Consider the following 70030-nt stretch of genomic DNA (forward strand, 5'->3'; position numbering starts at 1 on the left):
TTAATAAATACATTTTTAACTTATTAACTCTTTAAAAACCAATAAACTAATAAGAAAATACATCATAAATGTTCCATGTGGTTTTCTAAAATCTGAAGTTTAGTCCCCGTGATTGAAAAACATCACAAATGGTCCCTATGATTTCAAAACTTTTGACGATTGGTCCTTATTACTAACTCTGTTAAGTTTTGTCTGTTAACTGAAGGGCGTTTTCGTCATTTCACTACACAGAGACCATTTATGATGTTTTCTCTTATTTAAAAAAATATGCAAGTGGGGTCCCACCCTCTCTCTCTCTCAAAAAAGAAAAAAAAATCAAGAACACATAGATACTAACATACTTGAGTTTTTTTGGGTTTCTTTTAAAGATACACAATCATACTTACGAATCTGAAACATTTAAGGGACTATAAAAATAAAAAATCGAATATGAATCGTTTTTGAACCAAAAAAACCTAGAAATCGATTCTGGGGTCGATTTATGTATATGTGTTCATCCCTGATAAGATATTAAATAAACTTGAAGATCGATTAGATCTTTATAACAGGCAGTATGAAGAACATAAACAGTGAACAAGACAAAGTTGAATCACAATATGTCGAATGATTGATTCAAACAATCCTCAGCAAAGCTCGACTAAGAACTTCCGCTGTAGATGATTTAGGGTTACAAGAACAATAATAAACTTCTGAATAATTTTTGATCTATCTTTCTATCGTTTTAGTCGTTCTCTCTCGTTTAAGATGCATGCAAGCACCTATATTTATATTAAACCCTATCAAGCTCACGGTTGGACAGGCCCAAACCGGAGATACAAAACTTGGACTAATAAGCGAGCCCAATAGACGCAATACAAAACAAAACACGACCCAACAATCTGCCCCTTTGCGTCAAATTGGAGCGAGACTACTTCTTCTTCTTACTTGGGCCAACAACGGGTGTCTTCTTTACAGTATCAAACAGACGTGTGATTAGAGCGAGAATGGTCTGTCTGAACCGAATGTACCAATGTATCATGTCGTCGAAGTACTTGACATCATCCGCTGAGTTTTGCTTGCATCTGTGGATAATCCCCAACACATGCTCTAGGCAAGCAGTGGTGTACAGATGTTTATCAGCTAAGGCAAAAAGACATTTCTGTCCTTCTTCCCTAGTGAACATGACTGAATTCCGCTTCGAGTCAATTTTGCCCATCTGCATTTGGTTCAGATCACTGGCAGAGCCAACAGGAGATATTTTTGGTTTCTTCTTGAAGACGCTTGTTATCTCCTAATCCATCAGTGCAACTTCCATGATGTAGCACACCAGCATCCTCTTAAGATGGTCAATGATCGGACCATATTCAGCTTCGTTGGTCAGAAGGATGTTGTGCAAGATTATCCAATCATGGGGATTGAGGTTCGGAAGATCTGCTAAAGAAATGGCATGTTCGGTTTTGGCAGACCCTCGAAGCACCTTGAACCGAAGGTTGATGAACTTCCCTTCAATGTACAGCTTCAAGACCCGAACGTTGATAATCTTATGAGCGCTCCAAGTCTGATATGGAGGTCGAGCAGCTTTCAGATAGAAATTAATCAAGTCCCGATCAACCTGTGAATGAGGATGAGGGAACTCGGCAACGTTGGTGTAACAACGCAAATTTTCAAACAAATTTTTCATTTTTAAAATATAATTATTTCCATTCAAAACGAGGCATAAATAGTTTAAGTATTCTGTCAAATACAAATATTCAAAATCCCAAGATCATAAAAGCATTCTTCAGTGTGTATCGATCACGCCGGCGCCTTCCCACGGTCCTCACTAGTACCTGAAACACATACATAACAACTGTAAGCATAAATGCTTAGTGAGTTCCCCAATATACAACTTACGCACATACGCCTTTCCAGGCCCTGACCTTCCGGTCATCAACACCACGCCTTCCGGCCCATAACATATTGCCTTCCGGCCCACATAACATACATAGCACATATAACAAATATCTTACCACATATAGCATACATATCACATATCGTATCTGACCTTCCAGTCACACAATCAAACCCTTCCGGGTACAGTATAGTGAGAAGACTCACCTCGTGAATGCTGAAAGCTAGCAAATCCTGAAATCACTCGTGCACAATCCGACGAGCTACAACCTCCCTATAACATCACATATCTCATTAACACATATATCTTCTAAGTGTGACTATCCCTAAGAAGTCAGACTTAGGTCAACTCTGGTCAACGGTCAACTCGACCGGACTCGGCGAGTACCATGGCGACTCGGCGAGTCTAGACGTCCTCCAACTCTCTGGGATTCCCTATCTACTCGTCGAGTATCCTCCTTCACCCGACGAGTTACTCCTGGAAGAATCGCGGGGCCACCCCGACTCCACTCGTCGAGTCTGAAGAACAGCTCGACGAGTTCCAGTCAATCTCCAAGCTACTCGCCGAGTCTGTTCATCGGACTCGGCGAGTCCATGCCATGCAGTCGATCAAACTGCTTCCTGAGATAATTTTTGTCCCGAATACACAAGTATGGGACCTTCTGGACCTCTAAAGGTCCTAATACAAGGTTATAGTCATTTGGGTAACAAGGTAATAATCCATCTAATCACCAAATGGGTTCCATAAACCCTAGATCCATGCACACATCAAAATAACAGAAATGATCCGAAATGTTACCTGAATAACGCACCCTCTGCGTCCCCAAACCTCAGAACTCGAATCCCTTGCAGTTCCTTTAGCCAAACTCTTCTCCTCCTTGCACCACAACTTCTTCAAGTCACCAATGGCCTTCAATCTTGCTCTAGATGCCCACAGCCGCTTAGGGTTCTTCTCAATCGACTAAAAGACGAACAATGACGGCATATAATGCGTTATATACGACCCAAACCTGAACGGTTAGGGTTTTCGCTAAACAGCGTCGACTCGCCGAGTCCATATCTGGACTCGTCGAGTCCAGTCGCGATTCCGCGACCAAGTCTGCGATCCTACTCGGCGAGTCTAGACTCCAACTCGCCGAGTCCCCTCCTAAATCACCCCAAAACATAATTTAATAATACCTGAGATTTCGGGCTGTTACAGTTGGAGAAGGCGTGAAAGATGAACGCCTTTCGGGTCAGTGGCATGTCGAACTGAGAATCGACAGTATTGGAACAGTCTAGAGAAATAACAGGTTCCAGCCACAAGATGCTCGGAGTATCGATAGCTTCCTTTATCATCCTCTCGAGAGTCCAGTCAGGAAAAAGAGTTTTCCTACTCTCAAGAAGATCGTGGGCTTCCTTCTGTTTTCGTTCAGCTTCTTCAGCTTCTCTAGCCACACGAGCACTATCATCAGCCACATTGCGTCGACTTCTGCGTTTTAACAAGTCAGCAATGGTTTCTTTGTCTTCTTCCTCTTCTTCCTCAGCAACATGTTTGCCTTTGTCTTTCACACCCGAACCGGAGGCTTGGCCTACTGGAGGTTCGGTTGTGTGAGTTGCTTTTGAGGATGGAGGTGGTTGAGACATGGACTCCTTTTCTCCCCCTTGTTTCGGAATGGACACGAAATCAAGTAGCCCTTCAATTTTGCTTAGCAGGGCAAGGGCAGGAGCAAGCTTCTCTGCAAGGTCTCGCCTCACAATGTAGTTCAAGATGGGATCATATGCTTCAAGGATGTTAGATATGGCAGAGTGGACATCTGAAACACACGACTTAATCACCTCCCTTTCGGACCGAAGAGAATCAACCTCCTGTTGAGAATTAGAGAGTTGAACACTCTTGACCTTCAGAGCGGTGGTCTTTTTGGCTAAAACATCCATCAACGAGTTCTCAGCAGCCAAATCTTCTTGGAGTTTTGAGAGACGCTTGTCAATAGTAGCACGAAATGTTGAGTTGTCGTCTGAGAGTGTTTGACGTAATGAAGAGAAGGACTTCAACTCAGTGGAGACAGACGTGGCCAACTGTTGAACAATCGGTTCCAACGTAGTCTTAGCGGCATTTGCACTCTCCTGTAAAGACTTTAACAGGATAGAGGCATCAGAAAATAGTTTATCGACTTTTTCGGTCGCAGCCTGAAAGGCTTTTGTTGAGGCATCAATGGCGGAGGTTGCAGAAGCGAGAGAATCTTGCTGAGCCTTGGAGAAAGCATCAACAATCTTCTGAACCGTAGCTTCGGAAAGTGATGATTGAGACGTAGAAGAAGATGCAATGAGCAAGTCAACCTTGTCATGGAGCTCCTTGAGATGTTTCTTTGTAACCGGAGCGTCATCATCATCATCGCTCTGTACTTGAAACGGACTATAGTAGACCGAGTCAAACGTCATATTTTCCCCGCCAAGCAAAGGTTCTTCTCCTTCTGAAACATGACCAGGAGAAGGTGGAGGTGGTGAAGCTGGTGGTACAGTAGTATGGGTAGGTTCGGGTTGGGTTGTTTCGGGTATAGGTGTAGGGGTAGGTTCGGATGTGTTTGTGGTTTCGGGTGCTGGGGTAGTTTTGGGTGCATCAGTATGAACCCCCGTATCAGATACGTTGGCTCTAACATCTGCAGTGGATGTTGTGGTTGCTTCGGTGAATATTGGTGGTGGCATTGGGATTGAAGTGTTTGGAATGTGTGTAAAGGGGTTTATGGTGGGAATGGAAGTAGGAATAGTTTTAGGAGGAGAGGGAATTGGAGAAGGAGGGATTTGAATTTCAGGGGTAGGAGATCGGGGTGGAGTTTTGCCTCGTGGAGAGTCTTCAGAACCCGAACTCTCTCCCTCAGACTCGCTTGAGGAAGAAGCGATAACCAGCTTTCTCCTGGGTTGGGTTTTTCGCCTCTTTTGCTGCGGAGACTGAGCAGCCTTTGTGGATTTCCTCTTCTTTGGAGAAGGGCCTTTAGCCCCTTTCGCCACCTGTTTCCCTTTTTCAGTCTTCTTGCCTCTTGGAGCAGGCTTGTCGGCTTCGTGAATCGACTTCAACATCTCCGGTGTGAGATCCCTCAGACCAGAACGCTTAAATTCTTTGTAAGTTATGATAATCCGGCTATCAGCAGGAACATCACCATACATAGACTTCGGAATGGGAACTTGGATGCATCTGAGATAATGATCTTCGTGGTATGGAATGTACCAATCGAAGACATTGGAGCACCGGCGACAATGGGGACGTGGTACTTGTCCATCACCCATTTCGTTACCAAAGTCCAGAACCTGGCGTAGGAAATTTCAGAATGCCTTGAGGTAGAGGAGAGACTCTGGATGAGTTGTTGCCACAGAATGGACCCGTAATCCATGTTAATGCCATTGTAGACACCATACATTATCGATAAGAACAACCGGCTAGCACCATCAGAACCAGAGCTTCTTTCAGAGAGTCCTTTGAATAAAACAGTGAACATCCCGTTCCACTGTGGCGGTAGACAAGACTTCTTGAACTTGGCGACTGAAGTAAGCACCTCTGTATAACCCATGTTGTAAAACATGTTGAACAAGTGCCCCATGGGAATCGTCTCAGGATTAACCCTTGTAGAGTCAGCGTCAAACCCTAACAGGGAGCAAAATCGTTTCTTGGAAATTGAGGCTTTGTGCTGAAAGATGTTGAAGAAGATCCTATCCACAGCCTTGTCATAGTGAGCAGTCGCAAAGATCTATGACAAGAACTCCATTGGAACTGATTCTTCTCTTGTAAGTGCAGGAGCAATCGGCGAAAACCTTAATCGGGAACATGAAGGCGTCGTAAATGTGAGGAGATAAATCGATTATCAGGCTTTGTTGTGGGCGAATAGGCAGAATGTGGGATGTTGCGTGAACGGAAGATGAATCTGCCATTGCTTGAAGAAGGTGAAGAAGATGATGAACAGTGAAGTTTCAGGGATTTCTTGCGCTCTGGGAATTTTAATTGCAGTAAAGAGGTAAATGGTAGAGGATGTTGCCTTTTATACTGTGGGGTAAAGAGAGAGAAAGATCTTCCCAAATCTTCTATCGAAAAACGAAGAGTTTTCCAGAGTGGACTGATGCGCGACAGTTGGGGTAGCCGATGATCACACATGAGAGAGAGTGTCAGATTCCAAAGAACACGCCTCCCATCAAGCGCCGTTTGGATATGAACCGGTTCAGATTCACACGCGCCTTTCTTGCGTCGTTTGGAGATAAAACGCTTCCGATTCCCACGCATTCCCTTTTAGCGCCGTTTGAAATCAAATTGATTAGACTCCCGCCTGAGTCAGCACTCCTTTATCTTATCCCATTAAACTGTACCGGCATCTTTTGAACAATTCCGCCACGTGGATTAAAATCGACCAAATCCTGTAATCGACTGCCAATCCAAGTAAAATGCCTTGTAATTAATGAAACCTGAATTTTGGAAAATCAGAGATTTTCGTGCTAAGGGTGTAAAAGAAAAGAAATAAAGCAATAATTTGTGGAAAAATGTGATGTCAATAAAGACACGAAACAAATGATCTCGGACACGAATCTCTTCCTTCAAAGTCAAGAAAGACCTTAAAGTGTTGGTGTGGTTTCCCGTTGAATGACGATCAAACACTTATTAAGAAGTGTTGAAAGGCTTCTTTTAATTAGGTTTAGTAGGGTGACGTTTGCTTCGATTCAACATTCCTAATCTTGATATAAGATAGAAAGTGAACGAGGTACTTGTGAGACCGGTGTAGTCTGTTGAACAAGTAGGTTGGGAATAATTTAAAGTGGCTGGGAAGGAATATAAAATCTCAACAAAAATTAAAAACTGGATCCCAAGGGAAGAAATGTTATGGTTTTTTAACAATTTCATAGGAATCACACAAAAGAAAAATTGGAGATTTCATGAAGATACATCCGTCAATTCATTAGTGAAAACTAGAGCAAATTAATTGTTCACCGTCAATTCGTATTAGGTATTGAATTTTGGGTTTCACTTAGATCGTAGTGGCACGAAACTAAGATCATAAACACAGAAATTGTGTAACCATAAACCTCAGTGGTAATTTCTGAGAGTCTCAAGGGTTACTTTGATGAAACGAAAGTGATGGAGAAATGCAATTTAGGTGGTGTAAGAAAACAAAGTACCTCTGCTGTGAAAAACAGGACCAAGCAGAAAACTCTGATCTCATGTGAGAGGAGAGTTAGGTAGCTCATGATTATAATAAATAAGAAAGCCTAATTGGGAAGACAAGGTTTGTTTATACCAAGTCAGTAAGACTTATTATTCAGAATCAAGTGAGGCTTTGGACACATACAGCAACATGCTTCTAGGGACACTTAGCTAATTCAATAATTTCCCCATAAACGAACACACACATAAAAGTAAAGCCAAAAAAAACAAAATATTTTTGGAGTTTTTGAAATGAGATATAAGAAAAATATTTTTGGAATTTTTGATAAATATATAAAATAAAATAAAATAAATAAGACCGAGAGAAGAAAGAAAAAAAAAGATAAAAAAAAACTTTGGAACCGAACCCGAGCGTTCGGTTTATTTCGGTTGTGAGAATTTAAGAAACCGAACCTGAGCGTTCGGTCTATTTCGGTTGTGAAAAACTATGGAACCGAACCCGAGCGTTCGGTCTATTTCGGGTAAGAAAAATTGTGGAACCGAACCCGAACGTTCGGTCTATTTCGGTTACCAAAAATAGATTAAAATTTTTTTTTGATAATAGAAGAAATGCAATAGGAGCAATTATACAAATAGCGTACAACCAAGAAAACTACCTTTAATTGATGAGCGAAAAGCAGATGATTCAACCGAACCCGAGCGTTCGGTTCATTTCGGTACATTAGTACAAGACCCGAACCCGAACGTTCGGTCTATTTCGCTTCTTACGTTTGAGTTTTAGAGGTAATATTTGGTACTGATTCCGATTCCATCATACCTAGCCCTTGTAGAATTTTGTTGAACGATGCTTCAGGAAGAGCTTTGGTGAAGATGTCGACCAGTTGATCAGTGGTTCGAACAAAATGAATTTCGACGTTCCCATCTTCCACATGATCTTTGATGAAGTGATGCCTCAGTGCTATATGCTTAGTCTTCGAGTGTTGCACTGGGTTATGACAAATCCTAATTGCACTTTCTGAGTCGCAATATAGTGGGATCTTTTTCATATTGAGTCCATAATCCCGGAGTTGACTCTGGATCCAAATCTCTTGAGAAGTACAGGAGGCAGCCGCAATGTATTCCGCCTCAGCTGTAGATAAAGATACACAGGTTTGTTTCTTTGATTTCCAACTAACTAACTTTCCGTCTAAAAATTGGCAGCCTCCCGTGGTGCTTTTCCTGTCTAGTCCACAACCTCCAAGGTCTGCATCTTAGTAGGCTTGAACATAGAAGCCTGAGTTGGATGGATACCATAGGCCTAAAGAGGTAGTTCGCTTGAGATACCGGAGTATGTTCTTCACTGCAAGCATATGAGGTTCTCGCGGATTCGCCTGAAATCTAGCACAATAACAAACAGAGAACATGATATCAGGTCTGCTAGCAGTAAGATACATCAGTAAACTGATCATCTGGCGATATAGTGTGATATCAACTGTTGGGTTATCCAATGATGGAGTAAGCTTGGTACCGAACGCCATCGGAACTTTAACCTTTGAATCTCCCATCATGCCAAATTTTGCAAGGAGAGTCTTTGTGTAAGCTTCCTGATTAACAAAGATACCTTCGGGTCCCTGTCTAATATTTAAACCAAGGAAAAAGTTAATTGGACCCATTGAGCTCATTTCAAATTTAGTCTCCATCAGCTTTCTGAATTCAGCCGTTAAGCTAGGATTCGTTGAGCCAAAGATGATATCATCGACATAAATTTGAACAATCATAAGGTGGTTACCTTCCTTCTTACGAAAGAAGGTTGGGTCAACCGATCCTTGTTTGAATTTGGACATCTTTAAAAACTTGGTTAGCGTTTCATACCAGGCCCTTGGAGCTTGTTTCAGTCCATATACAGCTTTATCCAAAATGTAACAGTGATTGGGATACCTTTCATTGACGAATCCAGGAGGTTGCTCCACGTATACGGTTTCTTCAAGTTCACCATTTAGAAATGCACACTTGACATCCATTTGGTAGACCTCAAAGTTTTTGTGAGCAGCGTAAGCAAGAAGTATTTTGACGGATTCCAGCCTAGCAACAGGAGCGAAAGTTTCTTCATAGTCGATTCCTTCCTCCTGGCAGTATCCTTTTACTACAAGACGGGCTTTGTTTCGTATCACGTTGCCTTCCTTGTCCATCTTATTTCTGAAAACCCATTTGAGACCAACAACTGAGGCATCTTGGGGAGTTGGAATGAGACGCCAAACTTTATTCCTTTCGAATTCATTTAGTTCATCTTGCATGGCTTGAACCCAATCGGAGTGATCAAGAGCAGTATTAACTGTCTTTGGTTCAACTTTTGAGACGAAGGAGTTAAACATGCAGAATTCGACTTTTGAAAATAAGGAAGTTTGTTTTGCCTTTAGTTGTGATCGGGTCAGGACTTTTTCAGAGACATTACCGACAACCTGCGAAACAGGATGATCCCTGGTCCATTTGACGAGAGGAGGGTAATTTGGATCATAAGATGGATCCAATTCAGCGTTTACCATCTCTTCTAGTTCAGATTGACTACCATCGTCCTCAAGTATATTAGTATTCTCCCCCTCGACAGATAAGCTTTCTGATGTGTCTTGAGTTCCTGGAGCTACAGGGGTTTCGGGTGGCGTCGAGCTTTCGGGTGTTGATGCACCTTCGGGTAGTAAGGCACTTTCGGTTGGTGTGGCACTTTCGGTTGGTGAAGTGCGTTCGGGAGCAGCTTGAGAACTGTTCTCCCCCTCAACATGTGAGCTCGTCTGTGATGACGAAGATATGCCCTCCCCCTCAACTAAAGTATCATGCTGTGGAGGGTCGTCAGAACTTGATCCTCCTTCATTCATTCTCTTTGTAGCATCATCAATGAGTTGCTTCAGATGATCTACTTTGTTGTCTGCTGCACTCGCTTCTGAGAGAGTTGCCTTCTCTGGTTCGTCAAATAACTCGACAAACTTCTCAAAGAGGTTTGCGATTGAGGCTGTGACTTGGCCAGTTTGAGGAAAGATTTCTCCAGCTGTGTCTTCGTTGGCCTTTAGCTTTTTGACATAGCTATCATCAAAAGTCACGTAATAAGTTTCTTCTATTTTCCTCGAGCGCTTGTTTAATACCCTGTAGGCTTTAGAAGTGAGAGAATAGCCCAAAAATATCCCTTCATCGGCTTTGACATCAAACTTGTTGCGGTGTTCTTTAGAATTGAAGATGAAGCACCGTGAACCGAACACATGGAAAAATTTGACATTTGGCTTCCTGTTGTTGATGATCTCATAAGGAGTGAGAGTGAATCGCTTATTGAGATATGACCTGTTCTGCGTAAAACAAGCGGCAGCAATAGCATCAGCCCACACAACGATCGGTTTCGTCTTTCGACAATCCCGTTTTGCTGTGGAGTGTAGGGTGCTGAAAAGTTATGACTTGTTCCTTTTTTGGCTAAGAATTCTATGAATTCTTTATTTTTGAATTCTAGACCATTATCGCTCCTGATGTTGCGAACGACTTTCTTTAGCTGTACTTCAATCTGCTTGATAAACGTCTTCAGTTTGAGCGTCGCTTCAAATTTGTGCTTCAGAAAGAACACCCATGTAAAACGTGAGAAATCATCAACGATGACAAGAATATACTTGCTACCGCCGATGCTTTCGATAGATGATGGACCACACAAATCAATGTGAAGTAACTCTAGTGGTTCAACAACTTTAGTGTTTATAATTGATGGATGACTTTGACGACTCTGCTTTCCCATTTCACACGCAGCACATAAATGTTCTCGACCGAATTTGAGCAATGGAAGACCTCGAACATGACCACCTGTGACAAGTTTCTTGATATCTTTGAAGTTGAGATGAGAGAACCTTCGGTGCCACAACCAACTTTCGTCAGATTGTGCCTTGGATAACAGGCAGATAGCTGGATTGCCTTTGATGGGTTTGAGGTTCAGGGGAAACATTTCACCTTTGCGCTCCGATTTGAGAATAACTCTTTTCGTTTTCTTCTCAATTATCTCCGAACCCTCATCATCGAATGAAACCTTGAGACCGGTACCTCCAACAAGTTGAGATACACTGATGAGGTTGTGTTGTAGTCCTTCTACGTATGCAACCTTCCTTATCGTGAAATCACCATTTGTAATCATTCCATAGCCTTTGATGGTGCCAAAGGAGTTGTTCCCGAACTTGACATTTCCACCGTTTGAAAGAGACCGAAACTCCCTCAGTTCCTCCTTCCTTCCTGTCATGTGACGCGAGCAGCCACTGTCAATATACCATTCTTCGTCAAACTACTCGTCACTGATAACCTGCAAAAATTAAGCAGATTTAGGAACCCAAAGTTTCTTGGGTCCACGTGAGCTTTTCATAGGAACAGGAATAGTAAGAGAGATGTCAACAAGATATGTTCGTTTTATTAAAGTTGTTTCATCTTTCTTTTTAATGGTGAAAACCTTAATTTTATTAGGATTTGTTACTTTCGGTTTGGTTTCTGGTTTAGGCACTGGGACATTGGAATGCTTTTGATCGGTTTTGACTGAGGAAACCTTCGATTTTCCTTTCAAATCTGTTGAAGATTTTGGATTTTGAGCATTAAAAGAATTGGATTTAGAATGAGGTTGAGAGGAATTAGAAGAGTTAAAAGAAGAACGAGAGAAGTTAGACTGAGATGATTTCTTGACTTGAGATTCTAAGTGACCCTTTTGTTTTTGATCATTAGTGGGACCGAACCTAGATCTTTGGTCTCTTTTGCTCTCGGAACCGAACCTTTGCTTTCGGTTGATAGTGTTTTCTGAGCCGAACCTTAGCTTTCGGTTGTCAAATTTTTCAGAACCGAACGCATCCTTTCTGTTGGTTTGACCTTCATAACCGAACCTCTCCTTTCTGTTGTTACGACTTTCTTGTGACCTAACAGTGTTTTTGTCTGACTTTAAATTTCTATCAGGATAAGAGAAATGGGCATTTTGAGATCGCCAGAACTGTTTTCTCTCAGAGAGATTCTTCTTGTATCTCTGATTTCTTTGATGTTTTTGATTTCTCACCTGCTTCGGCTGACGATGGATATTCGCTTTTTGTTTTTGCTTTCGGTCAGCAAGTTCACTTTGAACAGATGAAGTTTCGCTTGAAGTAGTGACTTCTTTTGCAGGAATTCCTTTTTCTTCAGGAACATCTTTTGTACCACTGGTACTTGGCACGTCGAAGCTATCAGGCTTGTTCAAAGGTTCTGGCACATATCTGCCTTTGGTTTTCCATGAAGTCCTTTCTGACAGACTAACTGTTTCGTCAGCATTGTCGATAGGAGCAGACCAGAAGAACTCATCACAACCATCAGCATTGTCTTCGTTTACAATAGTTGTGAGTTCGGCTGTCTGATGCTCTGTTACACCTGTGACTTTATACACCTGATTTGGAGTGGTTCTAACCTTTTGATATACTACTGCCTTTTCTGCAAGGATTGGGGACTTTTTTTGGGACAAACGAGCAAACTCCACTGAATTTTCTGAAATGAGATTCTTGTGGTTTTCGGGTTCGTTCTTGACAAACTCTGAATAGTCAACTGTGTCTTCAACAGAAATTTCACTCATATCATCATCCTCATTGAGCTCAGATGCATTTTCAACATCAATTTTATTTTCTGAGCTTAGGTTGGCATTCAATGATTCAAACTTTTGTATGGTTTCGGTTCTCAGTTTAAGTTTATCATTCTCATCCAAAAGATTTTAAAGCATGTCTTTATGGTCCTTGGACTTTATGAAAGATTCGATTTTGTCTAGACCATACATATATGTCGGATTAACATCCTCAGACGAAACAACACTTTCACAGTTATATGCTTCAACGTCAATTTCATCCTCCTTAAACTCAAGGAAGGGTAAAATCATGCGATAAATTTTCTGCCCTATTTCACAGTCTAAATGAAGCTGAGTGATATTAGTATAAAGACGCTTAGTGATTAAACAAAAGACATTTCTCTGTTTTAAAAGTTTTAAATTGTCTCTTTGCAAATAAATGTTTTCATCCTTGGTTTTGATTAACTCCAACTCCTTTAGCTCGATCCACATCCTCCGTTCCTCACTTTTTGAAGATACCCTGCTTATTTGGTCAGTTATGTTAGAATTGGTGACACGAGTTTGAGTTAAACTGCTGTCTAGATGAGAGATTCTTGAATTAACATTTCTTAATTCTTTTTCATATGAACTTTGTGGGACTTTGAATGCAATGAAAACGGATTGTACCTTCTTGATTAATTCATCAAGTTCGTTGAACTGCACGCTGAGCGGTTTTGCTGTGAAGCATAAGTCTTCTCGCTCCTTTGCGTCTTTATTTCCACCATCTGTATTGTATCCCCTCATTTGAGATACATCAGACACCATCAAGCACTTTCCACCGCTAGCCTCATCTTTCGCCACATAAGCCTTTCCATGAGATGGCTTCCTGACTTCATCGTCTTCAGAATCGGTTGACCAAACCTCCACGCCACCGAACTCATCATCCGCTACCGAACCCTGCACGATTAAAGCATTCATAGAGGGGTTAGCAGTAGATTTCTTTCTCTTGATCTCTTCCAGCCTTTTCAACAACACTGCTTCTTCGTCTTTTTCTTCATCCTTTTCTGCCATTTTCTTGAGAACACAATCTTTAGCATAGTGGTTCTTTCCTCCACAATAATAGCAGCTCACACCCGAATCTCCTTCAGCTTTCGGTTCCTTCTTTGGTTCTTCTGCTTTCGGTTCTTCCCTAACTTTTTCAGAGCTATAACTTCCCTGCCAGTTTCGGTTCTTATTTGTAGGGAACCTTTTCTTGATGAACCTCTTTGGGTTTGAGACCATCATTGCATAGTCTTCAGAGGTAAGGTCATAATCCTCTAGGTTGAGGTCTTCATCTTCCATCACCGCTTTGCTTTTGGACAGAAGGGCCAATGATCCCAAGCTTGAAACCACATTTTTCTCCTGTGACACGATCTTTTCTTGAGATTTCAGGATGCCTACCAGTTTCGCCAAAGAGTAAGATTTGAATTGTTCATGCGCTTTAACAGTGGACACAACCGCTCTCCACTCAGATCTGAGACCGTTTAAAAATGTAACTTTTTGTTCGATCAACTTCCTTTCAATGTCATGCTTAATCATCTTACTAAGGAGATGATTGAAGCGATCGAATGTCTGAGTCACAGTCTCTTCAGGACTCTGCTTGAATTCACCAAATTCGGACAACAGCAAGGTTTGAATGGAATGCTCTAGATCTTCGTCCGTGGAATACAACTCTCGTAGCCTATCCCATATTTCTTTGGCAGTGCTACATGAACTTACTAGCCTGAAAGTGTCAGATTGAAGAGCGAATCTGATAAGTCCCAATGCTTTAATATTACACTGAAATTTATCTTTTTCGTCTTGAGCAATATCTTTAACATCTTTCAAAAGATCATTATACTCCTTCTGAGTTTTAATAATTCTTGATGTTGCTGAATGAGCGAATGGTCCAGATACGATTGCTTCCCAGATGAGATATCCATTGCCCTCAGATCCGATAACAAAATCTTCAAAGTGATGTGCCCAGACCTCGTAATCTTAGGTGTAAAGGATGGGAATCTTTGTCGTTGATCCAATGTTGTTTGAGATGTTGATGGGATTGGATTATGACTCGTCCATGTTAGATCGAATAACCTGTTTAAAAGATCAGACTTGTAATCTATTAAATTAGGGCAACATAAATAAATATTGAGTTACGTCAATTATGGGATGACGGCTCAATAAATATCAGTAAATGCGGAATAACCCTAATCGTAACCTTTTTCACAGAAAAGAAGTGTATGAATTACACAGCCTCCTGCTCTGATACCAATTGATAAGATATTAAATAAACTTGAAGATCGATTAGATCTTTATAACAGGCAGTATGAAGAACATAAACAGTGAACAAAACAAAGTTGAATCACAATATGTCGAATGATTGATTCAAACAATCCTCAGTAGAGCTCGACTAAGAACTTCCGCTGTAGAGGATTTAGGGTTACAAGAACAATAATAAACTTCTGAATAATTTCTGATCTATCTTTCTATCGTTTTAGTCGTTCTCTCTCGTTTAAGATGCATGCAAGCACCTATATTTATATTAAACCCTATCAAGCTCACGGTTGGAAAGACCCGAACCGGAGATACAAAACTTGGACTAATAAGCGAGCCTAATAGACGCAATACAAAACAAAACACGACCCAACAATCCCCATAAATTGATTTGTTTGTATGTGGGTTTTTTTTTTTTTTTTTTTTTTTTTTTTTTTTTTTTTAAATCGAGTTCTAGAAATATATGTGATATGTGCATATCTATACACATAATTTGATAACATATCTTAATACTTTAATTACTTTTATGCCCTTATTTGAACAAAAGATACTTGATTTGTTATGAATTTTGTTGTAGGGACCAAAAGACATGTTTGGAGCAAAAAGGAAGCTGGAAGCTCGATGTTTGAAGTTGAAAATTTGAACCAAAGCTCTAAAACGAAGAAAATATACCCCTACCACGTCATGGTGAATTCACCAAGGCGTGACAACTTGAAGAATCCCGATAAGCTTAGAAGACTTGGAGAATATGGGATAAACATGATGACCACAACGTGGTGGATTTACCACGACGTGGTGCTCTAATTTTGGGAAAAGTATAAATAGATCATTCAAACCACCGAATTGGAACTTTTTGCTCGGGGAAAATTCGATACTTTTGGAGGCAAAACACTGGAATTAAGGCTTGGGAAGCAATGATTTCATTCACAACCTTGGAAGAAGGAGCATTAAGGCAATTGAACTTACATTTCGATTTTTCATTAGGTTTAGCTATGTCTTTTACTATGAATTTCGTTTTTGTGACTTTGTTTGCAGAAATCATGAGCTAAATACTCATGACTTTCGTTTAGCTTAGGATAAGTTGATTAATTGTGGTTGATTTTATGGTTTGAAATTAGAGATCATGTTATTTGTTGATTTAGCTTATTAAAGAACCTCAAGTACTTTTGATAACTATTTTTCTCTACTTATTGCTGAATTTGATTAAGTTAGTATGACTATCTCTCTTAGTTAAATTTGAATCTTATGATCTTGTGATTTGCAAATGTAAAGCCCCGTTTATTTATTAAATAAATAAATAAAATAATGAGCAAATAGAAGCCCTAAAATAAATAATTATATACCAAATGATGGTCTCGTAGAGCTAATTGTCACACTTTAAGAGATTAGGGATTAAAAGTATAATTTTCAGACTCTGCTTATAACTATTTATGAAGACAGGGGCTGATGGGTAACAATTAGGACTCAATATGAAAGGAACTATGGAACTAAGGGATAAAATGTAAATTCTGGGTTATATTGTGAAGATTTATGGAATTGGGGGTTAAAAAGGTAAATCCTGGATTAGTTTTGAAAATATTTCCAAGGCGGAGGGTTGTTAAGTAAATATTGTACTTAAATTGTAAGGGATTATGATTATGAGGGTTTATATGGTAAATATCGGTCCTAATTTGAAAGAAATGAGGAAAGGAAGGACTAATGTTGTTAATATGGATGGAAGTTTGTTATGAGCGGGAGTATAAAACCCATCACATGTTAACCCAAACCCTAGCATGAAGACAACCGCCATCATCGGAAGACCTCCAGCAGCCACCCTCACCTCTTCAACTTCCAGCCGTCGGAGCCCGTTCCCCTACGCCAAAAAGTAAACAAGGCCGTCGGAGGTTGCTGCTGTGGATCGTCGTTGCCATTTGTTGGGATGTTGCGAACGCTACTCTCGTCTCTTCAGTTTCGGGCGCCGCACCACCCTCTTGTTCCATTGTTCGTACGCCGCCGCATCCCGTGTCGCCTTGCTGCTGTCGCTATTGGCTTTCCAACGAGAAGAAGAAGCCGGGAATCGGAGCACCACTGTCGCCGTCACTGGTTCGTTTCGCCGGTCTTTTCATTGCCGCCGTCATCCTCCTACATGTTCGAAGTATATATATGTGTGGTGGGTGTTCTGTCCGTGGGTTTGTGCACGTTTCAATACGTTTGGTGTGTGTTGGTTGGCCGGAAAACCCGAGGAAACCACCATGGCTGCCAACCATGGTGGCTGCCGTCGTTAGTTCCTTTTCTGCCACCCTTAACCACCGTAAAAGGTGGCCGTGGGTGTGTTTATGGGTGTATGTTCGTGTGAAATTGATGTTACCGGTGTCGTTGGGGTGTATGGATATTTGTGTGGCCGGAGAGTCCACCACCACCATCATGAGGTGGTGGCTGCCACCATGCGCCGCCATATGTGTGTGTTTATCTTAGTGTGTGGGCGTGTGTTTATTTGAGTTTTTAGCATTGTAATTTGTATCAAAAATAGAATAATGGAAAGAAACTCGAAACCACCACCATAAGGTGGTGGCTGCCGCCTCCCGCCGCCACCGACCGTCGTGTCGGGTGGCGGTGTGCCTTGTCTCGATTGTGTTCATTCGTTTGGAGGGTTTGAAACCCTAATGGGCCCAATAAGACTTAATGGGCTTAATAAAACCTTAATGGATCCTAATAAAACCCTAATGAGCTTAATGATATTCTAGTGGGCTTAATAGGCCCAATGAAGCCCTAATTGATCTAAAAGCCCAACAAATTAATTAATGGACTAGTATTGGGTTGGAAACCCTAATTAGGTTTTGCTAAACCCTAATGCCATGAAACCCTAATTTGGGGGAATTAATCGGGACACACATAAATTATTTAATAACTTGAGATATTAAATAATAATCATTGGTAAAGATTAATCTAAGCAATATTGGACTTAATGGATTAAGTCCTTAATGGGTTAAGTAGGAAACTTAACCCTAATCATCATTTTATGTGAAACCCTAATTTCACTTGGGTTTATTGTTGGGCCGTTCTATTGGGCCTAAATGATTGAGAAAATAATGGACCATCCAAGAGCAAGCAATTGAACTAGAATAATTTAATGGGCTTAGGGTAAGGCCCATGTAAGGGGTTTAGGCCCAATTTTGGAAAATTGGGCCATAGTTTGGGCCTTAATAATTACATGATATTGGGCCTCAGAATAAGACCATGTATAGGCCTAGGCCCAATTTGGAAAATTGGGCCATGTGTTGGGCTTTGGTTCCTAGTTGACTTTGGGCCTACGGATTGGGCCTTGGGCTTGAATAAGCCAAGCTTGGGGTAATGTAATTATCCAAAGTAAGTGTTTATGGTTATGTAGTGGGACCCAATTATTAATTGGGTGATGTTTTGATATTGACAGATCGGGAATCTGTCATCCAGCAGTTGGGGTTGAGTCTGCGGGACTTCAGCAAGTGAGGGATGGTGTCTTCGGGACTTCAACAGTGTGAGGTGAGTTACCTTGCAGTAGCGGTGGGTCTACGGCCACAATACCGGCCCACCAGTAGGAGTTGTATGATAGATGATTGTCTCTGTGATATTCATCTAAGGTTGCTACTACCTGTGATATGTTTAAGGTTGCTACTACCTTGTCTCGATATGTTTTTGGGCTGTTACAGCAAAATTGTAGGACTAGAGTTTTGAACAAAACCTAGGGTTAAGTAGAAAAGTGGGTAAAAAATATAGGAGCTAATATATGACGACAAATCATGTATTAAATTGAATCAATAAACCAAATTGGTCAATTAATTATAAGTCTAATCAATTCAAACTGAACACTAGTGAACTTGTAAGTTTGTCAGCCTGATCACGGAATAAATAAGCTAGTTTGCTAAAGGATTAAATTGGTGAATACTAATTTGGTCATCTTAGGAATCGGTAACTAGAGAAACTAAACCCATTGCACTTCCATAAATCAACCATAATAGCAACTAAATCCGAAGTTAAACGAAAGTCTCTTACTCACCCTTGGTTAATTCATACTTGTTTACTTGCTTTAGTTTAGTGTTAGCTTAATTAAGTGAATTTTTAGCTAGCTTGATAAATTATGTATCTAGTCTTACAAAACTAGGAAAACAAAACCTTTTCTTAATTAATTAGTAATTAGTTAATAGTAAAATAAAGTAGTTTAAACACCGTTCTTTGAGTTCGACACTCGTTCTTACCATTGCTATACTACTGCACGATTAGGTACATTGCTTATTATTTTTAATAGTCTAGTGAAGGAAATAGCTTTTATAAATTAAAACTTGGATAAAAATATAAACACATTAAATACACATCAATATGCTTGAATCGAATGATTTTAGTCTTGAGTTCTTGAGTTTTAGAAACGAAATAGTAAATCAAATTCTGATTCAACATATGAGGAGGAACACACACACAACATATAATCATAGCCGATTATCAATGAACTGCGTTTCTGTGCTCCCTTGTTGATGCTGAAAAACGATCCAGACCTTCCTCTCCATCAATCCTCTCTTTCCTCCAAACTGACGTTGCTGCCTTAACTGTCTGGTGAAACCATTGTCGCCATAGGTGACACTGCTCTGAACATCAGATCGTCGACCCTCTGCCACATTCCATCCGCATTCGAGTGGGTCGTTTTTTTTGTTCAGATGTTTAAGCAATAGATCCATGACAATGTCTTCTGTTTTGAATATCCTTAACCTTGATATGTGTGTTCTTCTCCTTTATTCTCCTCATCAGATCTGCATCTTCACACACACACACACACACACGAAGAGAGCAAAAGAAAGAGTGGGTTGATTAAATTCTTAATATATATTTTTTCGAGTTGCAATTTGATGATAAGATTAATCGAAGAACAGGGAAGATGGAGATAATGGGTCTCGATGGTGGTGATTTTCATGGATGAACCATTTTGGGGCTAAAGCTATTTCTTTGGGTATGTTTTCTTTTGGATCGAGTTCTATTAAGTAAACAACATGGATACAGCAGGTAATGATTGTTCTTAATGAAGCACATCGCCAAAAAATCCATTGAACAAAATCCAAGCAGACAATCCAACCCTTGAATTAGTTGGGGAAGAAAATGGATTCGGGGTGGTTTTTTGACTTTTTGGAGAGAGACCCTTTACTTATTATTCATTTATTTTTTAAATAAAAATAAACATCATAAATGGTCCTCATGATTTGTAAATGATGAAAATATCCTTCAGTTAACGAACAAAATTAATGAAATTAGCAATAAAGACTAATCTTCAAAAATTTTGAAATCACATAAACTACCTATGATATTTTTAAACCACGGACATTAAACTTCATTTGAAAAAAAACACAAAACCATTTATGAATAAAAAAAAAAGACTCGTGGTCGTGTAAAAAAAAAAGAAAGAAATTAGTAACGAGTATATGAAGCTTCATGGTCGATGGATAAGTTATGAAAGACAGTGCCCTAACTCCGACAGAGGCTACGATTTGCTGAAAAGATCATAAACAACAACAATAACGAACGAGCTCACAACGACGATAACAGTAGGACAACAGGTATGAGGAGAGCATATACAAGCTATTTGGGTTTGCTCCTTATTTCGATATTAGCAGGCACCTGTTTGTGAAAATGCCTCGGAGAGATAACGTGATATTATTTTCTATCTATTTCTACACAGGTGAAATAAGTTTTTAATACCTACTTCGCTGCTAATTATCGTTCTTTTGAGTTGCAAGCAAGGGGCGTTTAGTAGATATGAGTTGGTCCTGTAGTAACTATCTTTGCTTGTCGAGCTCAACCTCTAGCTCTGTCGTCAATTCCAACGAACTTACCAGGTTTACCAGATGCAAGCTGTCTTGTGAGGTGAGATTAATGTATTCTTTACGTTTCTTCTAGTTCTATATATATAAGTGAAGGGTTAACGTCTTTGGAATCCGTAATTAACTTAATACATCATCTTCATCTCCTGAACCTTTTAAAAGCATGTATCTGACCCAAATTTAGTTGTTTATATGGGTTTCATGATTTTCTTCTATACTCCCTCTGTTCGACAGACATTATGCTTTTATCATCAAACAATCAAAAGGACTGCACATTCTCCTACAAGTCCAAGTTATATTATACTCATGAAAGCTTTGTAAATCGTATTTTGTCCAACTTTTGAAGTAAATTATCCATAGAAAAAACCTGTCTAATAACTTTTTTAATTCTTCCATTTCTTGGCAGTATGAAGAACAAAGAAGGAAACATCATGACCTAAAGAAACCAATAAACATTTTTGACTACAACGGCTTGAAATCTCCATCTTATAAACTCGTAAGTTGCTTAAGTTTATGTATTACTCTAAATATATCCCCATTTGGTTATCCTGTTCATCTTTACTGGATTCATTCAGGACAAACTCCAAAAAAGGAAAGACCATGTCTTAAAGAAGCCAAAAAACATTTCTGCTTACTACAGCTTGAAACCTCCATCTTATAAATTGGTAATTCTCTTTGTTATCTTTTCTCTTTCCTCTCTGTTGTCTTTCCTATTTGTTACCCATCGATTTCATGTTCTGCTTTTTGCAGGATGCTCTAGAGCCATATATGAGCAAGAGGACTCTTGAGGTGCATTGGGGAAAGCATCACCATGGTTATGTGGAAATTTTGAACAAGTATTTATCCAAGAATGATGTATTGTATGGATACACAATGGATGAATTGATGAGAGTGACATATAACAGTGGAAATCCATTGCCAGAATTCAATGTTGCTGCTCAGGTTTGAACAACTCATGAGCTCTATTCCTGTTTTGGAAAATGTTTGGAATCATGATTTCTGTGGGATTTTGTAGGTCTGGAATCATGATTTCTTCTGGGAATCCATGCAACCAGGAGGTGGAAACTTACCAATATTGGGTCTAATGGAGCAGATTGAAAAGGATTTTGGTTCCTTTGCAGATTTCAGACAAGAGTTTATAGAAAGTGCCCTGACATTATTTGGGTCTGGATGGGTTTGGCTTGTTTGTATGTTTCTTGCCATTTTAAATTGGTTTCTTGTTTAGTTGAATTAGTTAGCATTGTATTTTTAATAATAAGTTTATAGTTGCATCCAGTTTTGATTTGTATTGTTGTGGGGTCCCAATTTCAGTAAAGAGGAATGAGCAACGACTTGCAATAGCTACAACAACAAATGCTGTAACCCCTCTTGTGTGGGATGATATTGTAAGCATCTTTTTACTGTTTAACTTTTTTTTTTCTTCCTTTTTCTCTTTATACTAATGGATTAATCTCTTGTACTTGCACAGCCTCTACTTAGTTTGGATATGTGGGAGGTAAGAACAACTCTCTCTCTCTCTCTCTCATACACACACACACACATTTTTTTTTCACACATACATGACTGTTGATAAAGTTCCACTTGTCCCAATAACTGCAATATTATATTGTACATGTAATTCAATGAAAGCGTTACCAATTAGTCAGATATCTAAAATATCCCACAAAGATGAGAAAATAGAGGAATTTTGTATGGTATGTTGTAGTATTCATTCTAATTTTTGTTTCTTCTGTTTTGCAGCATGCTTATTATCTGGATTACAAGGTACATACATATTACATACTCATTTTGATCCTGCAGCCATTCGTTTCCTGTTTAACTCGGTCATTTATTTCTTATTTTATTTTATTTTGTGTGTTAACAGAACGACAGAGCCCGGTATGCTAATGTCTTCATGGACCATCTTGTGTCATGGAACGCAGTATTGGGCCGCATGGCTCGTGCCCAGGCCTTTGTAAATTTAGGAGAACCCAAGATTCCTGTTGCCTAACATCCCTCTTCTCTCCCTATCTCCTTTAGGTAGCAAGTTTTGCTAGTATTAATGTAACTTCTATTTTTGCAAAATGCTTGGTGAGTATTTTAGTTTTTGAGGCTAAATGCAGACCTGGATTTTAGGCATGAATGATTGCAAATACGGCATTGTATATGATTGAAATTGCAGTAAAAATCCTTGTTAGAACCCAAAATAGCAAATGATGGTATGGCGTGAATCAAGTTAAACAAACATGGAACGGTCAATCAGAGACAATGTAGGGAAAAGAACAATTTGAGAAAACAAATGTTAATCATCTTGAAGATTAGTATGGTTTGGGGCAAAATACATGTTTCTTTATTTTCTTATTAATCACTTTCTCCTTTCTCCTTCCCAATCACCATCTTCGACAGCCACTCCATCTATTTAACATAGCATATGGACGGTGAAGACTGAATGGACAAACGCTGATGGGTTTTGAAACCATGAGAACTATTGACATTAATTTCTCAAAAGTAATACTAAAACAGTAAAATTGTATAAATATGCAAACTACATTAAATAAATGTTGTAGCTGAACTAATGTCAAATAAGATAAAATTGCTTTCTTGGTTTTTGTGGTTGTATAGGCTTTTTCAATGGAGTCCATTTTTTTTTAACTCTCGTTGGCTACAGATAAAAAAAAATTATAACGATTTTTCGTCCCTTTGGTGGATGTCATTAAAATAGGGGGATGCCAGCCAAAATAACTCCAACTGCCCACCAAATGAAACACGTTCTTGTGGCACCATTTTAATGTTTCAGTATGTGTTGTGGTTGGATTTGTTCGTTCTTAATCGTATATAAAATAATAAATTTGCCCTCACTTTATATACTTATACCTAAAGTAACGACAAAAATGGTCCGTATGAATACGATATACTGATAATTACAAGTTCAGTTCTAAGAACAAGGAGAGTTAAATATTGGCAATGGCATGGATTAATATCTACTTACAACGTGGAAGAAATATTGTCGTCTCACGAGACCAAAAATGTAATTTAGTCTTTTTATTTATTTATTTATTTTAATTTTAATATACCTTTTTGCCAAGAGCGGGCCAGAGTTTAAACGCTGATAACGTGCCCTAGGCATTGCCTGGCGCCATTCCGTCCATCTCTACTCCCGCGCAAAGCAAAACACACCATCGCCATAGAAGCCAAAGAGATCCGTTCTCGAGAGTGTGAAAATGGCCGAAGTGATTTCGCCGATGGACATAGATGAAGCCAATCCGTCTCAAGGACCCAACGGGAACAAGGGCAAAGCTGTAGTCGCTTCCGGCGGCGCCCCACCAGCCCACAGCAAAGCCACTCCATGGGTCGAGAAGTTCAGGCCTCAATCTCTCGCCGACGTCGCCGCTCATCGTGACATAATCGATACCAGTATGCGACTTGTTTATTCTTTTCATTTAAAGGCTTCAATCTTGTCTTAAACTGTTTAAGGAATGAAAAATTTCCACTGGGGTTTTTTTGTCGAACAGTTGATAGGCTTACGAGTGAGAACAAAATGCCTCATTTGTTACTGTATGGACCACCGGGCACCGGCAAGACATCGACGATTCTTGCCGTAGCTAGAAAACTTTTCGGGGCGCAGATGCACAATATGGTTTTGGAGCTCAACGCTTCAGATGAACGTGGAATTGATGTGGTGAGGCAGCAGATACAGGATTTTGCCAGCACTCAGAGCTTCTCCTTTGGGTAATTCTTGCTCTGTGTTCACGTATTCACCAAATTTGCTCTTTCTTTTGGTCGTCAATAGTTTGTTGATTTTGGGGTGTTTCTTGATCTCATGTTCTTTTGTTTTTGCATCTCCTTCGTGTGTTGTTTATCAGTGCAAAAGCCTCGGTGAAGCTGGTTCTTCTGGATGAGGCGGATGCAATGACAAAAGATGCTCAATTTGCTCTTCGAAGAGGTAATATACACTGTTAAAAGCAACTCAATTTACTTTCCTTTCTGATTCCTTACCATTCTACACATCTCTAATGCAGTGATTGAAAGATACACAAAAAACACCAGGTTTGCTCTTATCTGTAATAATGTCAACAAGATCATTCCAGCACTGCAATCAAGATGCACAAGATTTCGATTTGCTCCTCTGGAGTCTGTCCATGTCACAGAGCGACTTAAACATGTTATTACCTCTGAAGGGTAAGTTTGTGGGCTTTCTAATGATTTCACACAATTCACAAGAAGCCCTTTATAATACTGATAATAATAAAGTGTTAAATTAGGCTTGATGTGACTGGAGATGGTTTAGCAGCTCTTGTACGTCTTAGCAATGGTGATATGAGGAAGGCTTTGAACATTTTGCAGGTTTCTTATTTTTGCTTACTTGCCATATGATTCAGCTTACAGAGTTACAGTTTCTATAATGCTTATTGTAATGTAATGTGTTTATGTGTTTGATTAATGCAGTCAACACATATGGCTTCTCAGCAGATAACTGAAGAAGCTGTATACCTCTGCACAGGCAATCCGTTGCCCAAAGACATTGAACAGATATCTTACTGGCTTCTAAATGAATCATTTTCATTTAGCTTACAAAGTATCCATCATATTTTATTTTCATTTTAAGGCTGCAGTTTTCTTTTCTTCTTTCTGATCTTGTTGGTGCTTAACTGTTTTACAGAAATATCTGATATCAAGGCAACAAAAGGGTTGGCTTTAGTGGACATTGTAAGAGAAGTAACCATGTAAGTCTTGTAATATCTGGTTAAGAAGCTACTAGTAGTTTTGTGGGCTTATCTTGAAATCACATTTGTGTTGACAGGTTTGTTTTTAAAATCAAGATGCCTTCAGATGTTAGAGTGCAGCTCATCAATGACTTGGCTGATATTGAGTATGTATATCTGACATCTGTTTCATTTTACTCTCAATAAAGTACTATAATCATTAGTTATGCATATGTAATCAATGGCACAGCTGTGCCCTTTTGATCTAAATTCAAAAAAGTCTTATCTTAAACTAAATGGGTAATGGCTAAACTCGTAACCACTGGGATATGGTCTTCTGTTCTCTCATATTAAAAGCTATAAGTCATTGGTTAAAATCCAGTAAGGTGCTGTTTTTTTTTTTTTTTGATTTAATGGACTTAATGATTTGTGACTTAATGTAGAAAGTATGACTTAATAATGAAAATCAAGGTATTTTTCCATTTGATCTTCCTGAGTGTTCTGTCAGTTTTTCAAATATTTTTTTATTTAAGTATTTCATTATTTGTAAGTTTATATTTATTCACATGTATTGGTGCATACATATTTCATATTTCACATATTTTATTATATTATTTATGTGTTAAGAATGTATGCCATTATTTGTATCAAATGCTTTTTCTGTATTTTATAAGTTTATAATTTATTTCTGATTCCAATGCATTTTGATCATTTATTACATAGTGAATCCATGTGTGACTTTTTGATTTGCTAAATTGCCATAATATTCATTTAGAATTTACATTCAGAAATCAGAACAGTCATTAATTATATTTCAGGTATCATATAAATTTAAAATATGTCATTTAGAATTTTCATTCAGAACCGTAATTTAGAATCTAAATTCAGAACAGTTATCAAATGTAGTCATTTCTCATTCAGCATTAGTTCAAGCCAGAAGGGTAAAATAGTCATTTACTTTACTCAGCCCAGGAAGGAAACAACATTTGTTCATACTACACTTCTTTCAGACATACATCATTTATCCCAACAACACTTAATAAAGAAAAAGAGAAACCAGGTCCTAAAAGTGGTCTTGTGCTTCCAATTTCTTGAAATTATGAAAAAATTGAGTCTTTTTGTCCAAAAACTAGTTGGCAGTATGTTAAAGATGAATCCCATTACAAATTATTAGTTTCTTGAATTCATTTTTGTGGTTGTTATGTGATTTTACAGGTACAGGTTAACTTTCGGGTGCAATGACAAATTGCAACTGGGATCAGTAATTTCTACTTTTACCCGTGCCAGATCTGCACTTGTTGCTGCAGCAAAGTAGCCAAAATGATCAAACAAATGTATCATCATCTTTTAAGAAATTAGTATGATGGTGTCACCATGTAATTGGCATTGAAACTTGTATGATCTTGTTAACTATGTCTTTTTCATTAAACCTGTAGGGATTCAGACCTTTTCACCATCTTTTTGTTTAGAGTTTTTTGTTTACATTGGATGTTAATTAATGTCTGGTGCTTTTTTTTTTGTTGCAAATTTCTCATCGGAGATTCAGACCTTTTCCATTGGTTGTTAATGAGGGTCTGTAGGGATTCAAACTTTTAGGCCATCTTTTTGTTACTGTATTTTTCCAATTGGTATGATGGAATACTTTTAATAATGCACACTAAACATGATGGTTACTTTGTTTACAAACCTTTAATGCCTTGGGAGGGTAATGTACTATGCTCCATCATGACACATTTAGTCACTAAACTATTTTTGTGCACGATTTAAGGTTAAGTTCTCTTAAGTTGTTCAAAAACTACCATTATGAAATAGTATTGTAGGTTATGCGGTTACTTCGTGTATCTGGAAAGAAAACAAATGCACGATAATTACATGGGTATTATGTGAAAAAGGGTTAATGACTTGAGAGGGTAATGTAGTATGCACTTGTAAACAATTAGTCATTAAACTATTTTTGGTACACTATTATTGAACTCTATTTAATTGTTCAAAAACTACCATCATGACAAGGTATTGTCAGTAAAATGTTGATTTTGACATCTATGTTGCTGAACTTGATCTAATACATATTTATGGACTTATATTCCGTGTGCAAGACGGACATCTCTTGCGTCCTAATTTAAATGAACAAAGTTCCAACAATGTCATCTTCTTCTATGCTCTCCAACTCTAATACGAAGAGGCAAATCAAAATTATATGTAATTGTGGCTTTCTATCTCCGGTCAGAACATTTTGGACCGAAGATTAACCCTAAAAGATGATTTAAGGTGTGGTCGACTCTATGGTTATAGTGGTAGTTTTTGAACAAGTGAAGAAAGTTTATTTGTAAGTCATATAGCAAAAATAGTTTAGTTACTAAATATTTATAAGAGGCAGAGTACATCACCTACTTAAGTAATTATATCTATCTATATGATTAATATTTAATCTTTATTTTTCCAAATAAACAAGGTAATAATATGACCTTCAATTTCCAATCATTATATTGAATAGGTGAAGAAAGTTCAATGATAAATTATTTACATAAAATATTTAATGATTGACTGTATATACAACTAACACAAGACATAATACAATTATTCTCTCAAAGTCATTAACTTTTTAGATTGGTGAATGACTTTTAATATTGCACAAAATTAATTGCCTATTCAATTATCTACCTAGAGATAGTCTTCCTTTTTCTTTTGTCCACAAACTTGTAATAATTTTTTAGACCCTTAGTTTTAAGAAAAAAAAAATCAAAGACAAGTTGTTATTGTATGTAAAATTGAAAATAGGCTTTTAGAAATGGAAATTAAATAAATGTTTCTGTAAAGATATTTTATGAGGGTGTTGAAAAATACACAACGTTACTCCTAAAAATTTGGTTTTGTTAACTAGTTGAACGTATGGTGTTCAAGTATTCCACGAACTAAATAGTTAAGTTTTCACTGAAATCAATCATAAAGAATCCGCACTTTTTGAAATCAAAGTCATGGAAGATGACCTTTTTCGTTTGGTTCTTTACATTATTTTGGCAATAAACCAGTCAGGCACTCATATACGCCAAACCCCCATGCCTACATGGTTACATGACTTTTCAAATCTCAAAGAAATACTCCAAAATTGACGTTTATGGCAGATTCCAGATGATAGCTGACAACGCAGTTTTGAGTAGTATGTAGGGGCCCTTCTCTCATCATCAATCACCTCTCTTTGTAATTATCTTTGGTACCTACACACCGCTAGACCCCCACCGGAACATTAATTCCGACCTAATTTTAGGGTTTTATTCATTCACACACGGATTAAGGATTTTCTTTTCAATTGAGATTCCCGCTGCCGGTAGATCACGTATAGAATCGAGGTTCGTTATCCCTCCTACTTGCTGAATTCTTCATCAACAGTTGATTTTTTAATCAGTACTTGATTGGCTTGTCGGGTTCGCATTTCATAATCAGGTGTTAAAACCCTAATAATGTTATAACCACCGTCATCTCGGAAAATTGGGCGTTTTTGCTGTTGAACTTATTCAACGTGAACGTGGTCATTTTTCGTGGCTAGTTTTTGGTTGTAGACGATGGAAGATGAAATAGCCAGAGACTCTACATGGACTAGGGAGCAGGATAGGGCTTTCGAGAATGCTCTGGTTGAATATCCCGATGAGGATTCTGATGATCGGTGGGAAAAAATTGCCGCCGATGTTCCCGGAAAGACTGTGGAAGAGATTAAGCATCACTATGAGTTATTAGTTGATGATTTAGATCGTATTGAATCTGGTATTGTTCCTCTACCTTGCTATAGTTCCTCTTCAGAGGACTCTGCAACCCATGGAGGTGATGATGGAAACAGTAAGAAAGGTGGTAACAGTGAATCCGTTCATGGAGTTAAGTCCTCAAAGTCAGATCAGGAGCGCCGGAAAGGTGTTGCATGGTCAGAAGATGAACACAGGTTCGTTTTTTAATCTAAAACCTCTGTTTTTATGAGAATCTGTTATTGATCTCATTTTATGCTAAAAAAAACAGATTATTTCTTCTTGGGCTGGAGAAATATGGGAAAGGAGATTGGAGAAGTATATCCAGGAACTTTGTGGTGACAAGAACTCCTACTCAAGTTGCAAGCCATGCACAGAAGTATTTCATTCGTTTGAATTCAATGAATAGAGAAAGGAGGCGAACAAGCATTCATGACATAACTAGTGTCAACAATGGTGATGGAGCTGCAATCACTGGTCAAACAAATGGTTCTCCGGCAGGTAAGTCAAGCAACCACTCCCCTCTGGTGACCGGAGATCCTTCTTCCTCCATGGTTAGTGGATTACCGCTAGTTTTGGCAGTAGGCACACCTGTAAATCTTTCACCAGTGTCACACATGACATACCCCATGTTGAACAAATCATCCCGTAGGTGAAGTTGCAAGTTGGAAACCTGTAGAAAGAAGGTTAGAAAGACACTATAGGTTCATTGATTTCTTTAAACAATGGCCATGCTGATTAGACACATATATGAACTGATTATGCCTGTTATGCTCTATGTTAGAATGGCCTAAATGTGTACTTTCTTGCAGGATAACTCCTCCAGGAAAGATGCAAACTATTGTTGCTATGTGATAAATCACAGAGACCAACATGTTCTAAGTTGGTGGTACTATGGTAGGTTGTACGTGGTGGTAAGGAGCTCAGTGTTATGCTCGATTGAAAAATCAATTCATTCATTCACATTTGAAGTTGGACTCCATGAACGGATGCGCCAATGGACTTTAGAGACGTATAAATATGAATATTTTGTGATATGGTGATGTGATATTTTAATGGGGTTGCATTCTTCTTATATACTGATTCGTAAATATGTATTGTATGTTTAAATTGAAGTTAATATGTATAAGATATCGACTCTCAAAAATCAAAGTGGGATCTTTGGAATAAAAGATGGAAATTTGGAAAAGGGGATATAAGTTTTCCCTCATAGGTGGGAAAGGGTAAACCTTAATTAGGTTTTATAAAACAATGGATTCCTTACCATTTAGTTGAGTCGAAGTAGGGTTCCACATACGTGTGTGCACTTGGACTTGGGTCGTGAGTTCTGCAAGTGGTGCTCATAGAGGCATTTTGCACTTGTTGGATATGCTCATGGCATCATGGTAATACACATCAGTTTCTTGTGCATGAGTCAAGTTCAAGTTCTAGACATGCATAAGTATGTGATAATGTAGAATGAATTCATCATTCTTTGAAAATGTCTTTTCTTGCTTAACCGGTGAGTATGAAAAAGAACTAAGAGAAGTAAAAAAGGACAATAAGCTTGTTTCGTTACCTATATTGTGGAAAGTTAATCCAAATTATACTATGTGGCGGTTGCTTCTAAAAAAAGATATCAATGGAAAGAAGCTACCAAGATTGAGATTCACTATTTTGCAAAAGCACACTTACAAGTTAGTGGATCTTACATCGGGAAATAAACACTAGGTTATCGATCGATCCTCAAGAAGAAGGTAGATGGCCATATCAATAAATATTAACCAAGTTTAGTTTTAAATAAACACTAGGTTATCGATCGATCCTCAAGAAGAAGGTAGATGGCTATATCAATAAATATTAACCAAGTTTAGTTTTAAATAAACACTAGGTTATCGATCGATCCTCAAGAAGAAGGTAGATGGCCATATCAATAAATATTAACCAAGTTTAGTTTTTAATGGTTACAACGAGAAAGTTTGAATTAGTTTGACACTTATTCACCTATAACAATAATAACCTCCGTTAGGATGATGCTTGTCCCTACGACCACAAGTAATTTGGAAGTTCATCAAATAGATGTAAAAATGATCTTTTTAAATGGAGTTTTAGAATAAGAATATACATGGAGCAATCAAAATTTTCACTGCTACATGACAAGAGAAGAAAGTATGTAAACTTGTTAAGTCATTGTACGACTTAAAGCAACCAAAGGGATTTTGGCCTACCGATATCAATGTGTGTTGGAAATGTGTCCAAGTGGTTGAGGGTTCAAGTCTCGTTATGAAAAAATGTGTAAATTTAGGAATAACATTATAGTGTGTGTGTGTGTGTGCGTGCGTGTGCTTTCCTTTCTTAAAAAACAAACATAAACAAGCTCCAAAATAATGACATCAAAAGGCTGACCATATCATGATTGAATGTGGTTACATGATCAACGAATGTTATAAGTGTTTGTAAAAGACACACCTAATGTTTTTTCATAGTATCTTCATATATAGATGTCATATTTATCATTGAAAGCAATGAAAAATGATAAAATGAGATTTGACATGAAATATATGAGTCTAGCCAATGTGATTTTGGGGTTAAGATCACACACCCTAATAAGGACTTTTGTTGAGTCAATCTATCTTGAGAAATTCAACGTAGGCGATTCAACATACAAGATTTTCAGTTTATAGGTGCTTCCCATATAGATAACTAAATAATCATCGATAGTATGATGTATTTGATGAGTTGTATGAGACCCAATTTAGCATACATGATTAGCAAACTAAGCATGTATACTAGCAATCTAAGTGTTAAGACATTGGAAAAGTATTACCATGCTTTGGTACTTAAGGTACACCGATGGATATAGATCACTTAATAATATATATTTAATAATTATAAAAGGATATAGTGATGCAAATTGAATATAATGATATTAAAGATCCTAAAACCATCAGTGAGTATATATTTACACTCGGTAGTTCAAATATAGCTTTGAATCTCTCTAAGCAAATATTTATAACAAGGCCCGCAAAGGAAACATTCATAACAAGGCCTACAAAGGAATATAAGTTTATTTTCTTGGATTAATATGAAGAAGATGCAGATTAGGTGTGCCAATTTGTGGATGACATTCTAGAAAAGATTCAAGCCAATGTTAGATATATGTATATTTTATGACAGTTAACTAGAAACTAGAAGAGCACATATTTTTTTATGTATAATTGAGAGCCTAGACATAATATTATCAGACAACGACACTTAAGTGTTATTAAAATTTCAAGATCTAAACTTTATGCACTTAAAATGACCAAAATCTCATAACACCCAAAACTAGCTAGACCTAACAATTTCATGATCAAGATTCAAACTTTATACCTCTAGAAGAAAGATCAAGGTGAACAAAGTTTGGATCTATAAGCTCCAATGCAACCAACACTTATTCAGTGAGTTCCTTCTTCTATAAGGTGCACCAAGAACACTCCAAAGCACTTAAAAACACCTTCTTTTTGCTCACAAGGCTCAATCTAGGGTTAGGGTTACAAGAGAGGGTGTTGGAGAGGTGGGGTTGAGAAATGAATGAGTTTGGCGAAGTTAAGGAGCTTAAAAAGGGCTCAAACCACGAAAATATGGTTTAGGCACTGATACGCCCATCGTACTCAAATTAAGCCCAACGTACTAAGGATGCCCTAGTACGCCCAACGTACACTTTGAGTACGCCCATCGTACGTGGCTCAACCCCAAAACCGCCTTAACTTCAAACGATCATAACTACTTCGTTCCAACTCCGTTTTAGACGATCTTTATATCCACAAAAAGGTATTGAACAACTCTACAATATTATCTAAATATCTTGGACTAAAAACATCTCGAACAAAAATCCATATTTCATGTAAGAACCCAACCTATGACTTTTCCCATTTTACCCGTTGACTCCAAAACACAATTTAAAGGTTTAGATCTCATAACCATCATTACCTCATTCCAAAAGGTTTAAACATCGCCTCCTTGAGGTCCAAAGCCTTTACACAATCGACTTTCGGCCCACGACCCTGAATCACAAAATGATCCCGAACAGGGTGTTACAGACATGCATTATAATTTTGTGCAAGAAGTCTTTGCTAAAATAGATTTCAAGGTGATCAAAATTTATAGCAATAATAATCCAATGATATGATGAAAAAATGTTTTTCCTCTGACTAAATTTGACTTGCTGATATCCATGGTTCGAAGTAGTTCGTTTGCATTCGATGAATGAGATTATATACATATTCATTGTATTTTGGAGATGCCAATATGCTCTGCTAGTTAATTGACACATTTTTCGGAAGTTTTTCAGTCATAAAGTTGGATTTTGTTAATTGGTGCCTCCAAAGATACTTGTTTAGTTTCATTGCTACTTCTATCTAAGCCAAGAAGTCATTTAGTATCTCATAGAGGTTTCAAGAACTTTTTTGTTATGTTGGAGATGACTTGGTTGAGGCCTCACATCTTGCTTCAATACTGCCAGGCTACCTGGTCGTGGCTTTCCTAGTTCGTAACAAAATCACACTTCGAGGTTGACGATAAAACTTTTTTTAATGCTTGAGCAACTTGTCTTCCTTAAACCTTTATACATCATGTTTCTCTAGTTATTTTATTTCACCACATCATCCCGAATACTTGTATTTACTTCACTTTTTTGCATTGTAAGCATTGTTAATCACTAGTCGATTTGACTGTTTTTTTCTTTGATTTGAGTTTTAAATGTTTATCTTAATGTGCTTAACTCTTACGTCTAGTCCTGGAGTTTTAGAAAAGAATAGAAAATTAGGGGGAAAAAAGTAAGGGGAGAAAAAAAAATTATATTTTATGTTCCCAAATTGGAAAGAAATGAAAGAAAAATTAAACATTTGTTCATTTTTTTCTTTCAAATTCTTCCAAATTGGAAGGAAAGTTAGGAGTTATAACCTCATTTATTTAATAAAACCCATAAACACCATTTTTTTTCTTTCTTTTCATTTCCATCAATTTCTCTTCTATTTCCTAGTTAAGTTAAACTCGAGAATGATCTGTTGTGTTTATTGTTTTCTTTATTATTGTTGATTTTCATTCATATATTAGTGAATTTTTTTTTAATTGGAGGTGTTAGGTGATCTTGGATTATTGGATTATCTAGTACTTTGTACATTTAACTAATGTTTCTAAAACCATTTTTTAGTTGAATCGGTCTATTGACCGGTTCCTAGTTCAACTGCCGCTTCAACCCAATTTCCATTAATTTTATGTATTTTTTATTTTCCTACATACCTATATATACAAAACTAAAAATTTGACATCCACAAACATAAATCTTTATCATAATATTGAGACGGAAGCTTTAGAAATTTGTAAAGATACCGATCGATCTAGTGATATGTGAGACAAACATCGTTATAAGTTGCCAAGAAAGAGTTCCTTTGCACTAGTAAGAAACCGATGTATTTCCACGGTCGCCCTCGTTCCGTATAGTAGCTATTTTCTTTTGAATTTCTCATGTTATTTTTTGTGGATTAGCATCTCGAGGCATTTCCTCACTCAATCTCATATCAGTCAGTCTTCTTACACTTCTTAAAACATTTCAACAGACATGTATAGATAAAAAGAAGTATAGTGATAACGGGTCCCCTTGGTCCCCTTGTCTGACACCACATGAAGGAACAAAATATATTATAAAGTCATAGACATAACAGTTGAGAAGTATCGGCCTACAAGTTGAGAAGATCGGCGTCATACTAGTTTTTGGTGTGCGTGGAAGTTGTTTATGGTACTGGTGTGCGTCTTCGGCCTCCGAGTTGTGTATACTCTGGATAACCTGAGCAATTGAGTGAAATCCAACTATGCAAAGTCCAATAGACTAGTTTAATCGATTTTTAACTAGTTTTATTATACCAATTCAACTTGGTTTTTGAAGAAACCGTCCGGTTCGATCCAACTTAAAAATTAACTTGAAACCGGTCTTTATTAAACCTCTATCGTTTCCGATTCCTTGTCCAACCGGCCGGTTCGAACCGATTTTTTAAACATTGCATTTAATCTAGTCTTACAAATCTTGGTGAACTTTGTTATTTTGTTACGCGTTTATTGTTCATTGGCTTGCTCATTTTTATCAACATCTTTATAGTAAGTTTTATAAATGGGATAATACGTTGTTCTTGCGTGTATACTAAATATAATGAGTAAATATTATTTTATAAAACATTAGCTATTTCGTGTTTACAGGCAAATGAAAGGAAGGGGTACAATCGTCAGATAACATAATTCAACTATGGTAGCAATAAATTTGAACCTAGAGTTACCATTTTTCAATTCGGAAGGTTGTCAAAGACTCGGCGCCCTATAATTGAGGAACCCAAGAATATCCCTTGCTGATTTCGTTGGTCTCTGAAGAATTCCGACACCGGCATCAACTTCGCGGGTTCCCTTTTCCTCTGAAGTTTTTGCCGCCGGAGTCCATCGTCTCTCAGGTAATTAATCGTGTCATTCAATTTCCGGCTGTTTTTATTGTTTGGTATGCCATCGTTTGATACGATTGCAACCGATAGATAGTATTTTTAATCCGTTTAGGGTTTCTTGGGCTATGCATCTGTATTATTGAAGATTTCAATCCGAAATTCAAACGAAACGCTGGATTGAAAACCTACATTGCAGAAAAAACCGTTCCGTTTCACGTAACTCGACCGATGAAGACGAGATTAAGCATCTCGGTGTTGTACAGTACAACACGGTTAATGCGCAATTTGATGAGTCACGTTCGTCACGCCTGTTTACAGCTATTGCCTTCCTTCTAATTTTCCCCTTCCTCGCTCCTACCTTTTGGATTGGTGCAGTTTGTTCAAAGTTTGCGTCACTCGTCAAACATCAATATTTGAATTTCGAATATTCCTTTTAGCATCAAAATTACGGAAAACGTGCACCCTTTTGTCGCATATCTATTTCTAACAATTTTTTTTTGCAAAGATGTATCGATTATCTTTCTTAATCGATGCTATCGATTCAAGAAATTTCATCAAACCAAAGACAATATACTGTATAATATTCTATTTAAAGATTCTTTTTGAGAGGAGCATGGTTTTGTGCGTATTATTGGTGGATATGGGCGGTGGGCCAATCAATAAATTGTGTACAATTCTACTTTCACCCTTATGTTTGAGATAATTGCAAGTATCACAAAAAGTGTTTACAAAGTGGACAAATCCTACAACTTTTGGTGGTGTTAAATAGACATCTTCATTGGCCCATGCCATCTCTCTCTTTTTTCTGCCTGGTATCTTCTTCTGGGATTCTTTTATGCTGCTCGAGGTTGACAATAATCGTGGCTCAAATATGTTCAATATGTTCCGAATCAAGCATATACTGATATCCTCAATACTTATGCCCCTATTTGTATAAATAATCTAGCCTCATTAGATTCTTTTCCCACATAAATTCGCGTTTCTTGGAACAAACGATGCGTAAATCTAATGCTTTCAAGAACATTTTCTGTAGATAGGAAGAAGCTTCGCTTGGCTGACTCTGACTGTGTATATATAAAAAGGCTTCGCGTGGGCTGTCAATAGGCACGTTTATTGGCAGCCCAAAGAACGACATCAACCAAGACCCACTACAGGTAATAAGCTACTTGTCTTCATCAAAAAACACGTTCTTTTTGACTTTCTTTGCGCGTTGTTCATATTTATTAATCCCAACAACTTTAGGCTTGTCTTTGTCGTATTTATATATTCACAATTGCTCATCATATGATCAGAGATTCTGCATCGGTGATTCCAAGATTATGGGTTCGTTGTCTGGTTTATTTCAAAGGCCGGTTGTTGCAGCCTCTGCTGTTGCATTAGCTTCTGTTTCTACCGATCTTCGTGACAGATTCTTTCCATCTAAACCGGATTCATGTCCTTCATCAGAACAATCAATTGGCTGTTCATCGGATTTAATCAGTGAAGCAAAATGGGCACAAATCTCTAATTCTGGTGTTTCAAAGCTATCTTTTTCAACAAAGAGTCGGATACCTGTTCCTAATTTCAGATACCCAACAACTCATATACCCAACAAGATGGCTTCTGATGTTGCGTTTTCTTCTGCTTTACTCAACGTGTATAGATCAGCTGAGTTGGCAAAAGCTCACAGGCCAATCGATCATGCTCATAGTATCCCAACAAACACGTCTAATGATCTCATTTACAGATGGCATTTACCACAGCCTAATGCCATTGGTTTATCAGAAAACTCTAAAATGGTGGTGGTTTTGCTTGGGTGGTTGGGTGCTAAACAGAAACATCTCAAGAAATATGCAGATTGGTATACCTCAAAAGGGTTCCATGTCATCACCTTTACATTTCCCATGTCTGAGATTTTAAGTTATAAAGTTGGAGGGAAAACGGAAGAGCATGTGAATTCGCTTGTGAATCATCTTTCTGAATGGTTGGAAGAAGAATACGGAAAGAATTTGGTCTTTCACACATTCAGCAACACCGGATGGCTAATGTAAGCAAAAGCAAACCCTTTTCATCTCATATTATTATTTTTTTTAACAAAATCTAATCTTTATAACATCTGTGGTTGTTTTTATATCACAGATATGGAGCTATCTTGGAAAAGTTTCAGATGCAAGACCTTACACTAATGGGGCGGATTAAGGGATGTATAGTCGATTCTGCACCTGTTGCATCCCCGGACCCACAGGTAGTTATTGTTTGGTTAAGTAAGATTTCTTTTATTTATTTATTTATATATTAAGTAATGGTTTGGTTTGTTTCAGGTTTGGGCTTCGGGTTTCTCTGCTGCTTTTCTGAAGAAAAATAGTATTGCAGCAAAAGGACATAGAAATGAAGGTGACATCTCTGCCAAACCAGCAATGAGTGAATCGGCTCTGTTGGTGGTTCTTGAGAAGTTCTTTGGCGTGGTTTTAAATCTACCATCAGTTAACCAGTAAGTTTTTTTTTTTTAATCATTTTGTATGGTGGAATCAGGGAAGGAAGGAATGGAATGGTTCATTCCACCCAACCAAAGATAACTTGACTTTAGTTGTGTTTATTCAATTTACTTGTTTTCACATTTCAGGAGGCTTTCGAATGTATTAGTACAGCTGAAATCCGGGCAGCCAAGCTGCCCGCAGTTGTACATCTACAGCAGTGCGGACAAAGTGATTCCTGCAGGGTCAGTGGAGTCTTTTATAGAGGCACAACAGAGAACAGGGCGCGTGGTCAGGTCATGCAACTTTAAGTCAACACCACATGTTGACCATTTTAGGAATGAACCTGAGTTGTATGCTTCTCAGCTCTCACAGTTTCTCAAAGACTGTGTGCATACTTCTTAAAAAGTTGATGATGGTGTTTGACACTGACCTTGATTCTTTTTCCTATTCTTTGACATGATGATCTATATGATTTAATTTTTAAAGTGGAATATATACACGAGGGACAATAAGTGTTGGGTTTTAAACACTTACCCTTTAACCAGATCCTCTTACTGTAATCCGAATGTTACTGAATATAGATGAAATTACAATGCTACATATACGACTCTGATAATGGTATCTGTAAAAATGGTGGATAGATACAAAACCAGTCCCATGTTGTCTCCAAGGGGATACTTACACTCGTGCTATGTAAAAACAAATGGTTTGGAGTGTGTTGTAGAATTTGGATTCATTGTTTTCTTAGTTGAATTGGAGATTATAATCATTATCTAACATATAATTATCACCAAGAAATCCTTAATAGATGAAAATACGATCACGTCAGCAATTCTCCATTGGTCACACCTCATGACCATGGATTATTGACATGTAAAAATTACTTAAAACAATGAAAACTTATATAACTTTCATTGACATCAATATGATTCATGAAAAACAGATCGTCATTTCAAGATTGTCAACTTGAAGTTGATTGCAAAATCTTCAAATATAGTTATGACACCGATTGTGAATCCCAAGATGAAATCATGAATTGCGGAAATAAGAAATGAATCAATAATTATGAATCTTACACAATATTTAATATTGAATGATCGAATGATTTCATTATAAAATAATGCTGAACAAATGAAAAAGTTCTAACATAGAACCAAATTATATGTTCTAATTATAGAACCACACGTGATATAATTGAACATAATGTTTATTTTGAACATGAAAATGACTAATGTTAATAAATGAACATAAGTCATTCTCATATAATTTAATTGTTTGTTGAATCTTATCCCTTTTGAATATTACAATATAATTTTTCCAAGAGAGCTCTCAAAAAAATTCTATATGTAAACTGCTCTCAAATTATAAAATGTTTCAAAATGTTTTAGATAATTGACTTTTATTTATAGTGACAAATCGTTTAACATAATTATTATTTTTAAAATCCTCAATTAATTCACCACTTATAATAAAATACCTAAACTTCGGTCTAGAATTTTTAAAACATAACAAAAACTAATATCATTTGATGATATGATTGTTGCTTCATATCACTTTTAGATGAATATGATTTTTGGTTCCATTTCCTATCATTTGGTACTTTTCTTCTGGTTCCGATCATGTCGGGTTTCGACCCGAAGACCACCCGTTGCTCAATCATTATCGGAGTTAGCTCTGCACGATCCATATCTCTAACTCCTTTTGGTCCCCGTTGAAAATCCATAACTCACCAGATGACAGAGGGAGTTCAGAAGACTTGAATTAGGGTTTCTGATTTCCCACGATTCATCGATCAATCAATCATATATCCAATGGGTGAAATCGGCGAAAAAGGCATAGCAGGGGAAGGAGAAGAGACGTGCATTAACGAACGATTAAGGGACGACGAACTCCGAGCAGTTTTGGTTAAACTAGAAACCGACAAAGATAAAGAAGTTTTCGGTCTTGTATGCAAGAAATGGCTCTATCTTCAGAGCACAGAGAGGAAGAAGCTCTGTGCTCGTGCTGGTCCACACATGCTTCGTAAGATGGCTGCACGCTTCACTCGCCTCAAGGATCTCGATCTCTCTCAATCCGCATCACGTTCGTTTTATCCCGGAGTCACTGATTCAGATCTATCCGTCATCGCCACTGGTTTCACCGCCTTACGTCTACTCAAGCTTCAAAATTGCAAAGGTCTTATTTGATTCTTTATGGTTTTCGTTCTCACCTCCAATTGATGTTCTGTGATATATTGGAAGTGATATACTTGTTCTGAATTAACGGACCAGACTTGTAGAAAAGTCATGGCTTTGGTTTGCAGGGATGTTCTGACTTCTGAACTTCGGTTGAATGTTTATAATCCTTTCTGTTTGTGAGAAACCTTTTGCTTTGTTTTCTTGTCTCATATTGTGTACTGTCTAAAAGGTTGTAATTGCAAGAACTCCCAATCCCCAATCCCCCATCTGAATTCCATTTCACCTCTTGTTGGAATCCTTATATTCTTTTATGCAAATGTGGTTTTGCAGGTATCACTGATGCTGGAATGGTGGCAATTGGATCCGGTCTTTCATCTCTACAATCATTAGATGTTTCATACTGTAGAAAGCTAACTGATAAAGGATTATCAGCTGTCACCGATGGCTGCCATGACCTAAAAAGCTTACACCTTGCTGGTTGTCGCTTTGTCACTGATACCCTACTAAAATCCCTCTCTAAAAACTGTCCTAGTTTGGAAGAATTAGGTCTACAAGGTTGCACCAACATAACAGACACCGGACTCACTGCTTTAGTAGACGGATGTAAACACATAAAGCATTTGGATGTAAATAAATGTACAAACGTGGGTGATCTTGGAATATCAGTTATAGCAGAAGCCTGTTCAATTTCCTTAAAGACATTAAAGTTACTAGACTGCTACAAACTCGGGGACAAATCTATATTTGCATTAGCTAATCATTGCAAGAATCTTGAAACCCTCATAATCGGAGGATGTCGGGACATATCGAGTGATTCAATAAAATCACTAGTTGCCACTTCTCCAACCCTCAAGATCTTGCGTATGGATTGGTGTTTAAATGTTTCAGATGCTTCATTGAATTGTATACTTTCACAATGCAGTTGTTTGGAGGTGTTAGACATTGGGTGCTGTGAGGAGGTGACGGATGCTGCTTTTGATGGACTTCGGAATCCGGAATTCCATTCTGGTTTGAAGGTTTTGAAAGTTAGTAATTGTCCAAAGATTACAGTGTTGGGAATAAGTATGGTTTTGGAGGCGTGTAGGTCTTTGGAGTATCTTGATGTGAGGTCTTGTCCAAATGTGACGAAAGCTGGTTGTGAAGAAGCGGGATTGAGGTTTCCGGAAGGTTGTAAGGTGAATTACACGGGGAGTTTAGTGGAGCCTGATGTCTTAAATTGAAAATGTTTATTTATGGAAATGGAATAGCTTGAAATGGGCTAACTGTTTTTATTGTGTGCATATATGTTCAATGTTTTATTGGATATGTTTGTGGTTGAGAAGTGTTTTGTTAATTGTTTCAGATTCAAATTCAAGATCAAACTCAGACCAGGTGTGTTATCTCGTAGTTTTTGTTTGTTTAAGGCTACTTGTGTGGTCTTCATGAAATATTGTCAACTACAGTTGTAATATAATATCTAATATCTTTCTGTTTTCACTTTTCTGACTTTGTAACACATAAATTTTGGGTAGACTTAACTCTAATGTTTATAAACAACTCAAATAATGACCCTAAGACAAACATTTGGTCATGTTGCTTAACTGAACAAAACAGCTTTAAACACCTGTATTAAGAATTGGCTGATTGTTTTTGTGGGATTTGGAATTGTCTGGAAGAGGAAGGATTTTAAGTATGTAGTATGTTTTGTTGATAGGATTTGATACGTAATTGAAATCTTTTAAAAAATTGTATATTTATAAAGGTTTTGACATTTGATTAATTAAGCGAAGATTGAATTGGGGGCAAAAAGTAAAAATTTGTCACAGCAACCTAATGTGACCTGTTCTGCTGACATGGAATTTTTAATTTCTATTTAATAATGTAATAATAACATTAACAATCATATCAAAATGGTGTAAAAACATAGGATGATGACATTTTTAGCTTTTAATAAGCAAGTTTGGTTTTATGGAATTCCACCAATTTCAACAAAGTTTAATTTCATCAAATTTTACAATTACTCAATAAATTCTACAATATTCTCGTAAATTTCACAAATTATTAAAATTGGCTAAAGAAAAACTCAAATAACTATTACATTTTAGTTCATTTTCTCATCTTCCACAAAGCTTAATCTTTAAGAGAGAGAGGGAGAGTATATATGTGTATATCACATGTTCTTTCTAGTCATGACATGTCAATAGATAAAAACAAGATCATAAAAGTCTCATCACCAACTGCTTTACACCTCAATATGATTAAGTTTAAGCCAAACAAAGACCATCTCTCACCACCCAAATCACTTTCCTTATTTTGCTCATCACTAAACTTTGTTGCTTTATAAAAACATGTAAAAAAACTGTCAGCATGACAGAAAAAGGTAGCTATACACAGTCAAAAGCAGCCACAAATATCAAAAAAGCAAAGTAGTGCATTCCAAAAGACTTAACTACCAACCACCAGTAACCATGAGACATGGATGACTCATCAAAATAAAAAGTTGTCAGTTTTATTCAATCTCTAAATGTCTATAAATGTCTTCTTTCAAAACACAGAACCCACCAAAATCAGCATTTAGCTTCAGAAATAGCCAGAGGCAAATCACCCAAATCACAGCAAACAAACGTCAAGATATGGATCAAAGATTCTCAAAATATGAAACTGGAGTTGCGATCAAATCAACAAGGGGACTACTATTATCTAAACCTTATGAGCCCCATTACCCTCTTTCTACCACTTCTTCCAAGATTAATGGCATTAAAAGAGAAGGTAGTTTTGCAATCTATTAAAAATCACTACAGAATGTTCTACTTCTTTCAAATCAATTCTATCGAGCTTATACTGTTTATATTTCGCAGCAAGTTCAGGGCCAAAATTAATCGAAATCATGAAAGAGATGTTGAGTCATGGTGCAAAAATGATTCAAGTTGGAAACCAAAGAAAAATCTTCAGGAAAACCTTCAGTATCAGAGAGGGAGAGAAGCTGTTGAAGGCTTCTGAATGCAACTTATACACTACAGCAGGTGCAATCGCAGGAATCCTTTTTGTGTCTACAGAAAGGGTTGCATTTTGCAGTTATAGATCCATTGAAACATATTCTACCACAGGCAAGCTGCTAAAGTTCCAATATAAGGTGTCAATCCCTTTAGGAAAGATAAAAGGAGTAAGAGAAAGCATGAACATGAAGAGGCCATCAAACAATTATGTGGAACTAATGACCATTGATGATTTCAACTTTTGGTTTCTGGGTTTTGTAAATTATAAGAAAACCTTAAGATACCTTCATCATGCAATCGGACTCAATGCTTAAGCAAATGATGTTTGTAATTAATCCTTGATTTGATGTAAATTTCAAATGTAAAGTCTTACAGAGTTACAGTTATGCCCACATTTTGGTGGTATATCTACTTAACTCTAATGAGAAAAAGATGTATGTTGATATATTATCTCCTTGCCTTAATTTTTGTATTTTAAAAGCATTGGAACATAAGAATTAATTTTGAAATTATTCTTTTATGTGACAAATTACATAGAGTATAATATGGTTTCTCCAAATTCTTATGTCATTTACCTTGACCTAGCAGTTATAGAATATTAAGACAGCTGAATTTCCACCAATTTACACCTCAATTCCCTTAAAGAAAATAAAATCCAACTTCGCAGTTTATATTTCCTCTTGCTTAGCATGCTATTGCTAATGTAAGTTGCAGGTGACATGTTGTCATTGTGATTATAATATGCCTATTCCAATTTCAAAAAAAAATAAATTTATATTAATTTCTTATATTTTTTTGAATCACAAGCCACATATAATTTCATATATATGTTTGTGTGTACAATACACAAACACAATCATAAGATGATCAGTGTGTTTTTGTCTTTTTATAAGCAAGTAAAACAATGAAATTGAATTTCATCCGCTACTTCAAATTAGAAAGATAAATATTTTGATCATTTGATAATTGGAGTCCTTCGGTCTTAATAATTTTCAGTTCCCTCTAATTTTCTAACCAAACAAGTAATGAATTGCAATCTTTAGTTTCATTTCCACATAATTTCTTTAATTTCTGCAAACCGAACATAATGATCATAATGCCCGATCATGCTACAACCTATAATATATATAAAGTTTGGTTAATTAAAGCTCACTATATTAGTTACTTTTTCTTCATTTTTTCATCTTCGACAAAAATTAACCTTCAAGAGAGAGGATATATGTGTATTATGCATATCACGTGTTCTGTCTAGTCATTAATTACATGACAATGTGGAGACAAGATCCTGAAAGTCTCATGACACAACTTCTTTACACCTCAATCTGGTTAAGCAAAATAAAAGATCACCTCCCCACCACTTCCATATCACTTTCCTTAGCATGGTCTTATAAACTGCATTTTCGGATATAATCGTACGACCAGATAAATAACTTTGAAAGAAACCGTCAGCATGACAGCAAAAGGTGGAGATACACGGTTAAAGCAGGCCATCAAGAAGGTAAAGTAGTGCACCAAAAAAGACTCAACTACCAACCACCTACAGTAAGGATGAGATACGAATGACTCATCTAACTAAAAGTTGTTCAAAGTTATTCGATCTAGCTTTGTATGCCTATAAATATAATGTGATCACTACTCAAAACACATTACCCACCAATTTTCAAGAAACCTGAATCGATCGGCAAAGGCAAATCATACTTTCAAGGAACCCGAATCACATCAACATACGTCAAAATGGATCATAGATTGTCAAAACATGATAATGGAGTTGCGATCAAATCAGCTAGGGGACTACTATTATCTAAACCTTACGAAAGAGAAGGAAGTTTTGCAGTCGGCATTAAAAATCATGGTAATTAACTATCTAGCACTATATATAATTACTTTAACTACAAAATGGTCTACTTCTTTCTTTCAATCGATCTTAATCTGATTATATTTTTGTAATATGCAGCGAGTTCAGGGCCCAAATTAATTGAAATAATGAAACAGAAGTTGAGTCATGGTGTCAAAATGATTCAACTCGGCAGTCAAGGTAAAATCTTCAGGAAAACCTTTGGCATCAGAGAGGAAGAGAAACTGTTACAGGCTTCCCAATGCTTCTTGTACACTACAGCAGGTGCAATTGCAGGCATCCTCTTTGTGTCTACAGAAAGGATTGCATTTTGCAGTGATAGGTCCCTTAAAACTTATTCTCCCACAGGCGAATTGCTAAAGTTCCAATATAAGGTGTCAATCCCATTAGGAAAGATAAAAGGAGTAAGAGAAAGCATGAACATGAAGAGGCTATCATATAACTATGTGGAGGTAGTGACTGTTGATGATTTCAGCTTTTGGTTTCTGGGCTTTGTGAATTATAAGAAAACATTAAGATACGTCCATCATGCAATCGGTTCGAATGCTTAAGCAATGGACGTTTTTAAGTAAATTGATGTAAATTTCAAATGTAAAGTCTTAGAGTTATGTCCACATTTTGGTGCTACAACTACTTTCTCTCATGAAAATAAAAAGATGAATGTTAATATATGATAATCTCCATGCATGTCTTGTTTTTTTGTGAGATTTTGAGCCATACATGTTAAAACTTGAAGGCTATTTGGTCTATTTAATAGAGTATATGTGCTCTATAACAATTTAAACGATTCAGCAAATTGGAAAATTTGCTTAAGTGATCCCTATCTATCCATTGAAAGTATACTTTAAAATGTGTGCATATATGGTATGAAATTCAATGTTACATGAAGAAAAGACAATTTGGAAGTCTTTAAGAGCATATAGAGTTCAATGAGAGAGTCAAATGAAGTGGTAATCATAGATATCATTCTCTATCATTGTGGGATGTCACCTTGACATTCAATGAACTTGGAGTTCAATGATAGAAAAAAGAAAGTTTTCTAATTCTTAATAACTATTTAAATACATTCCATTAAATATTGATCTTTATAGAGTTCAATGTATTGTAGAAAAAAAATTAATAGAGTTGTATAAAATATAGAATATAATAATAATTTGACAATCTATTAAAATCTATGGAGTTCAATGTATTATAATGCTCTAAAAATGATGTTAATTGTCTTGTGTTGATACCATTGAGATAAAATAAAAGCTTCCCATAAGAATTAGTATATTCTACATCATGATTTCTAGAACAAAACCCTACTTTTTGGACCATAATTAGAATTTTGATGACATGGCATGGCATGCATGGTTCATTTGAGGTGCATGCTACAAACTAGAAGATATCCAAAAAGTCTTACGTCAATAACCATGAACTTGCAGTCATATCACATATGATAGCTAAATTCCCACCACTTTACACCTCAATTTCAATGAATAAAGTAAAACCCATATATCGACATTCACATATACATTTCGGCTTGGTTCACATGGTCATGTAAGTTGCATGTGACCTGTTGCAATCTCGATTATATGCTTTTTTCAAATTCTTCACGTCACCCACGAATAGATATCAGATATTTATGACAGGAATAGCCATAGATGTGAGTATGGACACCACCACCACTGTGAGTTTTCCGGTTTTAAATGGGCTTTATTTGACAATTGACACCACCACTGTGATTTGGAGCAGAGGTGTGGGCCAGTATGGAGAAAATGAACTGATGAATTCCAGATCTGATAATGCAGTGGGTTCACAGGAGTTGCAGGTTTGATGCGATATATGGGTTTCGGCCCCACTGGGAGGTTGCCGGTGATGGGTTAGGGTCATGGTGGGTCCCACATCTTATGTCAAATACTCAAAAGCACACATTATATGCAAGTAAAACTATGGAACTGGATTTCATGCATCACGTCAAAAGAAAGATCAATTTCTTCATTTGATGAAGTTTTATAATTTCAACAAACTTCAGCTTCATCAGTTTTGTAACCAAACAAGCCATGCAATAAAATCTTCAATTTTAATCTCGCATAAATTGGTTGGATTCTTGAACGAACATAAAGATAAATATCGTAACACTGGTATGTAATATTAAAAATGGGTTAAAGAAAAGCTATAACTATTAATACTTTTAGTAGTGTATTTTCATATACATATCTCCATAAGATATATATGTAGTATTTAAATTGTTATGCATACCAGATGTTGTTTGACTGCTGCTTGTAGTTATGACATGGCAATGGAGAGAACAAGATCTAGATCTCCTGACCCGCGTACTCCTTTACACCTCAGTCTGATTAAGCACTCATATACATTACTTTCCTTAGCCTGGTCTTTTAATTTGCATTTCGAGTATAATCTACCTTTACTCGTCATCAATCATCATCACTAAACCTTTGTGTTTTCCCAACCGATAAATAACTTTAAAAAAACCGTCAGCATGACAGCAAAAGGTAGACATACACAGTTAAAAGCAGGCCATGATAAAGAAGCTGGTAAAGTAGTGCTCAAGAAAAAGACCAACTACCAACCACCAGTAAAGATAAGATATGGCTGACTCATCCAAATAAAAGTTGTCATCTTTATATGCCAATAAATTTCTTCTTTCAAAACACGTTACCCAACAACTTCGGCATTGAGCATCAGAAATTGTAACCATCAATACCTTCGAGTTAACCAAATCACAACAAATTTACATCGAAATATGGATCACAGATTCTCAAAACATGACGCTGGAGTTGAGATCAAATCAACTAAGGGATCATTACTATTATCTAAACCTTATGATCCCTGTCACTCAATTTCTTCCACTTCTTCCAAGATCAATGGCATTGAAAGAGAAGGTATACGTAGTTTTGCACTCTGGATTAAAAATAACTTTACTTATCTTCTTTGATCAGTCGATCTTATATTGTTCATCTTTTGTTAATATGCAGCAAGTTCAAGTCCCAAGTTAATTGAAATCATGAAACAGAAGCTGAGTCATGGAGCCCAAATGATTCAACTTGGAAGTACTCCAGGTAAAATCTTTAGGAAAACCTTCGGTATCAGAGAGGAAGAGAAACTGTTACAGGCTTCCCAATGCTTCTTGTACACTACAGCAGGTGCAATTGCAGGCATCCTCTTTGTGTCTACAGAAAGGATTGCATTTTGCAGTGATAGGTCCCTTAAAACTTATTCTCCCACAGGCGAACTGCTAAAGTTCCAATATAAGGTGTCAATCCCATTAGGAAAGATAAAAGGAGTAAGAGAAAGCATGAACACGAAGAGGCGATCATATAACTATGTGGAGGTAGTGACTGTTGATGATTTCAGCTTTTGGTTTCTGGGCTTTGAAAATTATAAGAAAACATTAAGATACCTCCATCATGCAATCGGCCTCGAATGCTTAAGCAATTGATTCATGTTGAGAATTTATCTTTAATTTGATGTAAGCTTCATATGTACATTCTTATAAACAGTTATCCATATTTTGGTAGTACAACTACTTTCTGTAAGGAGAAAAAGCTATATATGTTGATATACGATCTTCATGTCTCATTTAACTAATATTTTTTTGACATCTTGGGGTGCTATAAGTTTAATCTTCAAGGTTTACTGGTCTATTGTATAGATTATATGTGCTCCCAACAATTTAAGCGACTGAACAAATTGAAGAAGTTGGTTAAGTGATCATTATTTGTGGAAAGTACGCTTTAAAATGTGTATATCTTATGCAAGACTACATGTTTGGCAACGAAATGGCAATATGAAATTGATTTTGAGTAATATTATCCTTACCATCAAGAATTCGAGATCTAAAGATATTAATGGGCCGATGATTCTTGTGAGTATATATATTGAGCAAGAAACATATGGAATTGAAAGAAGTGTTTTTGATCAAACTTTGGCAATTATTATGAAGTATGAGGCCATAGAGATGATCGGAGTGAAGCCAAAGTAGAGTAAAGGTATTACCATGGAGAATATGAGATTTATTGAAATCAATTAATGTGTTTATCTTTGGTTTCATTCCATGGCTTGGAATTGGATTGCTTAAACTTTTAGATATTATTTGTGCTGAGTTGTGCAGTGTGATTCATCATTTAACCATATAGCCACCACATAGACCAAACATAGAGATTCATCATTTACACTTTGACCTTATAGTCGATGGTTCCTATATCAGATTCGACAAAATATGTCGGAGACAAATTTGTCATAGTTTCTAGTAGACCTGACAAACATGTCGTGTCAAGACATTTAACGGGTTGAAAGGACTTGACCCTAACCGATCCGTTTAATCATGTCGTGCCAACTTGTTTATTTTCGTGTCAGTTTCGTGTCGGGTTTCGGGTTAAGGTTTAGACCTTGTAATTATGTCGTGTCATGTCGGGTTGAAATATTTTAAAGGTTGGAAATTAGGAGTTGTGGAGACAAAAAGAAAAAAAATGAAACATTGGAGTTATGAGATGGAATGACAAAATTTATAGTAAGTTTAGAAGGAAAAATGTAAAGAGTTAAAATTGGGTAGCAAAGTGATAGATGGTGAGGATGACTAAAATTAAGTAACTTTGAAAATTTGAATATTACTTCTAATTCTTGAGTTTGGCCCACTATAAGTTTATAACATATAATATATTTATAAAAATATGGAATTTATAATAAATAATATATAATTAAAAGAGTCATATTCGAATTGAAAATCTTGACCCTAACCCTACCCGTTTAATTATTGTGTCGTGTCGTATCAACCCGTTTACATAAACGTGTCGAAATCTCTGACCCTAACCCGCTAATTCTGTGTCGAGTTCGTGTCGGATTCTCGCGTCGTGTCATGTTTTGCCAGACCTAGTTTCTGGGCTTGGCCTTAATATTGGCCGGCTTCAAGTGTTTTGCTCCTATAAATAAATCTCTTGAATTTGTGTAACATATGTAAGCAATTCGACAATGTCAATAAAATCTTTCTCTTGTTCGTAAGTTTACTTAGCCTATCACTAGATCTAATCATGTGAGCCACATAAATACTATGTTTTGCTCTTTTGTTTGCATTATTAATTACTCTATGTATGAAGTCCTTTGTCGTTTGTCTAAGTGTTTAGAGCCTAACAATTTGTCATTTAAAAGTGCAATTATCTAGCTTGGTCTAGTTGTGTGTAGGTAGGGTTTTATTAGGCTTTTTCCTTCTTTCTTTGAATTGATTTTCTTTTCAATAAGTTTTGTGAGAGAGAAACCTCTTTATCCAAAAAAGAATCGGCAATATGAAAAACTGGAACAACGTGTTAAATCAATCTAATGAGATCAACAAGGGGACTACAAATGCCTAAACAGTAACAACCCTATTGGCCTACTTGTTCGGAATTCAATGGTACAGCAAGAAGAAACAATTTGGCAGCCAAGGCCTAATTGTCTTGGTCTGGTACCCTCCAGACAAAATAAACGCTTCCCATAAGAATTAGTTTTTCCCATAAGAAAAAATTGAATTGACTTTTTCCGAAATAAGAAGTCAAGCATTTGAAGCTATTTCTTTATTCTAATTAGTCTACAAACACAGTTATACACTAATTATACTCTATTTGGCACAACATGTTCTATTATGGGACAAAAATTGCATTAGATGATTGAATTAGCATGTGTGTCATGCATGTCTTTTGTGTATTCATGACATGGCATGCATGGTGCATTTGGGTGCTTCAAACGAAGAAGATATCCACAATTAAAGTTTTACGTCAATAACCATTAACTAGCATTTATTTATATAGGATAACAAAGCTAAATATTCCCACCGAGTTACACCACAATTAGTCAATTAATTTCGTTGAATAAAATAAATTAAGCCCATGCATATCGACATCTACATTTCAGCTTGCTTAGCAAGGTCATGTAAGTTGCATGTGATGATCAGTTGCCATGTCGATTATATATTATATGCATATCCTAAATTATGTGCGTCATGTGTGACAGAATTGTCAAGTTGACAATAAAAAGTAAATGTGTATATTAACCTTATTGAAAGAAACCCAGAAAAAACAAATACCAACCTTCTCACGTGACCTGTTGCCATATGTCATGTCGATTATTTATTTATTTATCTATACTAGGTGTAAAACCCGTGTATTACACGGGTTGATTAAAAAAAATAAAATATTAAAATATAAATAACAAATATTTTTTAAAATAAAATTTTAAAATAAGTAATGACATTTAAAAATAAGAAACATATTAATTGCAATTTAGCATAATATTTATTACATTTGATAGTTTAGTTATATAACTATATGTATTATGTGACTTTTTAATTTTAAAAATTAAAAAAACCCTAGAAGTTGACATGTGGATATTATTTATTTCAAAAATACTACAAAATGACAAGTGTCAAAATTTATGAGAGATTGACATGTGGCAAAATAGATCTTCATTTATTAGGGTAGATTATGTTGGTTTCCACTTCCCACCCACCACTCTCCTTCCATTCCCCAAATATGATATATATATATATATATATATATATATATATATATATATATATATATATATATATGGGCCATGACATGGATATGGAAAAGATAAGATCCTAAAATTAGTCTCATATCACCCACTCCTTAATTTACACCTCATTCTGATTAAGCAAAATAAACACCAATAAACTTTTGTTCATAATCAAACCATACGTACGTAATAGAAACTAAAGAAACCCGACTCAGCATGGGGATGTCGACAGCAAAAGGTAGCTATGCACAATAAGAGGAAACTAGTGGTCCAGAAAAGACACAACGACCAATTAACTACACGTAAGGATGCATGAGACATGGATGACTCATCCAACTAAAAGTTGTAAAATCTATTCTTTCATCTTTATATGCCTATATAAATGTCTTCCTTTAAAAATCAAAACATATTACCCATCAACTTCACCGTATTTAGCTTCAGAAGTACTAAGTAAATCATACCTTTGAGGCAACCGAATCACAACAAACATACATCAACTAGGAATCTCAAATCATTCTCAAAACATGATACTGGAGTTGCGATCAAATCAACTAATAAGGGATTACATTACTATTATCTAAACCTTATGAACCCTGTCACACATTTTCTTCCACTTCTTCCAAGAGCGCGCAATGGCACTGAAAGAGAAGGTAGTTTTACACTCTAGATAACAAACCACAAAATGCATGTTCTACTTCTTTCATTCGATCTTGTACTGTTCATCTTTGTTAATATGCAGCAAGTTCAAGTCCCAAGCTAATTGAAATTATGAAACAGAAGTTGAGTCATGGTGCCCAAATGATTCAACTAGGCAGCACTCCAGGTAAAATCTTTAGGAAAACCTTCGGTATCAGAGAGGATGAGAAACTGTTACAGGATTCCCAATGCTTTTTGTACACTACAGTAGGTGCAATTGCAGGCATCCTTTATGTGTCTACAGAAAGGGTTGCATTTTGCAGCGATAGGTCCCTTACAACTTATTCCACCACAGGCGAGCTGCTAAAGTTCCAATATAAGGTGTCGATCCCTTTAGGAAAAAATAAAAGGAGTAAGAGAAAGCATGAACTTAAAGAGGGCATCATATAACTATGTGGAGGTGGTTTCTGGGCTTTGTCAATTATAAAAAACATTAATATACCTCCATCATGCAATGGGCCTCGAATGCATAGTCTTTAAATTTGATGTACATTTTTCATGTAAAGTCAGTCTTAGGCTATGTTTGGCGGACTAGCTGAAAAGCTAGCTGTTAGCTGAAAAGCTAGCTGATGGCTGAAAAACTAGCTGTTAAATAAAAAGCTAGCTGATAAAAAATAACGTTTGGTAAAACTAGCTGAAAAGCTAGCTGAAATATATAAAATTACATAAAAGGACATGTAAGAATATGTGTTTCTATAATTAATTAAGGGGTGTATTTGGAAAATTTTAAAAAAGCTCCTAAAAAGCTAATCTAAGTAGCTTTTCAAAAAGCTAGCTTATAAGCTACTTTTTGGCTTACTAAACACGACAACATAAAAAAGCTCGAAAAATAAGCTAGCTGTGGCGTGCCAAACACAACCTTAGAGTTATTTCTAAAATTTTGCAGTAGAACCACTAATTTCTCTAACGAGTAAAAGATGCACATGTTGTTAGTGTCAATTTTTGGGTATTATAAGTTTAAATTCAAAGGACACTTTAAACAACTTACACCATTACAAAATCTCATAAATACATTCAAATCAATACTAATATCAAGTATATTTAAAAAAAATTATAATAATTAATATATCATTTTTATGTTAAATCGTTTGGAGAAGCAATTAATTAGTCATTTTCATATGTAAAAGTAGGAGAAATTGACACTGTAGCACAACAAAGTTTTAGCTTTGTCCCAGATTTGCCAGGTTATTTTTTTGAGCAAGGGAACTAGATGAATCGGTTACTTTGCTTACATATTAATTAGAAAAACAAATTAAAAGAAAATTGAAGGACACGATGACAATTCCACACAATTATCAAGTTAAATGAGACGATTGTAAATGAGAGGAACTTATGTTCAGCTGTTCTTCATCGTTTTCATTAGCAGTACTCCAAAACCTCGAGCCAGAGCTAGGGTTTACAAGTTCTCCCTGGAATGAAGTGAAGTAGGAGAGAAAAAGTTATGTCAACCTCAAACCCCATGAGATATTTTCGATAGTGGAACTGAACTTTAATGAGGTGTTCATTCACCGCCATTTATCTTACACTAATGGTACGAAATTCACCTTTACAGATCATGATTTTTCTGATATGACACACTCATAGCGTATTACTTTTCTTGAACATTTCATGCAATTAGAATGTAAGAAGCTATACTACTGTGAGCCAGGTGCTCCCTTTTTGAGTGGCCTTATGCATATCTCTAATGCAATGGAATATGCATGTTTCATTTTTGATGCATATGGAACTGATGGTTAATCCCTTTGTGTGGACCATATTGGTGATGGAATAGATGATATATTTGAGTCAGAAGGACGAGATGACGACCATGATTCTTGTATTAGTGGTGGTGATGTTGACATAGGTATCCTTACAGATGTAACATTGGATTTTAATAAGGAAATTGTTGCTATGAATAGAACATGTAATGATGAATTCTTGATTAAATTGTGTGCCTAAGAAGATGGGGAGCAGGAGGATACAAACTATGATGTAAAATATGAGGATGAAAGTGAGCCCATAAGTCAAGTTCAAGCTATTTTTAATGAGTCAAAACACTAGAAGAAACAAAAGCCCATACTTGCTATGAGATTTAAAGATCCAACTCAAGTAAAAACTGTGTTGTATAACTATGTCGTAGCCAATGGATACCGATTATGCTTTGTTAAAAATGATAGGAAAAGGTTGTTTGCACAATGTTGCAAGGGTGAGTGTATCTTCAGGTTATGGGTATCATGGATGAGTGATGAAGACAACTTACATATTAAATCTTTGAACTCAGAACATAATTATGCTATGAACTTTTAGTTAGGTTCATTGGTTTCATATTCATTGATAGGAAGTTATTATGCCAAACAAATCATACACAGACAAAAGATGAGTGTGGGAAAATTAAGATTAGAAGTTATTAGGAAGTTTGGTATTCATGTGAGTCTTTGTTAATATAGGAGGGCTAAGAAATATGCTTTGCAACTAATAGATATAAATCTTGTGGAACATTATGCAAATTATGGTCAAATGGAGAAGATATTAGGAGATCAAATCTAGGTTCAACTGTCAAAATTGATATCAACATGTCAGATGAGAAGAAGTACTTTAGTACATTTTATGTTTGCTTTGATGGAGTGAAAAAAGGATGGATAGAGGGATGCAAGAGGATAATAGGACTTGATGGTTGGTTTCTGAAAGGCATTTGTAAAGGAGAATTATTATGTGCTTTTGGCAGAGATGCAAACAATCAGATTTATCCCATTGCATGGGCAATAGTATGTGTTGAGAACAAAGAGAATTGGAAGTGGTTTTTGGATAATTTGATTGATGATTTGCAATTGAATTTAAGAAATAGATACATCTTAATGTCAGATCAACACAAGGTATTTAATATATTTTTTTTATTATAGTATTATGGATTATCTATGCTTTTTATTATTATATATAATCTTATAAAGGTTTGTTGTTATAGGGTTTGATAGAAGCTGTAAAAAGAGATGATGCCCTTTGCAGAGCACATACAATATGCTAGACACATCAATCAAAATTTGTAGAGAAGGTATATTGGTGCCCACTACATTACCTTGTTTTGGAGAGCTGCAAGATCAATAAATGAACAATCATTCAAAACTGCAATGAAAGAACTTGGGATGATAAATCTGATGGGTTATGAGCATTCTAACACCCCTAAGTGTACATGCAACACTAGAAAACCTTGGATCTATGTTTGTCTAAAATACATGCAAAATTTGATTTCCAAGGTTCATAATCCTATCTAGCATACATGGGGAACTTTTAATCTAAAAGATGGCTAGAATTACATACCTTATAGTTGATTTGATTCCTTGAAAACCTTGAAAGCCTAGCACCCCAAGTGTGATGCCTCAAATGCTTCACACAACACCAAATGCTTTGGACTAACTTTAGAGTATGTATAACACTTGTATAAATCGGCTTGCCCTCTCTTGTTCTTAGTGTAACCGATTTTGGTGAGTATCATGTTCCTTATATAGTGTGTCACATCTAGGGTTACACCATGTAAACCCTAATATGACATGACTCTTCATTTCCATGACCCATGAGTTTGTAACTTCCATGGAGCATCCTATGGGTTTAACCCAACTTGATAATCCATGGAGCCTTTTAGCCCACTATACAAGTTATGGATGATTTACATAATCAACCCATATATTTAATTAGTTATCTTTTGATCACTTAATTAATTCCAAATCAATTCTTGATCAATACTAATTAAATAATACTATTAATATATTAGAACTTATAATATATTAATAAACCACAAGTGTTATTTCTCTCATTAAGTCTATCCAAATGCATGATGCCATGCAACCAAATGGACCATGCCGGGTCGGGTCAAGTACATACCAAATATAGTTATGGACTTAGACACCTTATCCAACAATCTTCCACTTGGATAAGTCTAATAACTATATCTGTAAGTATGACTTCAGGAACCGATCAACAATCGTAGCTCTTTCAAGGTCTCTCGGAACTGAGAAGATGATGATACGCCATTTAGATAAGTGATCATATAATCCTCTATTCTAGATATCAGCCGGACAAATACATAGAACAATGTCTTACTTATTGTCCAACAGTTTGTTTCTCGATTTCTGATTTGTTTGACATAAAACTAAATTGAACACATCAATTTGGTTCTGACCGGGCCCGGTACATAGGTCAAAACAAAATCATCGAGGGGCCCAGATATCGCTTCTAATCCAAGAAGGAACAAATAAACTTCGACTCATATGCTTATTCTACTACTTGTTGAATCACAAACAAAAGTACGTTTTATAACATCGAGTTACCAATGCGATTTCGTACGATCAATGCATAACCAACTCATAGGCAACAAGTCATATCTCTAGGTTTGAAGACTTATATGATATTACTGTCTCACGATCACTCAAGATAAATTCCATGAAGTGATACCAGTGAGCGTGGGTTGAATCCAATGCTCAGAACTTATGAGCACTCATGAATGTTGTAGCCATTTCCAACAACTTAGACCTCTACAACCAACTCATGAAAGTCTTGATTCATACCTACTTCCAACATATGACCGACTGTGGAGAATTCAAATAATATATTATACCAAACATAATTATTCTGGAAGTCAAAACATGCAAAAGAAATATAGTAAATGATTGACAAAAGATAGCAACACTTTACTCATAAATAAACACAACTTTTATTCATCATCAAATGTCAATTACACTTTACAAATTTCAAAATGATCTAACTAGTAACTACTAAAACTAATATCATCCTTCAGCCCTATGCTCCGAGCATGTTGGAGATGCTTAACCCGACTCAGTCCCTTCGTGAGGGGATCTGTTGGGTTCTCATCCGATGATACCCTCTTTTCCATGAGGAGTCCTTCTTATATTCGATGTCTGATGAAATGGTATTTTCTATCGATGTGTCTGGATCTCCCGTGATCCCTTGGTTCCTTGGCTAAGGAAACTGCACTTTCACTATCACAGAAAATTTCCATTGGCTCCTTTATAGTTGGTACAACTCCAAGGTCTCCAATGAAGTTCTTCAGCCATATTGCCTCCTTTGCTGCCTCGCTTGCTGCTATATACTATGATTCACAAGTTGAATCAGCCACTGTCTCTTGCTTGGAACTCTTCCAAGTAATTGCTCCTCTGTTTAAGGTAAAGACCCAGCCTGACTGAGAGTGGAAATTATCCCTATCAGTCTGAAAGCTAGCATCACTATACCCTACAACTCTCAAGTCAGCACTCCCACCGAGGGTAAGGACCCAGTCCTTAGTCCTCCGTGGGTACTTGAGGATATTCTTTACCGCAGTCCAGTGAGCCTTTCCAGGGTTCCCCTGATATTTGCTAACCATTCTCAAAGAAAAGGCTACATCAGGTCGAGTGTAGGTCATAACATACATGATTGAACCTACTGCAGAAGCATAAGGTACTCGATGCATTTCTGCTATCTCAGCCTTAGTAGTCGGGCTATGATTTTTACTCAGTATGGTGTTACTTGGATGGGTAACTCTCCTTTCTTGGAGCCCTACATGCTGAACCTCTTCAGCACCTTCTCCAAGTAAGTACTCTGACTAAGTCCAATTAGTCTTTTACTCCGGTCTCTCATAATCCTTATCCCTAGAATATAGGCAGCCTCTCCTAGGTCTTTCATAGAGAAACACTTCCCAAGCCAGGACTTCACTTCCTGTAGGGTTGGGATGTCATATCCTATGAGTAGTATGTCATCCACATACAGTACCAAAAAGCTGACTATACTCCCACTAGCCTTGACATAGACACAAGATTCATCTTCACTCCTCGAAAAGCCAAATTCTTTGACTTTCTCATCAAAACAAAGATTCCATCTGCGAGGTGCCTGTTTCAATCCATAAATGGATTTCTCGAGCTTACACACTCTATTAGGGTATTCTGTACTGACAAAACCCTCTGACTGACTCATGTAAACATCTTCAGCCAAACTTTCATTAAGGAAGGCGGTTTTGACATCCATTTGCCATATTTCATAATCATGAAATGCAAAGATGGCTAACAGAACCCTAATGGACTTAATCTTTGCAACTGGTGAAAAGGTCTCATCATAATCAACTCCCGGAGTTTGAGAAAAGCCCTTTACAACCAGTCGCGCCTTATATGTGCGTACATTACCATCCATGCCGATCTTCTTCTTGAAGATACATCTGCACCCAACTGTCTTACGACCTGGTACATTGTCAACCAAGTTCCAAACTTGATTGTAATACATGGACTGTATCTCGCTGTCCATTGCCTCTTTCCATTTGGTAGACTCGGGGCCTGCCATGGCTTCTGCGTAACTGTTAGGTTCATCTAGACTTACCAATGTCTCATCACTAATAAGTGTCTCACCTTTCGTAGTAATATGGAAACCATAATAATGCTCAGGTGCATTCCTAACCCTTGTGGAACGCCTCAAAGGTTCAGAATTGTCAATTGGCTCAACAGGAGTTTCCTCCTCAGGTTGAGTGCTAGGATTTGAAGTTCCTTCACCACTAACTCTTGAATTTCATCAAGGTCAATTTGCCTCCCGCTGTTTCCTTGGCTTATGAACTATCTCTCTCTCTCTCTCTCTCTCTCTCTCTCTCGATACCCCTCCTTGACACAAAAACCACATTGTCACTAGGTCTGTAGAAGAGGTAACCAAATGATTTCTGTGGGTAGCCGAAGAAAATATACCTCTCACTTCGAGGTTCGAGCTTATCATGAGTCTCGTGTCTCACGAAAGCCTCGCAATCCCAAATCTTGATGTGGTCTAGTTTGGGAAATTTACCAGTCCACATCTCATGAGGAGTTTTGGCAACTTTCTTTGTAGGGACTCTATTAAGGATATGGGTGACAGTCTTTAAGGCATACCCCCAAAACAAGATTGGTAGCGAAGCTCGACTCATCATGGAATGAACCATATCTAACAAGGTTAGATTACGCCTCTAAGCCACACCATTCAACTGTGGTGTCCTGGGAGGTGTCAATTGTGAGATAATCCCACATTCCTTAAGATAGTCGAGGAACTCTGTACTAAGATACTCACCACCACGATCGGATCGAAGCATCTTAATGTTCCTGCCCAATTGATTCTCGACTTCCTGTTTAAACTCTTTAAACCTTTCAAAAGTCTTTGAATTATGCTTGATTAAATAGCCATATCCATATCTACTATAATCATCAGTAAAAGTCAAATAATAATGATTAGCATCCCTTGTGGCAGATTTGAAGGGTCCACCCACATCCGTGTGCACTAGATCCAACAAACCTTCACCCCTAGCACAAGAACCAGTGAAGGGTGACTTTGTCATTTTTCCAAGTAAGCATGATTCACAACTATCATCTGACTTTAGGTCAAATGACTCCAATACTCCATCCTTTTGGAGTTGGCCTATGCGTTTCTTGCTCACATGTCCAAGATGACAATGCCATAATGATGCTTTATCCAAGTTATTATTACTCGAAGAATCAATATATAGCACCTGGTTCCTGGTATGTAATTTAAACTAAGTATTTTTGCATTTTTAGGTGGAACTCGGCGAGTTGTAGGCCCGACTCGCCGAGTAGGGTCGGGATATTGAGCAAGTTTAAGTTGGCGACTCGACGAGTCCATATCCTGGACTCGGCGAGTCCGCCAGTCTGGAAGAAACCCTAATTTCAAGGGGTTGCACCCTATTTAAACATCATTTTGTGCCTCATAGCGGCCCCCATTGCATCCAGAACACTCCCTCTCGAAACCCTAACCCCTCTTTTGGTATTTTGGGTGCTTTTGGTACAATTCCTTGAAGTTTTGGAGAGAAGAAGAAGGTAGATCAAGAGGAGAGGAAGAAGATCCTGAATCTTTGTGCCATTTCAGAGCTTCTAGAGGTATTAGACTCGAAACCCTCTCTGTTCCTTCATTATTATCTCATTAAGAGCTTATGATAGTCATTTTAAGGCCTCTTCTAGTCTTGATCTTTGAGTAATGCGCTTATTATGTTAAGGGACTTCGGATCTAGGCATGATTGGGCTCTAGGAGCTCGGATCTAATGCCTTTTTGGAGCCATATTGCATGGAAGCCCTAGATCTACTCTTTTAGTGCATTTTGAGCCCTAAAACCTTCATTGGTGTTTATTTATACGTAAAGTTGGAAACTTTACGTTATAATCAAGCCCTAAGAACCCATATCCATGAATGGAATGCACTGGATTCAAGCAGAATCGAGTATATAGAAGTTGCATGCATGCGACTCGGCGAGTCATTCTTCGGACTCGGCGAGTCGAGTCGTGAGTCCCCGATTTTCCCCTTTTGAGTTATGCCGAGTGGGACCCGTGAGCTTTAAGTGGACTCAGTGAATCGGAAGCCAGACTCAGTGATGGAGGGACTTGGCGAGTCAATTCCCTGACTCGGCGAAGTCCAAGGCAACCTTCTTGCCTCAAGAACAGACTCGACGAGTTGTTCATACAACTCGGCGAGTCACATACCAAAGTGTTCATCAGATGAAGATGAAATCGACGAGTTGTTTATACAACTCGACGAGTCGGATGAAGGACAATTGGATATCAGTTTAGAAAGAGAACTCTTCGAGTCTATGCCTAACTCAACGAGTAGGAACGGGAGTGAGGACAATCGACTGGATAGGGACTCGACGAGTTGGCGAGCCAACTCGGCGAGTCGGGTCAACTGGAAGTTAACTTTGACTTTGACTTTTGACTTGGCTAGGGGTAAAGTGGTCATTTTACCCTAAGGGCGGTTAGCAGTGTTTGATTGAGTGTTTCGTGGGAATTGCAGCCGGAGGATTTCTGGAGCAGCAGCAGACAGAAAAATAGTTTCCGCGCAGATCAGCAGCTACTTCGAGGTGAGTTAGCTTCCAGTAGCAGTGGGTCTACGGCTACAATGCCGACCCACCAGTAGGGTTCGTATGTTAGGTGATTGTCTTTGTGATATCATCTAGGTTTGCTACTACCTGATATGTTATATGCTAGCATGATATGTTGTATGTGTAGAGTTCGGTTGCTAGGACCGAAGGGTAGTCAGACACCCCAGATATGTCTAACAGTATGTGATGATATGTTTTCATGCTGGCTTGTATGTTATATGCGATAGAGGTAGTAGGAGGGGACCTGTACCCGAGGTTTGGTTGTTAGGAACGATGGGTAGTCAGCACCCCAGAATGGCTCGACACGGGTAGGTTGGCGCCCCAGAATGGCTTGACACGGGTAGGTCGGCACCCCAGAATGGCCGTACCGGGTAGGTCAGGCACCCCAGAAATGCCTGGCAGTATGTATGTGATATGATTGTATGGTATGTGGTTCGATGGGGGAACTCACTAAGCTTCGTGCTTACAGTTTTCGGTTTTGTTTCAGGTACCTCTTCAGCGAAGGGGAAGGAGCCGGCGCGGTAGCGGCACATTGTGATATATTCTGGGATTGTACTCTGACACGATTACTATTTTCATGTGTTAGGTATTTAGAGATGATATGATCGTATGAAGTTTTAATACAAATGTTTTACAAACTACTTAATTTAAATGAAATTTTTGGACGTGAAATTTGGGTCGTTACAAGTTGGTATCAGAGCCCTGGTTTGAGGGATTCGGACACACCCTCGGGGGTGTCTGAACTCAAATCGAGGGACTAAAAGATTTTAAAAAGGGAAAATGTTTTCTACAAGTTAGGTTAAGAGTTTTGAAGAAGAACGAAGTGTGTGAGGTGCACGACCGGCCGAGCTCAAGTAAGTATTACCCAAAGTACCCATACAATGTTATATTATGTTTATCAGATTCAGTAGCACAGCATGCTAGAATAGGACTAAGGATCTTGGAGTGATGCCTTATTTGCCTGCTTTATATGCTTCAGCTTATGAGAGTTGCATGCTAGATTTGAGTAGACAATAGTAGGATAGCATGTTTAGGTTATGCCTGATAGTATGAGCTTAGCATTATATGCTAGTGCAGTTCCTGTTATGAGGTTAGAGTTGCTTGAAATTGTTTCCTTTTTTCCGAATGTTGTTTGCTTTGTGCTTTGTGGGCCTTGAGTGATGGGAGTTAGCTGTTAGGTGAATATGTTAAAGTAACATGTGATCAGGGTTGAATAATCTCAGAGTGTTGGATTTGACCCTATGGTGTAGCTTTTGTTTGAGTCCTAACCATTGTGGGGATGAGTCCCTTACTCGAAGGATTATCCGAGCCTTGTTGCATGTGATTGTATCAAGTAATGGCTAATTGGCATTATAAAGAGACCTTCAGCGGCTGAGGACCGGTTTGGGTGGAGTCAGAGGTTTCCTAGGGTAAGCCTAGGATAAGAGTAGCAGAGATCAACAGTGGTAAAAGGGATCTGGTGGAGTCAAGGCAGTCCTTGAGGAAGGTACGGATAGATGTGGAATGTAGTATGGGCCCGTACTACTGGAAGCAGAGGATCCGTACCCGACTTAGGGAAGGCAAAGACAAGACCGGGGAACTTGTAATAGATGTGATCCCTTTAAAGATATCAGTATCACTAATAGTTGTCTGTATGTATTGCAGAATGGTGGTACTACGTCAGCGTATAGCGGTTGACAAATCTGGAGAGGGATCGGGTTCGGGATCAGGTTCCGAGCCAACAAATGAGAGGCTACGCGAGTTCATCGCGTCAGAGATCACCAGAGGCATCCTTGAGTCGACTCCCATTATCTTCGGTTCGATCAAGGAAGGGATAGTCAAGTTGATGGAGGATCGCCTCCGGGCATTCAGGAGCGACATGGCATCTGGCTAGTCGGGATCTCGCACACTGTCCTTTAAGGACTTCAGGGGAAGTGGTGCGCCGGATTTTCACGGGGCGAAGGACCCCATAGCTGCCAGGCGATGGATTATAGACATTGAGTTTGCACAGTTGACTAGCTTCTGCCCCGAGGGGTTGAAGGTGAGGTATGCAGCAGGGTGTTTACGAGACCGAGCTAGAGATTGGTGGGAGTCCGCCGGTGACTCGTTGGGAGCCTCGGCTGTTGAGGCTATGACCTGGTCGGACTTTGTGACCAGGTTCAGGGCAGAGTTTGCACTGGCCGTTGAGCTTCAACAGTTGGCCAGGGAGTTCCCAGATATGAGGCAGACGACGGAGACTGTGGCGGAAATCACCGCCATGTTCCGGGAGAGGGCGTTGTTGGTGCCCCAGTACGCGGGTGATGAGGATATGAGGAGGACCCGCTATCATGACTTGCTACGAGTTGATATTCGGGAGCATGTCAGTTTTTCAGCTTGCCCTACCCTGGACTCTATGATTTCCAGGGCAAGGGAGAGGGAGATAGATCTGGAGCACATTCGGAAGAGGAAGGCTGAGGAGGGGCAGGTTACAGGAGGGGCTTCGGGGAAGAAGCCCAAAGGGATCAGATGGTAGGCCGAAAGGCCAGTCGGGACTGGGCCGCTGCAGGAAATGCGGCAGACGACATGAGGGGGCATGCAGATTGGGATCTTCGGGCTGCTATAAGTGCGGCAAGGCGGGGCACTTTAGCAGGGATTGTACTGCCCCTGCACCGGTTATTCAGACGTCTGATTTGTTGTGTTTCCACTGCAACCAGAGGGGCCACAAGAAGGCCAATTGCCCTCAGTTCACAGCAGCATCAGCGCCAGTGAAGGCGCCAGCTCCAGCGACCCTGCGGATCACTGATGGTCGGCAGGGCAAGGCAGAGGCTCCAGTGGTGAGGAGCCGGGCATTTCAGCTGACTACCGAGGAGGCACGTGCTACACCCGATGTGGTGACGGGTATGATTTCTTATTTATGCTATTATGATATGCTGCTGTGATTTTGATATTATATGTATGTGCTTTGTTTAGGATCATTCCATGTGAACGGTATTCCAGTTCAGGTATTGTTTGATTCGGGCGCTACCCGATCGTTTGTTTCTCTCGCGCTCAACAAGAGATTTTCCGAGTTTTCAGGCATGTTGGATTGCCCCTAGACATAGAGATTGCAGATGACCGTTCGGTGCGAGCATCGACGATGTTCCGAGATTGTGTGCTGAGGTTATTTGAGGAGCGTTATCTGGTGGATCTGGTTCCTATACCTTTGCGGGGGAGCAATGTTATTATCGGTATGGATTGGCTAAGCCCCATTGTGGCATTGATCGACCGCGCGCAGCAGTTGGTGCGGATCAGGACCCCAAGTGGGGAAGAGCTGGTGATTCAGGGTGAGAGGCCGCAGCAAAGACCAGCCCTATGTTCCGCAGCGAGAGCTAGGAGTTACCTCCAGCAGGGTTGCGCAGGTTATGTCGCGTATGTTATGGATACCCGGGAGGCGGGTAGAGCGACGGTGGGCGAGGTGCCCGTAGTTTGAGAGTTCGCGGACGTATTCCCCGAGGAGCTGCCTAGGATACCTCCGGAGCGTTAGGTGGAGTTCAGGATCGACCTAGTCCCTGGTGCGGCTCTGATAGCCAAGGTAGCCTATCGGTTGGCTCCTCCCGAGATGCAGGAGCTGCTAGACAAGGGATTTATTAGACCGAGCAGTTCACCCTGGGGAGCCCCGATTCTGTTTGTAAGGAAGAAGGACGGGTCACATCGGATGTGTATAGATTATCGGGAGCTGAATAAGGTAACGGTGAAGAACCGTTACCCACTCCCGAGGATTGATGACCTCTTTGACCAGCTTCAGGGAGCATCTTGGTTCTCCAAGATTGATCTGCGTTCAGGATATCATCAGATGAGGGTCAGGGAGGAGGATGTGCAGAAGACTGCGTTTCGGACGCGCTATGGCCACTACGAGTTTGTGGTGATGCCCTTCGGGCTCACCAATGCCCCTGCCGCGTTCATGGACGTCATGAACCACGTGTGCAGACCGATGCTGGATCGGTCTATGATAGTTTTCATTGACGACATCTTGGTTTATTCCAAGACGCAGGAAGAGCATGAGGGGCATCTGCGAGAGGTGTTGGAGACCCTGTGGAGGGTGAGCTTATACGCTAAGTTCTCCAAGTGTGAGTTCTAGTTGCGCGAGGTGCAGTTTCTCAGACACCTTGTCAACCAGGACGTGATTTTGGTGGATCCGACCAAGGTGGAGGCCGTGATGAGGTGGGAGGTTCCGAAGTCTCCATCCGAGATTCGGAGTTTCCTGGGATTAGCGGGCTACTATCAGAGATTCATTTAGGAATTCTCCAAGATAGCCGTACCCCTGACACGGTTGACCAAGAAAGTCGTGGTCTTTCGATGGGGGCCTGAGTAGCAGGCATCATTTGAGGTTCTGAGGCAGAGATTGTGCGAGGCGCCAATCTTAGCCCTGCCAGAGGGCGTAGAGGATTTTGTGGTATACTGTGACGCGTCTATTTCAGGTTTGGGCGCAGTATTGATGTAGAGAGGGCATGTCATTGCGTATGCCTCGAGGCAGCTAAAGCCTCACGAGGTGAATTACCCGACGCACGATTTAGAGTTGGGGGCTGTGGGCTTCGCCCTCAAGATTTGGTGGCATTACCTCTATGGGGTTCGGTGTACCATTTACACGGACCACAAGAGCCTGAGGTATCTCATGGACCAGCCGAATCTGAACATGAGGCAGCGTCGGTGGCTTGACGTAGTAAAGGATTATGATTGTGAGATCCTTTACCACCCGGGGAAGGCCAATGTGGTGGCCGATGCGCTTAGCTGCAAGGCGGTGACGATCAGGGATATTTGCATGCGGATGACAGTGGTGACTCCGCTGTTGGAGCGGATTCGGGAAGCCTAGCAGGAGGTCATGAAGGAGGAACACCGGAAGAGTGAGCACATAGTGGGTCAGGTTTCCTCCTTCGATTATGACAGCCGAGGATTATTGACACTACACCGTAGGGTGTGGGTGCCGTATCATGGAGGTGTGCGCCAGGTCTTGATGGAGGAGGCACACAAATCCCAATTCTCCATTCATCCTGGGGCAACGAAGATGTATAGGGATCTTTGTTTAGACTATTGGTGGCCTTGCATGAAGCGGGATGTGGCTTGGTATGTGGAGCGGTGTTTGACCAGCAGGAAGGTCAAGGCCGAGCATCAGAGACCGCACGACAAGATGCAGCCGTTGGATATCCCGTTGTGAAAATGGGAAGATATTATGATGGATTTTATCACGAAGCTTCCCAGGACCGCACGAGGAGTGGATTCGATATGGGTCATCGTGGATCGATTGACCAAGAGCGCCCATTTTATTCCGATTCAGGAGAGCATATCGGCCGAAAAGTTGGTCGACATCTATAACAGGGAGATAGTGGCGCGGCATGGGGTGCCGGTATCAGTGATTTCAGATAGGGATGTGATTTTCTCTTCCAGGTTTTGGAAGAAGTTTCATGACGAGTTGGGCACTCGTTTGCATTTTAGCACCGCCTTCACCCGCAGACAGATGGACAGAGTGAGTGGACCATCCAGGCTCTTGAGGATATGTTGCGGGCATGCATGCTAGACTTCGGTGGTAGTTGGGATACCTATCTTCCTGTAGGTGAGTTGTCATACAACAACAGCTACTACGCGAGTATTGACCATCCTCCATTTGAGATGTTGTATGGGAGAAGGTGCAGGAATCCTATATGTTGGGGCGAAGTTGGCTAGAGGGTCATGGGGAGCACCGAAGTGGTGCTCAAGACGACTGAGAGGATTTAGCAGGTGCGGAGTAGGCTTCAGACCGCTCAGAGTCGGCAGAAAAGTTACGCCGATAAGCGTCGATCAGACCTGGAATTCCTGGTCGCGGATATGGTTCTCCTGAAGGTGTCGCCATGGAAGGACGTCATCCGATTCAGGAAGCGGGGCAAGTTGGGCCCAAGGTATATCGGGCCGTTCAGGGTTGTAGCCCGGGTGGGCAAGGTGGCGTACTGGCTGGATCTGCCAGCCGAACTCAGTCAGATCCACAACACTTTCCACGTCTCTCAGCTGCGGAAGTGCCTAGTGGACGACTCAGCACTGGTGCCTTTAGAGGATATTCAGGTTGATGACAACTTGAATTACATTGAGTGGCCAGTAGCGATCCTCGACCGGAAGTCGAAGGATCTGAGGAACAAGAGGATGGAGCTAGTAAAGGTGCAATGGCATCACCAAAAGGGTTCAGAGTGGACTTGGGAATCGATAGAAGAGATGAGGGAACTCTATCCCTAGCTTTTCCAGGAGCGAGCGGCAGACTTCGAGGACGAAGTCTAAAATAAGTGGGGGAGATTTGTAGCACCTGGTTCCTGGTATGTAATTTAAACTATGTATTTTTGCCTTTTTAGTTGGAACTCGGCGAGTTGTAGACCCGACTTGCCAATTAGGGTCGGGATATTGAGCACGTTTAAGTTGGCGACTCGACGAGTTGTAGGTATACCCTTGTTTGTACAAAGCATGAAAGGAAATAATATTTCTTGCCATTTCTAGCGAATAACAAGATTTATTCAAATCTAAAGTAAACCCACTGTAACATCCCAAAAATGCAGTCTAAATTCTTTTGTTTTAATACATTACTAAAACCATATTTATAAAAACCATAACATAAATCATAACATAAATTCAGAGTATTAATTCAAAACATATTCTATTTATCAGAGTGAAACATCCCAGGCTGGCTGGCTATGGTGTGTGCACTTCAATCTTCTCGAGCTCCTCTTTTGAAAACTGAGTACCTGAAACCAAAAATGAAAACTGTAAGCACGAAGCTTAGTGAGGTCCCCCAATCTACTACATACCTTACAATAACATATAAAGCACATATTGGGCCTTGCCCACTACATCGGACCGAAGTCCGGACTAACTGGGGCCTTGCCCCCTGCATCGGACCGAAATTCGGAAACTGCATCGGGCCAGAGCCCGGACTAACTGGGACCTTGCCCCCTGCATCTGACCGAAGTCCAGCAGGTTATAGACACATATAGTAACTGTAATCATAACTAAATTCTACCTACACTCACAATATTTGTTTCTTCTCAAAGCCAATTCATCATATTTTGACACACATAATAAAAGGTACATGACCATAAACAACCAATACTAACTTGTTTCCTTGCGTTTACTAAGTACAACTAGTACAGAACCGCCTAATGGACACACAAATATTTAGTGTGACCATATGTATCACCTTTGAGCCACTTTGTCTGGTATGCGTCTAAAAAGGCACCAGGTTATAGACAGACGTACAATTGCCTCATGTCACAATACGTTTATCTATTGTCTCTTACAAAAAAGGTAAGTCAATGTTAATTGATACATGTGGCTGATTGTGACTTATGGCCTCAATATCCGAGTGTGGCTAATATTTGTCACATTTGGTATAATTAAGTGTGGTTAAAGTTTTGATTATCTATACAATGGCCACACAAACTAATTTAAATATATCGAAAAACAGTCTCTAAATTTTTTAGTTACCTTTGGCCACACTTTTAATAAAAAGTGTGACATGCCGTTTTTCGGAAAGTGTGACCGTAGGTCATTTTTTGTACTAGTCGTATGCATTAAAAAACGTGCTTAAAAGTAATTTACAAGGTTCATTGTAACACCCGGTCTCAGGTACACATTTAAATGTAAGTCAAACTTCATATTTTTACCCTTGGACTCGGCGAGTTGAAGGCTCAACTCGTCGAGTAGGATCGACTCTAGGTCGGGGGATTAAGTGACCTACTCAACGAGTCAGAAGACCGACTTGACAAGTAGGAGGTGTCTGAGTGAAACCCTAACTTGGAGGGTTTGCACCCTATTTAAACAACTTATGAGGCTTCCACCCCAACCTCCATCACCCCCAAGTCCTGTCCTCGAAACCCTAATTAGTTGTGAGCATATTTGAGCTATATTGTGCCTTTGCATCTTGATTTGAAGCTAGAAGAAGGAAGGGAAGCTTGGTGAATCAAGGAGCAAATCAGTGGATTCCGAGTTTGGTTGCATTTCCAGTGTATTTGAGGTAAATAGCCCCTATCTTGACCTCCTATGTGTTAGATCTAAAATTGGGGATTGAAACTTGACATCTTTGGGGGCATTTCCATGTCATTTTGGATTCTAGGGTGTTATGTAGGGTAGAAACTTCAGATCTGGAACCTTGGAGGGTCCTCATGGCATAAAGGTGCCATCATTATGTCCATGAGAACCCCATGCATGTAATAAACCCTATTTTTGGTCCTTTAAGCTTAAAAGTCCCATGGGTACAGTGAGGCGAAACTCACCTTCATATGTGTGCAGATAACCACTGTAGAAATGAAGAACTCTACCAGCTTCAACTCACTTCCAATCACATATAGGAAGATACTTGAGTCAATACCCAATCACAGGTCATATTTACTTGCAACAGTGAGCACCTCACATAGAATGACGATTAGGGTTTCACATAAAATGACGGTTAGGGTTAAGTAAGAACACTTAGCCCATTAAGGACTTAATCACTTCAGGGTATGACTGATTACGGTTTGACTTAGTCATTCTCGGGCAAATAACAATCAAATCAACACCCCCATACGTGCCCGGTCATTGCCCAAATAAAGCTCTCTGATTCTAGGGTTTTTCACATAAAATGATAACTAGGGTTAGTGTTCCACACTTAAACCCTTATGGACTTAATCCATTAATTCCAATATTTCATTAATTTAATTGTAGGGACATTATTAAGTATTATTTACAGTTTAATTAACACCTTAAACGCGGGTCCCAACAAGTACCAAACTAAAGTTTCTAAGATTAGGGTTTTCTAAACCCTAATTAGGGTTTCCAACCCAAACAGATGCCAACGAGGTTCAAGGTTTGGTTTTTAGGTTAATTAGAGTTTAATAAGTTAGGCATCACCCACTACAACCCCGGGCGGTGGTGGTCAACAATGGTTCACAGTGGCAATCACCACCTCACGATGGTGGTGGGTTTTTCTTCGGTTCTCCTCCTAAGATTCGTTCCTACAACCTTACAACATTAAAAAACATACACACACATTCACACAAATTACACACACAGCCACCACACAT

General features: G+C 38.5%; 8 protein-coding genes and 1 pseudogene across 11 annotated transcripts; all 9 read left to right on the top strand.

The window, feature by feature from the left end:
* Positions 1-20221: 20221 nt before the first annotated feature.
* On the top strand, positions 20222-22824 carry FSD3 (Fe superoxide dismutase 3). 2 transcript variants are annotated; one of them, XM_079030143.1, is made up of 10 exons: positions 20222-20374; positions 20497-20681; positions 21045-21134; positions 21214-21303; positions 21389-21580; positions 21654-21825; positions 21950-22023; positions 22107-22133; positions 22379-22402; positions 22503-22824. In XM_079030143.1, the coding sequence occupies exons 2-10, from the start codon at positions 20574-20576 to the stop codon at positions 22626-22628; spliced, it is 903 nt and encodes a 300-aa protein (XP_078886269.1). In that variant the 5' UTR covers positions 20222-20374; positions 20497-20573; the 3' UTR covers positions 22629-22824. The 2 variants fall into 2 exon arrangements, with proteins under 2 accessions (XP_078886269.1, XP_078886270.1); XM_079030144.1 differs by having other exon boundaries at positions 20229-20374; positions 20555-20681.
* Positions 22825-23719: 895 nt separating this feature from the next.
* LOC145092215 (replication factor C subunit 3) lies at positions 23720-26819 on the top strand. Its single transcript, XM_079030145.1, has 9 exons — positions 23720-24031; positions 24130-24346; positions 24481-24560; positions 24637-24796; positions 24880-24961; positions 25064-25193; positions 25278-25341; positions 25419-25487; positions 26536-26819. The coding sequence occupies exons 1-9, from the start codon at positions 23839-23841 to the stop codon at positions 26633-26635; spliced, it is 1095 nt and encodes a 364-aa protein (XP_078886271.1). The 5' UTR covers positions 23720-23838; the 3' UTR covers positions 26636-26819.
* A 1469-nt stretch (positions 26820-28288) lies between these two features.
* On the top strand, positions 28289-30243 carry LOC145092216 (transcription factor SRM1-like). Of its 3 annotated transcripts, none has more exons than XM_079030148.1 (4): positions 28289-28667; positions 28762-29251; positions 29326-29555; positions 29867-30243. In XM_079030148.1, exons 2-4 carry the CDS (start codon positions 28881-28883, stop codon positions 29869-29871), a joined length of 606 nt encoding a protein of 201 aa, XP_078886274.1. In that variant the 5' UTR covers positions 28289-28667; positions 28762-28880; the 3' UTR covers positions 29872-30243. The 3 variants fall into 3 exon arrangements, with proteins under 3 accessions (XP_078886274.1, XP_078886272.1, XP_078886273.1); XM_079030146.1 differs by having other exon boundaries at positions 28294-28667; positions 29326-29740; XM_079030147.1 differs by having other exon boundaries at positions 28294-29251; positions 29326-29740.
* Positions 30244-35298: 5055 nt separating this feature from the next.
* LOC145092219 (alpha/beta-Hydrolases superfamily protein) lies at positions 35299-38554 on the top strand. Its single transcript, XM_079030150.1, has 6 exons — positions 35299-35512; positions 36534-36654; positions 36793-37526; positions 37619-37724; positions 37801-37970; positions 38103-38554. Exons 3-6 carry the CDS (start codon positions 36820-36822, stop codon positions 38356-38358), a joined length of 1239 nt encoding a protein of 412 aa, XP_078886276.1. The 5' UTR covers positions 35299-35512; positions 36534-36654; positions 36793-36819; the 3' UTR covers positions 38359-38554.
* Positions 38555-39541: 987 nt separating this feature from the next.
* LOC145092217 (RNI-like superfamily protein) lies at positions 39542-41609 on the top strand. Its single transcript, XM_079030149.1, has 2 exons — positions 39542-40131; positions 40464-41609. Exons 1-2 carry the CDS (start codon positions 39768-39770, stop codon positions 41351-41353), a joined length of 1254 nt encoding a protein of 417 aa, XP_078886275.1. The 5' UTR covers positions 39542-39767; the 3' UTR covers positions 41354-41609.
* A 1022-nt stretch (positions 41610-42631) lies between these two features.
* LOC145092220 (GEM-like protein 7) lies at positions 42632-43637 on the top strand. The gene is made up of 2 exons (XM_079030151.1): positions 42632-42881; positions 42971-43637. Exons 1-2 carry the CDS (start codon positions 42647-42649, stop codon positions 43420-43422), a joined length of 687 nt encoding a protein of 228 aa, XP_078886277.1. The 5' UTR covers positions 42632-42646; the 3' UTR covers positions 43423-43637.
* A 1035-nt stretch (positions 43638-44672) lies between these two features.
* Positions 44673-45632, top strand: LOC145094405 (putative GEM-like protein 8). The gene is made up of 2 exons (XM_079032618.1): positions 44673-44960; positions 45063-45632. The coding sequence occupies exons 1-2, from the start codon at positions 44843-44845 to the stop codon at positions 45512-45514; spliced, it is 570 nt and encodes a 189-aa protein (XP_078888744.1). The 5' UTR covers positions 44673-44842; the 3' UTR covers positions 45515-45632.
* A 1979-nt stretch (positions 45633-47611) lies between these two features.
* LOC145092221 (putative GEM-like protein 8) lies at positions 47612-48567 on the top strand. The gene is made up of 2 exons (XM_079030152.1): positions 47612-47848; positions 47942-48567. Exons 1-2 carry the CDS (start codon positions 47710-47712, stop codon positions 48403-48405), a joined length of 603 nt encoding a protein of 200 aa, XP_078886278.1. The 5' UTR covers positions 47612-47709; the 3' UTR covers positions 48406-48567.
* Positions 48568-51930: 3363 nt separating this feature from the next.
* Positions 51931-52596, top strand: LOC145095227 (putative GEM-like protein 8; annotated as a pseudogene).
* Positions 52597-70030: the final 17434 nt, after the last annotated feature.

This window comes from Lactuca serriola, chromosome 3 (genome assembly GCF_051521515.1).
Source record: "Lactuca serriola cultivar US96UC23 chromosome 3, Lser_US96UC23_V15, whole genome shotgun sequence".
NCBI classification, from domain to species: Eukaryota; Viridiplantae; Streptophyta; class Magnoliopsida; order Asterales; family Asteraceae; genus Lactuca; species Lactuca serriola.

What these genes read in the sequence shown, in the direction of transcription:
- LOC145092215 (XM_079030145.1), top strand. Translation starts at nt 23,839, where the DNA reads ATGGCCGAAGTGATTTCGCCGATGGACATAGATGAAGCCAATCCGTCT. An exon ending in ACTCAGAGCTTCTCCTTTGG is followed by an intron (nt 24,347 to 24,480) that starts GTAATTCTTGCT and finishes GTTGTTTATCAG; the next exon opens with TGCAAAAGCCTCGGTGAAGC. An exon ending in AGGCTTTGAACATTTTGCAG is followed by an intron (nt 24,962 to 25,063) that starts GTTTCTTATTTT and finishes TGATTAATGCAG; the next exon opens with TCAACACATATGGCTTCTCA.
- LOC145092216 (XM_079030147.1), top strand. Translation starts at nt 28,881, where the DNA reads ATGGAAGATGAAATAGCCAGAGACTCTACATGGACTAGGGAGCAGGAT. An exon ending in TGGTCAGAAGATGAACACAG is followed by an intron (nt 29,252 to 29,325) that starts GTTCGTTTTTTA and finishes TAAAAAAAACAG; the next exon opens with ATTATTTCTTCTTGGGCTGG.
- LOC145092221 (XM_079030152.1), top strand. Translation starts at nt 47,710, where the DNA reads ATGGATCACAGATTCTCAAAACATGACGCTGGAGTTGAGATCAAATCA. An exon ending in CAATGGCATTGAAAGAGAAG is followed by an intron (nt 47,849 to 47,941) that starts GTATACGTAGTT and finishes GTTAATATGCAG; the next exon opens with CAAGTTCAAGTCCCAAGTTA.
- LOC145092219 (XM_079030150.1), top strand. Translation starts at nt 36,820, where the DNA reads ATGGGTTCGTTGTCTGGTTTATTTCAAAGGCCGGTTGTTGCAGCCTCT. An exon ending in TTGCATCCCCGGACCCACAG is followed by an intron (nt 37,725 to 37,800) that starts GTAGTTATTGTT and finishes GGTTTGTTTCAG; the next exon opens with GTTTGGGCTTCGGGTTTCTC. An exon ending in AATCTACCATCAGTTAACCA is followed by an intron (nt 37,971 to 38,102) that starts GTAAGTTTTTTT and finishes TTCACATTTCAG; the next exon opens with GAGGCTTTCGAATGTATTAG.
- LOC145092217 (XM_079030149.1), top strand. Translation starts at nt 39,768, where the DNA reads ATGGGTGAAATCGGCGAAAAAGGCATAGCAGGGGAAGGAGAAGAGACG. An exon ending in CAAGCTTCAAAATTGCAAAG is followed by an intron (nt 40,132 to 40,463) that starts GTCTTATTTGAT and finishes GTGGTTTTGCAG; the next exon opens with GTATCACTGATGCTGGAATG.
- FSD3 (XM_079030143.1), top strand. Translation starts at nt 20,574, where the DNA reads ATGAGTTGGTCCTGTAGTAACTATCTTTGCTTGTCGAGCTCAACCTCT. An exon ending in TGGATGGGTTTGGCTTGTTT is followed by an intron (nt 21,826 to 21,949) that starts GTATGTTTCTTG and finishes TCCCAATTTCAG; the next exon opens with TAAAGAGGAATGAGCAACGA. An exon ending in CTCTTGTGTGGGATGATATT is followed by an intron (nt 22,024 to 22,106) that starts GTAAGCATCTTT and finishes GTACTTGCACAG; the next exon opens with CCTCTACTTAGTTTGGATAT.
- LOC145092220 (XM_079030151.1), top strand. Translation starts at nt 42,647, where the DNA reads ATGTCTTCTTTCAAAACACAGAACCCACCAAAATCAGCATTTAGCTTC. An exon ending in TAATGGCATTAAAAGAGAAG is followed by an intron (nt 42,882 to 42,970) that starts GTAGTTTTGCAA and finishes TATATTTCGCAG; the next exon opens with CAAGTTCAGGGCCAAAATTA.
- LOC145094405 (XM_079032618.1), top strand. Translation starts at nt 44,843, where the DNA reads ATGGATCATAGATTGTCAAAACATGATAATGGAGTTGCGATCAAATCA. An exon ending in AGTCGGCATTAAAAATCATG is followed by an intron (nt 44,961 to 45,062) that starts GTAATTAACTAT and finishes TGTAATATGCAG; the next exon opens with CGAGTTCAGGGCCCAAATTA.